Source organism: Ostrinia furnacalis, unplaced genomic scaffold (assembly GCF_004193835.3).
Source record: "Ostrinia furnacalis isolate ACB-3 unplaced genomic scaffold, ASM419383v2 OfSCF6011, whole genome shotgun sequence".
Taxonomy (NCBI): Eukaryota; Metazoa; Arthropoda; class Insecta; order Lepidoptera; family Crambidae; genus Ostrinia; species Ostrinia furnacalis.
Window position 1 is genome coordinate 400,659 of NW_021136250.1, and position 72,089 is coordinate 472,747.

General features: G+C 36.5%; 1 protein-coding gene across 2 annotated transcripts; it reads right to left on the reverse strand.

The window, feature by feature from the left end:
* Positions 1–17,134: 17,134 nt before the first annotated feature.
* Positions 17,135–47,635, reverse strand: LOC114361854 (uncharacterized). 2 transcript variants are annotated; one of them, XM_028317066.1, is made up of 5 exons: positions 47,592–47,635; positions 19,353–19,585; positions 18,801–18,904; positions 18,610–18,725; positions 17,135–18,494 (listed from the first exon to the last, which is right to left on the reverse strand). In XM_028317066.1, the coding sequence occupies exons 2-5, from the start codon at positions 19,581–19,583 to the stop codon at positions 17,635–17,637; spliced, it is 1,311 nt and encodes a 436-aa protein (XP_028172867.1). In that variant the 5' UTR covers positions 19,584–19,585; positions 47,592–47,635; the 3' UTR covers positions 17,135–17,634. The 2 variants fall into 2 exon arrangements, with proteins under 2 accessions (XP_028172867.1, XP_028172866.1); XM_028317065.1 differs by having other exon boundaries at positions 17,135–18,503.
* Positions 47,636–72,089: the final 24,454 nt, after the last annotated feature.

Genomic DNA, 72,089 nt, shown 5'->3' on the forward strand with positions numbered 1-72,089 from the left:
CAGGTTTGGTCCATTACCGACGCAAACTGTAATGATGAACAAATAACGACATTAAAACTCTAAGCGCCGTAATCCCGGTTGGTTGTGCCTCGTTCAGTGTTAATTTTGTAATAATTTGATTACCTCGCGTTGTTTCATCAAACCTTGTTTATAGACAAACAAACTGAAAACTTGGAGCTAGGCCCAAATTAATTCTGGAGGTCACGCTGCCTCATAATTTACGAGCAAATAATGAAATGGACCGAGAATCTGTAATTAATTTGATAAAATATTGCCGGCGACTTTTTGATAGACTTTGAGAAAGATTTCCTTTGTATTGCGTATCAATTTTTGGGACTAAAAGCTTTATCAATTACCTAGAGGGCTTGAGGAAAGTGACGTTGTCATACCATTTTGCAGGTGAAGGTGACGTAGAAATGAATTCTGTTTGACAGAATAATTGACTTTAGGTAATTAGGTTTACATTATGAAACGAAGCTGAAAACTTATCTCAAATACAAGCTACGTCGAAAATTCTTAATACTTAACTTGAACCAATTTTAATATTACTATTAAAATCGGTTTAAAGTGACGAAACTGTATCTCAATATTAACATAAAATGTTGGTGTCATTGTCAAATAAGGACAGACAATAAATAGATCTTGTTAGATAGTTACCTACCTAATTCTTACAGAAGGAGAAGACCACATTGTAACTCTGTATTTGTATATTTTAGCGCTCTATTATAGCTACGTCACCTATAAATAACCAAAGACATAAAAGCAAGTTTAGTGCATTACACAGACAGGCTGTAAATCTACAGACTATCACGGTAGAATGATGTCATCGTTATTCCTTATTCGAATGTAACCGAATCAGCACGTTGATTTAGTTTTCGTGAAAAAAAATTGTGAAAAGAAAATGTTACCATTTTCCGGGCATAACATGGTAACATTTTCGGATGTGGCAAAGTGAACATAGGGTATAGATGTCATTTTATTCTTAGAGGGAATTTAGGGCCGGGTTCTGGGCCGGCGGCGTGGAGTATCAAGTAGGTAACAAGATTTGGACCCTCACAATCGCACCATTACCCACGCTACAGGGAATCCAATTCACTATATTGTGTGCGTTCCTTTATTTTCTGATTCACTTCCAGCCACCACCGTTTATCTTGTTTGTAACACTGCGCAAGACTCGTCGGAATTTGGTTTTTTGAATGTCTTAACATTGTCTTGGTATGCTCTTAGCATTTCCATGTTGGGTAAACTATCTGAAATTTTCAAGCCGTGCTAACTAGTTACGGTTTGAAAAACAGAAATGCGTTTTTAGATGTTTATAGTAAGCACGCAGGATGACACATCAAGTTAAACACGTGACGTAGGTGCCTTATGTAAAATTGGTGCATTTTTAACAAAAATACAATAAGAAGGTGCTTGATCTAGTGAGTGTCCTCCACCTCCTGAAAGTTGACTGATGAAAAAAAGGTCTAGCAATAAGACCGTCAAAATATGACCCTGTATTACGCCCGTATTCACAAACATTACTATGAGGTCTTACAGTGCGCGTGGACGCACAGGGTGACACACGAACCAATCACAGAGCTCTCAATTTGCTGCTTCACTTAAGCAAGCATCGTTTGTGAATACGGGCGTGACTGTACTTTGTAGGACATACAAGTTAGGGTATCAAAATCAAAATCAAAAATATTTACTCAGTTTAGACCACAAGCGGTACTTATGAACGTCAAAATGTAGTAAAAAATAAAAAAGAAAAGGTAGCCCTTATGGGGCACTTTACATGTCTCCTTATCTTTTGGGCCCTACCAGCTGCAGCGCTTCGAGACAATCATAAAATATGGCAAGTGCTGAGAAGAAACGCCGGAACAAACTCAGTCACCACTAATTGCCAGGAATTATCTAACGTTAAGAAGAATAACCAAATTCAAGTACATCAAATATGTGCAGACTGAACTGACCACGTATCTATCTATCTCCTTTATAACATAACTTTTTCAGGCTGCGACAATTACAGTCACCATGTAAGTGAGTGTGTAAATCCTTACTTATTTACTTGCCGCTTCGTGTAAGTCGTCCCATTAATTCCGACCTTGGCAATGTCGTCTGCGGTCGGCCAATGTTACGTGAATAGATTATAACTCCGATGCGGCGTACATTATACTATCTTCATTATGCAATCGCTACCTGTATCCAATCAGACATTGTTTTTGTTGCAAAATAACGCTTTTTACAATTACATAAGTCTTAGTTTACCTATGTGTTGACGTTTTTACATGCTTGCTTGAAGATTTGACATCATCAAACAACTATATTAAATACAGAAGACTCACTTTAAGTATGACGGCACATAACGGTTTTCAGGTAAATATTACATTTACATTAATTATAAAAGTTAGTCAGTATGGACTGCTATTAGTTTTAAATTATAATATTTCGTGATAGCTTCGATATGTGAAAACAGTAGTGTAGCTTAGGTACTCTACACCAATATTAATGTATGTAAATGTATTTTGCAAGTAGAAATTCAATGAACACATCGTATTCAAGGAAGTTTAAATTTTATCCTGTTTATTGCCGATAAATGGAACAATATAGACATTATAACAAAATAATCCTGTAAGTTACAATAAATATGTACTTAATACTAGATGTAAAATGTAGAGTCAAAAGGCATCTGAAGTATGTGATTGATAACCCACGGAATTTAACTAAACAAACATTGTAGACGGCTGAATTATTGTCTGCTAAAAGCTAGCCAATAAAGATAGTCAATTTCGTTAATCATTAATTGGAACATGATCCACCGTAAAGTAGCGATAGGCAGTAGAATCGTTTCCAAAGATTCCAAACTGATGGATAAAAATTGTTTCATACTTGGGCATGCACTGCATATCTTTTTATGACTTTAGCGCATATTAATATGTTTTATCGGTGTCATTTAACTTATAATAATTTAACTAATATTTTTTTCTTTCTTTATTTGGTTTTACTTTGTACTTTGAAAGTGTAACTAGAGACAAATGATTATGGTAGCAGGCATTTTGGCCTGCTATTTTCAAATAAGAGCAAATCTATATAAATAAAAATGAATTGTTGTTCGTTAGTCTGATTAAAACTCGAGAACGGCTGGGCCGATTGATCTGATTTTGGTTTTAAAATGTTTGTCGTAGTCCAGGGTAGGTCTAAACGGTGAGCAAATAAGGAAAAATCGCGATGGCTTAATTATTGCCTATAAGGCGGAACAGAGTTTGCGGGGTCAGCCAGTAAGTAATAAATATTACTATATCCACGGGCCGGAAGACGCAGTGTGGACAGGCCTCCCACTAGGTGGACCAATGATCTGGTACCTGGATACGGGAAGCGCAGGACCGTTTGTTGTGAAAATCCTCGGGGAGGCTTTTGTCCAGCAGTGAACGTTATCAGCTGAAACGAACAAACGAAAAATTATCATATTACTTTTTAAACCCTTAAACCTTTTTCTTAGACGTAAGCCTACCATATAATGCGTATTTATGCCCGGGCGAGCGGGCAGGTACTAGCCGGCTAATGGGCAATAAACGAAATCTCGGGGGCAAATTTCATTAGTGGCGATTGTTGAGGAGCGGCGACCGCACAGAATTGCCCCGGGCTCAGCCACTAGACACTTCGGCTTACTAGATTCATTTGGCAAAGCTTTTTTGAGTTCTTGCTTATAGTCCGCCTACACTTTTGTACTTAAAATCTCAAAGCTTTTTACTTGGTGGATGATCTTTTTCATGACTGTAGGGTAGGGTAGTTATTGATTGATTTTAAAGCTAGGTACTGAAAATTGAATTTTACAGCAAATTAAAATCTAACTCGGTTTTCAGGGTTAGAATGAAGTGTTTTAAGAAGCTACAGTTCAATTCTCGTACCTTTGCCTTGGAATTACGATTGAGTTGAAGGTGTCAACAACCGAATTTGCTTAAATATGAGGACATAGTAGTTTATTATCTACTATTCTACTAAACTACGATACTTACTTGTTTCAGTGACCTTCATAAATCCAGCTTCATAAAGCAGGCTTAATGATCTTTTGTCAAGGTTCATCTATGCTAATGGGATTCCGTGTGCAAATTAAATCAAATGTTGGTGCCGGAGGTGTGACCGCACTGATTGTTTTCCAAACAGCTGCCGGTTGACGGACACTTAGCAAACACCACTGTTTGTTGATCGTTCTTTAATTTGCTGTCCTTCCTTTTTACTGGCCGGAGTAAAAAGTTACTTTCAGTTTTTTTCAGTTTCGCCAGCTGAACAATTGTGGTAAATCCATTTCCTATAAATAAATGCAAGCATAGAGGTTAGAGGTGTTAACTTAAATTAGTTGGAAGGGTTAATTAATTAGGTATATTGAATTATTATTCACTTTATAAAAACAATATTTCATGCTTATTAAGTGCGTTTGGGTACTACCAATGACAAGTTATCAAAGAATTTGAACAAGTATTAAGCATTAGAAATAGTTTTCTTATTTTATACGAGATTCTTCTAGTCTTAGCTGAGCTTGAATAATTTTTGAAAGCCCACAAGAAAAAAGCAAGAAACCCAAAAGTATGCTAAAAATCTTCAACAAAACAAACAACACCCCAATACCAGCATGCAAGCTGTTTATTTATTCATCCATTCCCAGGTCTTACGTCTCCATTATAATGTCAGTCGATTTGAAGGCATTATCAGCTTGTTAGACCTGAATTGTGAATGTGGAAAGAGACACGTGTCTGGCGACGACTTTTATCGACTGACAATGCTCCACTGAAGCGGGTCGGCTGTCTTTAAATTTTGTATTGGATGGGGTGTTACTTGGCAGGAAAGTTCTTGAGTGGCGACCATGAGCTGGAAAGCTCCCACTAGGTGGACCGACGATCTGGTGAAGGTCGCGGGAGGTACCTGGATGCAAGCGGCGCAGGACCGGTCTTTGTGGAAATCCTTGGGGGAGGCCTTTGTCCAGCAGTGGACGTCTTTCGGCTGAAGCGAACGAACGAACGAACGGGGTGTAACTAATCTGTCAAGTTAGACGCCTAGATTTCTACACTCAAAAAAAATGCTTTGGTTCTGTTACACAAAAAAGTGACTTGCGAATTGCGTTACTACTCTAACTACTAACTTTAGTTATGAAGAATGAAATGTGTAAACAAACTATTTTGTAGTGCTAAACCTGGTTTGGTTATAATAGGTAAAATTATTTTCAGTGTAGTCCCAAATTAGAGTATGATTGCAATTTAGATTCTCTAAAGACTAATTTACACATACAAAGGCTGAGTTGCACCACCTAACTTTAACGCTAACTATAACCGGTGTCTTTTGTATGGAGTTTGACAGATTTTTGACGTTTGTTATAGTTTAAGTAAGATGGTGCAACCCAGCATTACTTACTCGTACATTATTTGCATCTTGTAGAATTCTGCTATTGATGGGTAAAGTAGACCGTAGTGCGAAATATTGAAATGTATAACTGAAGCAACCTAACACTGAATCTAGTAACTCTTAATAAATGGGATAAAAATTTGCTATTTCTAGCAATAAATGTGAGCTACATTTATACCACATCAATAAGATTCAATTACGTTCTACTACCAATACAATAAACAATGTAAAATTACGGCAAATGCGATAAAACCTGCGAGCAATTCCTGTAGTTATATAGTAAAATAAGGATGGTATACTTACTGCATCTTTATGTTATTGGGGTACTTGCTCGCCAACCAGTATGTGAGACCAAGCATAGCCATGGACCAGTACCTATGTGAGACGACTGAAACGTCATCATATCCTGGAGCTAGAGGACCGTCAGTAACCCTGGGCAACGGATGAGTTGATGCTTCCAATGGGAAGCCAATCCGCATGACAGCATTACAAAACAGATTTGCTCATAGTGTTGGGACTGTTTGCAAATGAACACAGCAAAAAAGGGCCGCTAATTTGCACTCCTTTAAGTACACCTAGGGTTGCCAGGTCCAAAACGCCGTAGTTGAAATAATTAAAACATAATGGCAACTTTCTTTGCTTATTGGCTAAGCCTAGGTATTTACAATAAAAAGGTTATAATATATTATTATTCTACGACTATTACTTTACTGTGGTACCTATAGAACACTGACTGGAGCCTGGATATTTAGTTCCCTTTCGTATTGCACTTTTCGCTCTCAAAGCGCCTGTCACTCCCGAGTTGCTAGTTGAACGGCTAGTTGGAAAATCCCAGTTTTCGAGGAAATAATCCGCAGTCTAAAATACTCGCAATTCTTCTTTTGAATTGTTTCACCTTTGATCTATTTGAAAAAAAAATGAATTTATTTGAATTTGAATCTACGTTTTATTTATTAATATCCAAGCTGTAAGTGCTGTAACTATTGTGAACAGCTCTACAAATCCAAACTAATATTAAAAAGCTGAAGAGTTTGTTTGTCCGACTGGTCTGATTTGAAAGAATATTGTTTGTTTTGGATAGCCAATTTATTGAGGAAGGCTTTAGGCGATATAACATCACCCTACACCCAATAAAGGGCGGAGCAGTAAAGAAAAATGTTGCAAAAACGGGAACGCGTACGAAGTCGCGGGCATAACTAAAACTAAGTAGCTTATTAATATCCAAGCTGTAAGTAACTAATTGTGAACAGCTCTACAAATGTTTCTCATATAAATTCAGTGCTCTACAATAATTTACGTTTCGTATTAAACTTTCACGTCAATTAGAACTTGATAAAATAATTAACTTGAACTTTAATTATGGAGCTTCAGGTATCGATCGATCAGTGTTTAATTAAGGCCTATTGCGAGGCCGAGTGTGAAATGTAAAAAGTATCTAAATTGAAACTGTGTGCCTACCATGAGTTTACGTTAGGTGTGTTCGCTAGCGACTGCGTAAAAAAATGACATTTAAATGTATGACATATTCTGCAGCGCCCCTAGCGGCTACTTTCAAGAAATAAAATCTTCATAGAATTTTTTGACGTATTCGCTAGCGAGCTCACCTAACGTAAACTCATGGTAGGCACACTGATTATTCAAAGTAAGTAAGTGAGTACTCACCAAAATTAAAACAGGGAAAGTCAACGCGAAAGATGATTGAAGTATGACCTATGTTGCGGCTCAATCCGTCTATCAAGCGTCTCTAATACTTATTGCATAACTTATAATTAAATAATCAATTAACTTCCTTTCCTAACTAAATCGTAATTTCTAATACATGTAATTGTTTGCTATTGCTTTGTCGCAGGCGTTTTTAAACTTCATACTATTTTGTACTGTCAAAATCACTTACCTTCCAGTCGCCGCGCGATACGCACTATTGTAATACATTTTCAAATAATACGAAATATTCATCAAACCTGAGTTTTATTGGCTCCGAATGTCAGCGAAGACACAAATTGGTGGCCCATGAGGGGAATCTAGCCACGAAACCAAGAAGAATTCGCCAATATCCTGCAAAAAGTTCGCCGCGTCATCGTGCTGACCAATACTTCAGGAAGACGAAATCCATCACCGAGGACAAGGGTACACCGATTGAGCTGCTGATACTGGCACAGGAGTCGATCTAAAGCTTCACACCGGCTGCAGTTCATGAGATAAGTGTCCAAATTTCCAAAATCCTTTCCTCCTATCAATCCTACAACCTATCGCATTCCATAATAACGTCGTGAAAAGATTTCGTGCTAATGAAAAAGCTATAAGTTGGAAGTTTCTCGCTCAGCAGTGTTAATATGTTTTGGGTATTATTGTTTAAAATATTAACAATGAGGCGATTCTGGTGCAATAATAATGTTGAATATTATGTTATCAACTTTGAGCTTGTTACTCGTATATGAACAAGGATTTGTTTACCTACTTTTAAAGCATTAAAATTCAAAGTCGTAGGTCCTGTATAGGAATTTGTATACCATCAGTATGATTTCGTATGCGATTAGAATTCTAATAGTGCCAAGTGCCTTAGGCCCAGAACAGACGGTGAAACGCAACTGCAACGAAACTGCAACTTTTTGATGATTCTGATGAATGAAACTGAAACTGAAAGTTTCAAACTGGTCGCGTCATGTGTGGTCGCTCAACGGACGCTATGGCAGAAACTTAGATGCGTCTCAAAAGTAACTAGCAGTTGCAGTTTCGTTGCAGTTGCGTTTCACCGTCTGTTCTGGGCCTTCAACTGGGTCAACTTTGGACTAGGCTTATCGGTTTGTTAATCCGAGTAGAGAGATTTATCAGTAAATAAAAGTTAATATTTAACAATAGACATTATTCCAAAACAAAAATTCATATTTATTAAACAATTCTCTGTGTGTGACGTTTTATTTCACCACGAAATAAAGGAACATTATTTCATATTCTACCGATAAAATTTCAAGCATGGGAAGGATTCCAGTGGATATGCTTTAACAATATCAATATGAATATTGTAACAATAACATATTTCGTCCATTTTCCTCCAGGCTGGATTATGCATTGAAGAATAAGCCTTATTACATTGGTATAAAGTATTACTAGTCTCCTAACATATTGGTATATCTTTCAAACTTGTTGAATTCTTTTGTTGAAGTTTCATTTTGCGAGATCCTCAGAGATCCATACATTATTTGAGATAAAAGCTTTGGTAAAAGCTCGTTCTTCTGAAGTCTTCCAAACAATTATACAACAATTTTCACTACCTTGTTCTAGGCTACAAGGCCAATGGTGAAACGGGTTCGAAGCCCGCTGGGAACAAATTTTGTCTAAAAATCAACATACACTCCTACTAGCCACATTAATATATTAAAATAATATTTTTAATTAATCAGATTTAAGTAACTTAATTAACAAAAAATGTGATTTCCACCATACTATTCTGTCTGTGCCCATACTCAATCGGTTAAATTCCATCTATTTAAACTGCTAAGATCGTTCTGCCTTCTTAAAAAAGGTTGCTGTGCCCTAACTGCCTAATAGGGCTTAAATTAAGTTCTGCTTAAATTGTAAGACCTAATGTGCTAATGTGGTCAAACAATAAAGTATTGAGTTTAATTTTCACCATCAGTCGATAATAATTTAGTATACTTACTTGCTATAACGCGTTGCAAATCATGAAATTTGCTTGAAATAAACGAGTAGGCGTTATTATTATTGTATGAGAAAACTCTGGTAATTGTATTATTAGGTAAGTTTATGTTATGTTTTTAATTTTATGTATATTAACATGTTGTCGGCATTTGACCACGTAGATAGAGAACCCTATAGATTTGACTTAGGTATAAGTACTCGGAAGGGACAAAACATAACTTACCGCCTGATATGTTTTAAATTTCCGATGTTGTTTTATATTATGAGAACAAAAGGACCGTTATTTATTTAACTTCGCCATGTATTCGACACAACATACACAAGCTATTGAAAATATTGAGCAGTTTACAAAAGTGTAGGTTTTTGTCAAAAATTAGCTGGTTCCTGCGTATATGAAATTCTTTCGCTCAATATTAGTTACTGAAATAAATGGATTTCAGTGGCTATGTTTGTCTATACATATTTAACTAATAATGAGATACAAGTTACCACAACCCATTATGCTCAACAAGTTTGGCGGCTTAATTTATACTTACAAAGTTTGTTCGTGAAGGGATACCTAGTGAGTTCCATTTGCGGGCAATATTCTTTGATGAATTCATTTACATAATATTAATTAAACTTAACAAAACTCTTACGTGTATAACGAAATATAATCAATAATGACTATAGCGTTGAACATTCCTCAGCTCATTTCGTAGCTTTTTGAGTTCATTTCTGTATAAGTAAGGACATTATTTAATGATTCCAACACCTAACTGTATTTTAGAACTTCACTCATCCTAACTTAATAATCACAGAACAGACATAGGTACACTAATATCAAAGAAATGGGTATAAACAAAGGAAAAAACCAAAATACTTGAATTTAAAACTTTAACGGTATCATAAACGTATAATCAAGTTATAAAATCAAGATAAAGCCGTCCGAAAACAATTTTTGATTCCAGATTCCTTCCAGTTGCTTGCGCCAGGGAAATTTGTTCTGAACTCGATAAAATCTCCCAACTTCAGATAAGAGGGTGAAGTGTGCCGCCACATCTTAATCGGCCTTAATATAATTCGCGTTTAATCTATAAGACTGTTCCAAACAATTTCAGTGGAACAGTGTAGCTGTAAAGTTTTAAAATTGATGTCGACAAGCGACGCCCGCGGCATAATAAACCTTAGTAGGTATACAAAGTTTACAATAGTTATTTGTGTTCATAATTAAATAAAGCAGTTGACATCACAATCGACAATTTCTTTAAATATCAAACTTATTTGCGAGCAGGACCGTTCGTTGTGAAATTCTTTGGGAGGCGTTTGTCCAGCAGTGGACGTCATTTGGCTGAAACCATAGAGGAATTATAGATTGTCTAAGGCTGAAACGAAGGAACCAAATTTTTTGAAGTTGTTCTTTTACTTGAGTCCTTTTTGATGAAATAATTTATGAAAAGTCAAATAAGTGTATGATAGCCACGCTTCATTTTAGTGCGAAGTAGGAAAACATTTTGCGAAATTTTCATATGTCTTCTGACTGAGGATAACGAAATACTCCCCACTGAAAGGCTGATAGACAGTGACAACTTAGTAATAGAGTCTCGTTAGCCACGTTTTGGAATCTACTATAGAGTATAATTTAAAGCATAATTTTACTACTTTTGCCTGAGATATGGGAGCGGCACGGGAGAGTTCTTTTTGTTACGTCGAATGCCAGCGAGACTACAGATTTGTATGCTTTGTCACGTCACAATCTAAATATGTATAACTCAAAGGTGACTGACTGACTGACATAGTGATCTATCAACGCACAGCCCAAACCACAGGACGGATCGGGCTGAAATTTGGCAGGCAGGTAGATGTTATGACGTAGGCATACGCTAAGAAACGATTTTATGAAACTCCATCCCTAAGGGGGTAAAACGGGATTCACGCGTACGAAGTCGAGGGCGGCCGCTAGTATGTCTATATTATAGACATACTAGCGGCCGCCCCTCCCGTGCAGTTACATGTCCTAGACCTAAAATAATTCTACTGATATGTGTCAGTAACGCTCACTTGGTTCATGTTCATGTTTGCCCCAATATTTGAGTGTACTCAGATTATGCAGGCGATAATGCAATATCTGTGGGGCGGCCTGCCGTGACGTCAGCGCTAATTGAGCTTCGGCCCGGCGGCTACGTAATCCGTTTACAAGCATAAAGTAGAAGGTTTCAGTGGAGCTACTCTAAAGTACACTATGGAAAGAATAAGGTGATTGTTCTGTCAGTTATCAAAGTTAGGCCATCGTGCTCATCTTTAAGCACGGATTCATATCCACCTGCATGGATCGATGAACCGGTTTTTTTAGTTTATTTAATTTCAGTACTAACTTAGATTTTAAGTACATATATTGTTACTAACAAAACACTATTTATTGTTTGGTTGGTGTTGACTTGAAATAGATTTGAGTTGAAAATTATACTCGTATGCACTGAAGGCACCTAACTATAGTATTCACTCTATGTGAGGTATAGATAAGTACATAAAATTTGCCAAGTCAGGGTCCATTTCCATCTATGGAATTTCAAAACAATTTTAAAAGATTTTAGTTACTATAGTCAGTTTTAGTAATTTAGTCAAATCCTAGAAGACTAGAACTAAAATCCGGGTTACGTCTGTCTAATGCTGCTTTTACACTATGTGGAAATTAGCGGAAATGAAATTCATTCATTTTTCATCCCCACTCCTCTGTTTTTTTGACTTGACTCGGCTAATTTCCGAGCAATACATGGTAAATTCAGTGAACAGTACCTCTAGTAGGAAAAACTTTCGAGTTCGTTTCGTTGCGTATTCAAAGTGTCATCGAAAAATTTTGTATGAAAAATTAAACAGCGCCCCCTATATTATAGCCGCCCTAGGGGGCGCTGTTTAATTTTTCATACAAAATTTTTCGATGACACTTTGAATACGCAACGAAACGAACTCGAAAGTTTTTCCTACTAGAGGTACTGCTCCTGAATCGAATGTACCTACTACTGCTATTTATATTTATTTATATTAACCGGCAGACAGTGGTGACTGAGTTTGTTGCGGCGCTTCTTCTCAGCACTTGCCAAATGTTGGTCTCGAAGCGCTGGTAGGGTAAAAAGATTATGAGACATGTAGAGGCTCCTTAAGAGCAAAATGACGATTTGTAAGAACTATTTATTAGTCTAAACAAATAAAGAAATTTTGAGCTTGACTTTGACTTTAGTGTAAACGAAGCATAAAAATGATATCATCATAAAATCTATTGAGGTAGCGAGAAGCCATGACGTCATAACCTGTCCGCACTCGGCTCACCTACTTTACACCCTTGTGGCAATCACCCGGGCGTGCATGTCTTGCTACGAAGTTACACGTTACGAGCTACGAGCTACGGTTTAGCTACGAACCCGACCAGTACCTCTAGTACGAAAACTTTCGAGTTCGTTTCGTTTGCGTATTCAAAGTGTCATCGAAAAATTTTGTATGAAAAATTAAACAGCGCCCCCTAGCCTCGTAAGCCCGGATGTGCCTCAGAAGGAACTGAAACTTTGTAGTCAGTAACGCCGAGACATTTTCGGAGGTGATTTCGAAGTATCGCCGGATGTGCCTTCAGAGGAACTAAAACTTTAGCGATAAATTTAAGTTCAAAAATTCGCGCCTATCGAAAAAAAAGAGTGATAGTCTATGGCTTAAAGTATTCAAAATCAGGTATCCGAACTTATTAATATAAAAAAACAAAATGTCACTGTCAAATTATCATTTTTCTTTGACAAGGTGGTTCGTCCGAGAAGACATGATGTACGATTAATTTTTTTTCTTCACGTAAACGTAGTTTAATTGCAAAACTGACCAGTATAATTTAAGTTAAAATACTGCTAAACAAGCAAAAAAATTATTTTTCCCAATTTGAAGTAGTTTTGTAAGATTTTTTTTCGTTTGAAAATAATTTTGGACTTTTAAAATTATGATATGATTGAGAAAATTTACCATGAGAACGTTCTGATTTTTAGTTTAGTAAATATTATAATTAACATGAATATTCACTTTACTTCTTGTACATTTTAACCTATCATTAGTGTATGTTATAAAACCGACAGTACTTTTAAAAGTACTAATTATGAGACATTAAATAAAATGAAAACCGTTGTTCCTTTTCAGTTATATTTATTAATATCGTTATTGTATCTTTATGTAGTATTAATTTATTAAGAAGGTTACATTTATGTTTTACTTTAAAGTATAAAATACAATTTATTTACTTTTCCTTTTTAAAGTCTGTAATACCGAATGTTCTTTTAAGAGAAAACATTTTTTTATTATTTTTCACCTAAAATAAGCTCTATGCACTATTATATAGAGCCCCAGAAAATATGAATGCAAAAGAAAATCTCTAACATAGAATTTTTTTTACTCGAAGTGCTCGGCGTTTACTACTTCAAATTATTCGTTCTTCTGAAAGCACATTCGGCGATACTTAGAAGTCGACACAATTTACTCTTCGGTCTTACGAGGCTAGGGCGGCTATAATATAGTTATTATTTATTACTTAAAAGGATGATTAATGATCGTTTGATGGTTATATTAGGGTCTTTAAAAATGTAAACGTAAGTTTTTTTTACGATAATAAAAACGATTTAGTCTAATTAAATAATTTACTTCTCTCTTCTTTCTTTGGTGTGCAATAAAGAATATTAAGTATTATTATTTACATAGTTTAAAACAAGGCATTTAATTTAGAATTAACTCCTACAGTACCTTTAGAAGTAATTAAAGAAACTGCGTTTTATTTCAAATCTAAGTTGTCGTTACTCTTTCATCAAGGTCTTTGTTCGTCAACGTTTTGCAAAGCCTTTGACTGAGGTACAAAGAGAGTCTGACCTATGACACTTAAATTAAAACAACAATTACAATTAGCGTCGGATCGTTTGAAGTTTGAGCCCTGAGGCTTCCAAAGTTACTGGTAGGGGAGGAGGAGGAGACCTTGTAAAAGAGGATAGTTGTGACACTGTCGATGTATTCCTTATTTATAACCTTAATTTCGAACTCATATGTTCTTCTGATTAATTTCGTTGTGGGTCCAATGACAGTTTAACTTTCCCCCGGGACAAACTTGACCTTCATTGGTTGGGTTTTTGTGGCGGCCAAGCTGTAGATCCTGGCTACACAGGAGTTGCAGTGGTGGGAACGAGAGGTGGGAATAGTCCCGTTTTGTCGTTGTATGAAAACCTATCAACTATCACCGAGCTCGCAACAGCACGTAATTGTTAAAACTCAACAAGACTTGAACTAAAACCGCGCACTGTTTACTGTTAGGAGCTCGCTAGTCTATATTTATAAAAGCGAAAGGTCACTGACTGACTGACTGACTAATTAATCGCGAAATCTCAGAAACTACAAGTGCTAGGAGTTTCAAATTTTGCACGGGGGTCCTTTTAGAACGTAGGTGGCTCATTAAGATGGGATTTTGCAAAATTCAACCCCTAAACGGGATCCACGTGTACGAATAGTCATGGGCGGCCGCTAGCAGTTAATATAAGTTCAAAAAAATCGATAATATCACAACTCACCTCGGTCTCCCTTACTGTAACTGTATTATAAACGTTGTCAAGAGTTGACTGTGTAACTTCGGAGTTTATTGTAGAGTGGAGAGTTTTCGAAGAAAATTAGGCAATACCAACTTGAAATGAAGAATTTGTAAGGCTTGTTTTGATGAGGTTTCTGTTGGTTTTGAGATGGAAATTAAGTATGCACGTGGAAGGAGAATTCCGGTTATAATAATGCTAGTAGCATTATGCTCTGATTGTGCCTAGTTTCTCGGCAGGCGAGGATTTAGTAATAGAACGCTGTTGTAGCCTATGTGTAGCCACTAAAGAACTTTTATTCTCAACTTACAAAGGAAGTTTCGATTCTTAACTGTTATTTTTAGTTTAACTCCGGTATACTTACTTATATTTTTATTGGCAGCAAGATTTCTCCTTCGATGACTGAGCTCCATTCGCCAAACCAACTCTTTTTTTCTACTGTGCAAATTGCTCATACAAACCTTTTGTGGTGACAGGTTGAAGTATAGCAACACTATAAAGTGGTGCGTTAGGTATATCTGTATTATTTAAAATTTTCTAAGTCAATAACCTATTTGCTAGAGTTTCGTTCGTTCGTTTCAGCCAAATGACGTCCACTGCTGGACAAAGGCCTCCTCCAAGGTTGCTAGAGTTTATAATATAGTATTTATAATATCTACTAGTACTTGGCTAAGAATATCATAATTAATTATTCAGTTTTCATAAGCTTTGATGAAATTTTACGTCATATAATTTATCATTTTGTAGTGAGAGCTTAACTAATTCCATCGCATGACATTTGAACGTTATCCTCCTTTGAATAATATTAAAAGTAAGCATTCCAGCTGCAATTTCAAAGGATAAATTGATTTAGTTAGCTGGAAGAGTCTATTTTTGCAAGTGCGACACTAACGAGTTTCTCGATAGGTCGCCCGATAATGGTGGACTGAAATAACCGTTTTGTATATTTAGCGGGAAGCCGATCCTTTAGGGCAGGTTAAAGTTTCTTAATCATTGATATAAAGACTGGTTAATTCACTGGATACTGTGAAATTATAAACCTAAGTCATTGGGAGAATATTTAATTTTCAATAGAGTTACTAGCTTTAGAAACTACGAAAATAATATTCAAAGCTTCAATGTATAGTATATTCTATTAGACACATTAATTAAATTATTTCCGTTAGGGCTGATTTTTCAATCGTCGGTTAACTATTAACTGAAGAATAAGTTTAGCATATTGACAGTTTTAATATAGAAAATACCTATGTCAAAATGGCAAGTTTATTCTTCAGTTAAAAGATATCTGACGATTGAAAAATCTGCTCTTAATCTAGCTTTCATATACACACTGTACGGATATTGTATAACGCCACTATACGTTATTTAATAAAAGCTTATTTGAGAGGATTTAAGGTAAGGTAAGGAGAATAAACAATTATGAAATTAGAGTTCGTCTTTTATCTTTCTGATCTAATGATTTTAAAAGGATTACAAAAAGTCCTAATGCCATAATAGTTAATTTCAACCAAGATTCTGAATTATAAGAAAATATGGGAATTTTAATAAAGACCTAATCTGTCGTCAATACTTACACCTTCAACAAGTTGCACAGGCTTGTCATAATAAACAATGCCTCAAAACTTCGCAGCCACGCTATGTTCGAAACAAAGTCTAAGCACTTCGAAACTTCTTCAATTTAGAAAATCTATAGAAAACCTGCCCATGGAACGTGCCTTCGAAGTTATTGTGTCGTCTGTTATCGAACTTCTGAGTGTTATCAATATTTCACACGGTTCAAGTCGAAAGTTGGTCATCTAAAAAATAATGGAGCGCCGGAAAAGTTGGACAAATTGGAGCCCCGTCAGACCTTTTGTTTAGGGCACGCGTCAGCGAGATCAATCCAATCCCCACTGAATTGCTTTTAGAAATCGAGTTGCTACTTTTTAAAATGAGCTGCGGGAGGGACTCGTTACAAGTCCGATTATTGCTTTTATCTCGATTCTTTGGGCGTTTTCGCGAGCAATAAAAAGTTAATGTGATAGCGAAAATTGCTAAAAGGAAATTCTACGAATCACGGATTCAACAAGCTCGTAAATTCAAATATTGAATTAAATAACTTTTTTATGAAGAGATATCAAAAGATGTGGCTTGTTATCATTTATTTTGTTGATGTGTCCACGCGTCCCGCGCACGGTCCCGAGGGCGGTGGCGTGTTTTCCCAATTCCACTCTGTAATGAGCTTTCACCGAGCCTTGTTCAATTCAATGAAGATAATTGGCAAAAATGTTATTGTAATTTCCCTTTGAAGAGATGGTGCTCAAAACAATAATCAGTTGCTCTTCAAATACCAATTCTCCTATAGTATTATTAAACTCCGGCTTCGCGGGGATTTATGTTTAAGGCTAAATTATTACACAGAGAGGGCTAAGGAAGAATTTAGCTTATCTTCGAGCAGCAGCAAGCCTCGGCATAAATCGGCTCGCGACCGCCGAGGGGCGGAATGTCGGTGGTGATTTAATGAAAATGCCGTAAAACATCGATAAAAACTTTTATTGATAAAAGACGACTGGATGCCGCCTTCGTCTATTAAGCGTACGTTTCTCCCAACGTCTCCACCTTAATGTCTGCTAGGTATATGATAAAATTTTAATTGTTTAATGGTAACATGGATTACAAGACACAGATTGTCCAACGAGACGGGGCGGGGTGGGGCGCGCGGGGGACCGCACGAGGCGTAGAAATGCGCGCCCGCAATCACGAATATAATTCTCTATCTAACATTAAGTCAATATTTGATCGCTAATATCAAAAAATTTACAATGAAAATAGAATTTACTCTAAAAATAATATCACGCGTAGCGGGCGTCGGTCGTGAGTCGACTCTGGACGACCGGCGCCCGCGCGTAGTCTATCACATTGAAAGATTCATAAAGTACAAAGGTGCGCTCGGGCGCACCTACTCGCTCGCGCCGTCTGAGACGTGAGCTTTATTTGACAACTATAGGTAATAATTTACAAGAGTTTAAACGCGTCGCGGCGCTTACACGAAGAGGTCCTTTATCGAGGAGCAGAGCGTGGCGTCGCAGCCCTCGGCCGCCTCCTCCTCCTCGGGCCTGCACCAGCGCTCGCCCGCGCGCGGCGCCCGCGCCGGCCCTGGAATGTCACGTGGCTTGGGACGATCGTCCCCTACTTTTCCAGTTTCCTTTATCACGGCCATGCTCGAGGAGCTAGGACCTGGGTCACCTGCACCGCTCTTTCTCAAAAACACCTCAATGGCGCTACCCAGAGCGCTGGCATCTACCACCGACCCGGACGGACGATCCCACACGACTGCCGCTGCGTCTCCCGGGGCCTGTTTTGAGTCGGGAGCAAAAGTCACCTTTCCTTTCTTTGGCTCGTTTTCCTTTTTCTTCGTGGCTAAAGTCTGGTGCCGTCGTGTGAACCATGTGGTGCCGGAGTCCAGGGGCTTGTCTCGCAGGGTGGAGGCGTCAAAGCTGCTGGAGCGCATGTCAGCTAGGCGCCTAGTGCGTTCTGGTTTGCCGCAGCGGTCTATCTCGGTGGCCGAGGATGTGAGCGCATTGAGCATGTGATGGAGGTCGGTGTCGGTGCACACGACGCCGGCGCCCGTGCGGGGCGGGATGGGAGGCGGCGGCGGCATCTCGGAGGCGCGGCGGCGCGCCGGGATCGGCGGCAGGGGAGATCCCACGAAGTCCGAGTGCCGACGACCACGATTTGTGTACCTCACGGAGCCACTCATCGGCGAGCGTTCGTCCAGAGGTTGCACCTCACAGACGCGTTCGTTCGAGGTGTTCCAGAGACGCATACGGACTTTACGTGCTTGCACAATGTCATCCATTATATCCAGCTGCAGATTGTGAGTGCTTCCGAGTGTGTCGATGGCTGGTAGACCTGTAAAATAGTTTACCTTAATCCTTTATTAAACAATTCAAGGAGTTTATATGATCGGAATTTGCAATCTGAACAGGGTTAAGTGTTTGGTATACAAATAGCTCACATTTTTTAGATCCTGAGTCGCGGCGACGGCCGAGAGCCGGGAATGCGGCGATGGACTCGCGGCGTCCGCGCCCGAACAGTGCTTGTGGTACTCTAGATATTGTCACAACGGAGTGCCTGTAACAAAACAAATAATTGTAGAACAAGTACTTGGGACTAAGCACTCGGGAAATGTAATTTAGTGACATATACCTTCGGCCTCCAGGTTGGGGCGGAGCTTGGCTTAGAGTAGCCAAGAAAGCTGCTTCGCGAGCTTCTCGTGCTGCACCCTCACCTCGTTCAGACAAACGACGGACCTACGTAAAAAACATTAATAAATCAGTGCAGTACTTCGACTCGGATCGATGGTGATTGAGAGGCCTTGAACTTAACCTCAAATGTACCATGACCTTGACCCATTGGTGGTGTTTTCGTAATCTAGTTGTCATCGGTTTCCAGGAATGTACTGAGTGCATTAGAGCTTTAGCATTTATATTGCACGCGAGGGTGACCGGAGGTATGCAGTATGGCGACTGTTGGTCTAAAGGTCATTATTTCTGTAACCTAGCTCTATAAAGTGAATAGAATATTTGTTTTCGTTACATGGCATCGACTTTTGCAGGAAGAGCAACATCGACTCTTGGAGACGCAGATAAGGTCGTTATGTACACGAGCACAAGCAGTATATGCAGTATGACTTCTTGCTACAGGTACCTGGCTGGCAGTGGGTCTAGTGGTCCACAAGGAGTTGCTTGCTACATTTACCTGGCTGGCAGTGGGTCCAGTGGTGCACGACGGCGTCGGAAGCGAGTGCTTGCGGGTGTCGCGCCAGGGCGACAGGTGGTAGGGGTCCGGCGGGGACTCCTGGTCGATGGAGAGGCCACGAGCGGGCGCGCTGGACCGCGGGGATGACTCGGCATCCTCGGAGCCACTTTCCTCCACCACGATCAGCGGCTCGCCGCCGCCAATCATTGCCATTGACCCGCGCCGCATCATTGCTGGATGGGGAGAGAAAGATCAGCATCATCATCAGGCATACAGGTCAACGGGCAGGGCGTATGTTGACGAGCCGATTCGGTGTCTATATTATCCGGCATCGAGCTGGTTTGTCAACACACTCCTGTATGGTATTAGTGATATGGCACCGATGCGTACGTACCTAAATCTATATATATAAAAATGAAACCCGTTTCGCGTTGTCATGGCATCACGTGTGAACGGCTGAACCGATTTCGATAATTCTTTTTTTTAAATGTTTGTGGAAGTCCAAGGATGGTTCTTACGGAAAAAAATATTAAGAAAATCTCTACGCTAAGGCGGTACGAAGTTCGCCGGGTCAGCTAGTATACATATAAATAAGTTATATTTAAAGCGATAAGAGCTGGAAGTAATGTTATAACTTTATAAGTTATAGCAGGCCTGTTCATCTCCGCGAGTTTACATCGAAAACAAAACACGCACGATGGCCCACCTACAGGATACTATTCGACAAGGCCTCACATACGAGCGAACATTGACTCACGCACGCGTATTCTTGTGTATGATGGAAGAAAATAAAGAAAATGGTGTACTAAATACTGTGCAGTATTTAACTGCCTAAATAATAATAAAAACACAGAATGTACTTTTTTAAGTTGCCTCAAGACACTGAGAGGTAAATAAGTAGTTAATATTATTCATGATAATTCATGCTAAATCATGTATTTCCTCCGCCATTTTCCGCAGTTTGGCACCTCACGTCACATCATTTTACCGAAGTCAGCCCTATAGCTTCGGCGCAGTGCCGATCACTGACGTTTGTCAACAAAATGGTGCTTGACTCTTGAGACAGGCTAAATTACACCATATTGTTAATGACATTGAGCATACATTTTTTTAAATACCTTCGCGAAGTAAAACTTCTGTACGTAGTACTTATTATTATTCTGTGGTAGTACTTATTATTATTCTTTGGTTATAGTAGTTCCATGTATGCGTGTTTGTCTTGTTGGTTGTCCTAATAAATAAAATAAATAAATAAAATAAGTTGCATACTACGAGTAGTCTTAATTGAGATACATTTTTAAGCTGGCAACACACAGTTTCCCTACAGTTCAAAGAATTATTTCTGAATAGTGTCCATCCCGTATTGAACAACATGCAACTCTGTAAATTAACAATCTATCAAATCTATAACCAATCATTCTCCATTCAATCCGAAATACTTGGAACCTTGTTAACTTACCTAACAAATTACCTAGCTGTTAGGCTGGAAACGAAGCTTTTCAAAAGCTGGTTTAAATTCATAGACGGAAAATGTAATTAATAAAAATCAGTAGGCTTGTTTACCTTAATTCCGTTCACAAAGCTGACCCTTTAATTTATATTTACTTTAGTAACCGCCTCGGCTTTATTAATTTCTAATTGCCGCTACAAAGCTGAATTAAATAAAAGGAATTTTCCGATTAATCCAAAACATTAATTTTCATTGCGTTTTACCTTTTCCTTTGGCTGTTTCGTGGAACGATGTTTGTTGAAATCAAACGATTCTTCTTTAGACAAGGACCCGAAACCTTCAAAATGTTATAAAACTTTGAAACTAGATTAGGCGGAAAGTTAGACAATGACTTATCTCATAATTTGTCAAACTTCACAGGCAGGTTGACGTTCGTTAAGGGTAACACTGTAGGTTCTTATTATACTAATTATTATTGTTGCTAACTGAGACATTCCACTGGATGTCAGTGATTAGCATTTATTATGACTCGCGATTTTACCTGTGTGTGTTGTAATAATAATGCTTTAAAGCATGTATTTTTCTGAGTAATAACTACGTTCATAGTTTCATGAAATTCTGTCGTTTTCACGTTGGCAATTTCCAAAGCTCTAATTGGAGTTTAAATAATAGTTCCATTAGCATTGCAGCTAGAAACACAAATGTTGATAATTTTCAATTTTAAATGAACGTAAAATTATGTGGTTAGCTGTCCCTAATTAGACTGTGCCCGTGTATAAAAGCCACCGAATGCATAATTTAATATTATGATGTATAAATATTTGACTCATTAATTATGTACAAATTAAATCATACTGTTGTGATGTGACCGCAAAATAAATCTACTGGCATATGAATTGCTTGATTTGTAGCAGATTTTAAAATACGTTTAGTTTAACTTAAATAGGTATAGGATGCTAGGTGACAAGACAAATACCTACCTAATTCAAAATAATGATTTTTAGAGAGATAACGTCTCAGTAATCAACTAGTGGAACTTCACCCTGAAAACTTCAATAACTTAACTTTATAATTTCTATAGCTAATCTAGTGATCTAATTAGAATATATTGCATATCCTAATTCAAAATAATGATTTTAGAGAGACAACGTCTCAGTAATCAACTAGTGGAACTTCACCCTGAAAACTTCAATAACTTAACTTTATAATTTCTATAGCTAATCTAGTGATCTAATTAGAATATATTGCATATCCCTCAATTCATTATGGCCAATCATTAATCGTAGTATGTATTAATAAATAGATTAAAATGAATGATAAAACCTTAAGGACAACTCCTTATTGGGACTATTCTCATTCTCATTCCCATAGCTACGACTCCTGTGTAGCCAGAATCTACAGCTACTTAGAGCTCGACTACCAATTAAACTTAACCAGTGAAAACAACTTTTCAACGATCACATTAATAGGTAATTCTCTCAAGATAACTTTGTTTTAGTCAAGTACGAAACAAAAACAAAACTTTAAAGTGAATACTATGGCACTTTATGTAATTGTAATAGATATTATGATTTTGCAACAATAACGTGTTGTCGTCTGTACAAACAAAACAATACATAAATTTTTCCAACAAAGGTTTTGCTTCTGTTATTCGTTGTTTTTCAGCCTAATAATGTCAAAAGAAAGTAAATAATGAGCATGTTTGTTTCACTTTCAGCATATATGTCAGAGAAGTTGTGTTTGCTTAGCAAAAATACATATTTTATTGACACAAGAAACGTATTTTAACGTCCCGAAGCGAGTAACCTAAATTAATCACTGTTGATACAATGTCACGGTTGGCTCTGGCTGACCTAGTTCTGGTGAAATGGTTCAACAAATAACATTGCAGGTAGGTATTTATTGTAGGGTATGATTTCGGAGCCTCGCACACTCGAATAACAATGTTATTTTGTGAACGCACACAGACCTCCTGCCAAATTGAAGATTGCTTTCCCAAATAAGCTGTACGTAGAGCTTTGGCACGGCTAATTATGAAATCAAAACAATTTGATACTAAAAAGTTATTGAGTTAAATTAACATAATGTAAATCATCATTTTAATCTTTACTACGGCGGAGTTGCACCACCTAACTTTAACCGTGACTGTACAGATAACCGGTGTACTTTGTATGGAGTTTGACAGATTTTTGACGTTTGTTAAAGTCTAAGTAAGATGGTGCAACCCAGCCTTAGTTACGTGTTGTTATTATACTTACTTCTATATCAGTAAGTACTTACATATTATAATAACCTCTGACACCTAATCTACTTAACATGGATGACATTTCGGTTCATGTCCTTATTTAGCCAGCTCATCCTCGAAACATCGTGGGCCTATAACGAGCTGTCATGAGTTCCCATGGGAGCAGGGTTCCCATATTTTTGGATTAAATAGATTCTTGATGGTTAAGGACATTTTCTGGCTTTAGGATTTATTTTGATGAGCATTATCGTAACTTGACATGCTCTTTATAAAACGTAACCAATTTACTAGCTTAAGCATCAACATTTACAAAATGCCACTTTACAACTAACAATAAGTACCTATTGCTGAATAACATTACATACATTGGCTTCAGTACATTAATAGTAGAACCAGTAACATTAAATTAACGTCGTGGTGCTAAGTTTTAGCGTACAAACAAAAGAAAAGCGTAAAACCTGTATTCTTTTCAACAGTTTTTTACTTGTCACTCGGAATACCGGGCGTTAGATGCATTTTTAATTAACTATGTAGTACGCTCAGACTTGTTTTTAATTTTCAGAATGATTGCCAAGATGGTAGCGTAAGGGTCCGATTCGGAAAATTCTTATGTGACGGTCGAGCGCTATTAGCTGAGGATATTACTGCCACGTTTTCGATTAGATTGGAGATTAAATCTGCCTAATCTCAGCACTTGCTTGCAATTGGTTTCGTCGTTTCAGCCAAATGACGTCCACTGCTGGACGGCCTCCCCCAAGGTTTTCCACAATGAACGATCCTGCGCTGCTCGCATCCAGGCTCTTCCCGCGACCTTTACCAGATCGTCGGTCCACCTAGTAGGAGGGGCAATTGGTTTGTTCCCGAAGAATTGTCTTCGCAGGATTTATTGGGGAAACATTCGGTATATGTGAGATTGGGCGAGACTCGACAATACGCAGTGGATATTTTCTTCTTTTTCCTTATGATTAAATAAGTTAATCACACCATTTCGCCATTTCGCCTCTAAACAACATGGGGCTTGACGTTACGCTTTATTTGTCTAAAAGAAAAATAAAAATTAAAACGGTTCAATTTAGGTGGTCTAGTTGGTAGAGCCATCTCTTCCAGACGTGTAATAATTTATTTCTTAAAATTGTTAAGTTTTACGAAATAAATTATTACACGTCTGGAAGTTTTAGAAATCCATGTGGCAACACTNTTTACACGGAATTCCCAAACTTAATGTAAGAAATAAAGAAAGAAATAGACTTTATTGAACACAGTAAGCACAAATTATAAACAATAACAACACAAAACGAATATAGAAAATAGTAAGAGGATGTTTTATAAGGAGAACTCGATTTTACTGGGTATGACCTGAACCCACGATTTCTCGATCTTCTGAATGATTGATTGCTCTAGACATTGTAGTATATTATTTGCAGGTATGTTCCTGTCACCTGTGAAAGGTAACGTTGATGGAACGACACTGGGTCATAGAGTAAAAATCAGTTTAACAATTTTTAAAGGGTAACCAATGTCGTTTTTCGTTTGGGCACGCTCTAATTCTTTGATTTTTAATGTTTCATTTAATTCCATATTCATACATTGTCATTTAGTCATTAATCTAATTTGATAGCTATAAACCCTATAAATTCGTTGCCTGCTGCTGTCTTTCCCGAAAACTATAATCCGGGCCTCTTCAAGGCGAGAGTGAATAAGCACTTACAGGGCAGATATGTACCATCCTAGACTGCATCCCACTTAACATCAGGTGCGATTGTGGTCAAATACCTGCCTTGTTATGCATAAAAAAAAAACGTAATTATTTGCCATATTAATCATGGCCACAAGAGACCAATATCAATTAGTATCTGACCAGCTAACTAGTATGATTGCCTATAGCACATCAATTACCCATAAACCACTATCGTATCAAGGTCCCATCTGACAGCGCAGACAATAACATTATCTGAGAGAATTAATTGTTCGGAAAATAACCCAGATACCCAAACATACTTGTAACAAATATCTGATTAAACTTGTCTGAAGGAACACTAAACTATTTACTTGACAAGTTTAAAAAAAAAAATCAGTCATAATTACTGTTATTTAATGATAGATTCTTAGGCCGGGTTGAACCATCTTCAACTACTTTAACTTTGAAAAACGTCGAAAACTGTCAAACTCCATACAAAAATCACCGGTTATTGTCATAGTTACGGTTAAAGTAAGTTGGTGCAACTGAGCCTTATTATTTAACCGTAAACTTGCTAAACTTTATTCCTGGGGACAAACGCAAAAGATGAGGATTAAAATCAATTTCCAGGACGAAGTTAGAATGGGTAATAAGATTTCAGCTCGGCTGTAAACTTCTAAGCAACTTGTTCGAGGTAGGTAATTGTTTTGCGCGAAAACCTGAGCGTTTGTGAGCTGTATTTTGAATGGAATTCAGTTTGTTGACTTTAAATTGGTTGTATTTTTTAAGAAGTATGTTGAAGCGTTCGGCAGAAATAAAAATAAGCACGATGAACGTAACGAACGTTTTTAACAATAAAGTGCTAACGTTTTAATTTAATAGTTTTAACGATACCGTTTTCTTTCGATAATTACTTGATAGGGAAGTATCATAGACTGGTACTTGTGAAAGAACCTCTATCACTTGCCGGTTTTAACTTTTAAAGAATATAATTTAAAAACAAACATCGTTTAGCATTATTTTATACAGCACTTTTCAACAAAGAGTAAATGGAAGTCAGAAAGAAACGTTACGGTTGAATGCTCATTTGCCGTGAGCATTTACTTCAAGCATTCGAGATTTTCAAAATGCTTTTGGAAATTGTTTTTTCTTGCATTGTACTATTTTTAACAGTGTTTAATTTCATTGTATGCTTGCTTTTAGATTCTAAAGTTTAGAATAGGTATGCTATGGCTTATACGGGCGATAATTCGATAACACTACGTGTGTACTTATTTTAATAAAGTAACTATCACAAAATAAATAAAATAACTATTTCTCTGTACTACTTATTACCTCCATATTCGGCTGACGTTTCTATGGGGTTACTGATTTTGATTTTGACTAGGTGGACCAACGATCTGGTGAAATTCGCGGGAGGTGCCTGGATGCGGGCGGTGCAGGACCGGTCTTTGTGGAAAACCTTGGGGTAGGCATTTGTCCAGCAGTGGACGTCTGTCGACTTTACTAACTTTTATATAAAATCTTGTCGAAATCTAACATCTCAAACAATTATTTGAAACCCAAACAATAAACTAGTTGAATCGATTTCCAATATCGGGCCTACAAAGCCGGCTGTTGTCAAGGCACTCGGCACATTATTGGTCCCAATAATAATGTTTAGTTGGCAAATAAATCAGTTTCGCCCAAACATTCCGCTCGGAAACATGGGATTTACACATACATAGTATAGATATACGCTTGGGTTCATACTCGTTTAACAACAGTCAGAATCGATTTAGTTGAGCAAGATAATAGAAAATATTCCAGTGGGTCTAGACAAAGTGCCATTATAATCGCAAACCAGTCGAAAAGTAGTCGAAAAGCCCCTTTTTTGTATGGAATTTGACGGATTCGATTTTCGATTCGATCAAAAAGTGCGTTTTGTCTAGGGGCGCAGGCATGAATTAAACGTCACTAGTCGTGCGACCACAAAAATATTATTTTACAATTCTTAAAAAAATATAACACTTAGGTATTCAGAATGTAATTTTATTATACCTTATTTATCTTATGTTAGGTACATTCTTTAGTAACCCAGCATTAGGTATAGATTACACCTACGTCACCTCGACAGTCGATACCAAATTCATTTTTCCTAAATCCCACTGATGAGAATGAAGTCGACAACCTTATCGGGGATCTGAAACTCGATAGCTCTCCTGGCATTGATAAGTGTTCCACACTAATANGGATTTTGATATATCTGTCAATGTCATGTCAAAAATAACCAATCATGCAGCATTTGGACCTCGCGTCTATACGTATTGCCATCTAGCGGATTTTTCAATCGCGAAAACCCTCATTAAAGCCATATAATACAAATTTTAAAATAAGTATTATGTTATAAAAGTTTTTGTTGCAAAATCCCGTGAGAGGGATAATTTTACCCTCATTGTTATCTTCTCTTTTTGACAAACAATTCCAAATTCAAACTGAACCAATCTCGAAAGTCCCAACGAAAAACAAAGTACTAACGCGCCCACAAATTACCGGGGACCAAAATGATCCCTCATTCGCGGTATCAACAGGTCTGAGGGGCCAAGGCTGCGCTGGCACTGACCTGGTTTCCTGACCTCTCCCTGCAGCTGCAACTAGGAAATAACAGTCTGCCGCGTTTCCGAACAAAAATGACAGCTTTGTAATTTTATTAAGCGGGATAAAGTTTTCTCTTAAATGCGCGTGATTTGCTTGCGGAGGAAGAGGCTGTGGTTTTGTCTTGGATGTTTTGTTGCGTTATTATTGTTTATTTTTTCAAATAAATTAGCAGGACATAAAGGTGCTGAACTATTCACCCAAATAATGTTTAACGTTGAACAAAAACGATGGTAACTAAATTTGAAGTTTATTATATTACGAGTACCTTACTATTTCTTACTAATTTATAAGGTCTTATTCAATTAGGAATCTACTATTTATGTGGGTAAGTATGTCAACTTTATAAAGAGTTCTTTCTCAAGCCCATTAATAAGTAACATTAATGGTGATGTACTAAAAAAATCAACTTTAGTCGTCAAAAGAAAACAAATAAACGTTTTATCGCCTTTTGTTTACTCTGCCGTTATATGAGAGTGCTATCATCTCTCCTATATACACTTCTCGCTCCGTAACGATATGCGCCCCCATCTGAAGGCCGGTGACAGAAGATAATAAAAGATTTAATAGATAAGACAAAGCCCGTAACGCGGCTCTTCGCCGTAAAATTGCCACTTGCCGCCGCTACTGCCAGTCTTAGAAACATCTGAGTGCTTTAATTTTATCTCTTGGGTTGAATTAAAACCTAAAAGCCACCGTTAAAAAGTTTAGAGCTTTATAAATAGGTACCTAAGGGTATCTATCTAAGTTTATATTGATGGTCTAAGTTAAACCCATGTTTTAGTGCCGTGCTTTCAGACTATATGATACATAATTTTACACCTTCGCTCACGGTAAGTATTATTACTACTTTTTGTTTGCTTACTATTGTAACGTGGAATGGAAGGCACAACTTTCGCGGTGGCAATATTTTTTTTATACTATGATATGTATGGTATGAATGATATGTATGATATGTATGGTGCTGGCGTCAATTTTGAGAAGCGAAATTTTGCAAATTGCGTTAAATTAAGGCTCCTGGGATATGCGTTGAACAATTAAATATATCAGCCCCTGGTTTGTGAATTAAGATTTTTAGTTTGAGCGTACTTATTCAGAAACCGAGGTTAAATCTAGCAGATGTTTAGTACGTAATTTAGTTGATACTAGCGGCCGCCCGCGACTTCGTACGCGTGGATCCCGTTTTACCCCCTTCATATATCTTACGCGGTTTAGATTTTTTCATACAAATGTTTTTTCCCGCTAACTCCCGTTCCCGTGGGAATTTTTTAGTTGATATAGAATCTTTCTTACAATGGTGTTTTTGTATAATAAACCTGTCGAGTACGGCTAACTCTACATTTACTTACCATCTCAAAGCAGGTACATGCCATCTGGATAGTCCCAGTTATACCTCAAAGTAATCCCACAGATACTTGGCAGGTATTACCTTTGGAACATATTCGATGCATGCGGTCTGGAATCGAATGCCATCCAAATGGAATACTAACTCGATGCTCGTCGGTGCTCGTTAAAATCGAGTGTGTTGCTAGAGTCGGCTTAATCGAACACACATTGCTACCTCCGACTAAACTAACTGGAAGCTGTAATAGAACGGAAAATTGGGAAAAACCAAGAAAGTGGAGAATGCGTACGAAATATCTGCCGAGTACGAAAATTCGGTTGAATAAATTCAGTTGGTTGCAAAGAACAGTTTTTCAAGTTTAATTGTTTGCAAAAATACGATGATAATTTATAATTTAAATATAAAAGTTTTGGTGATGTGAAACACTACTAATACTCGTAGTTCCATCAATAGTTAGTACCACCTTTTACATGTGATTTTGACTAGGATGTGTTTAAATTAAAACACTTAGGTTTTGGATAGAAGCAGCCATGACTTGATCATGTTTAGGTATAAAGAGTTTTTAGTAATCATCATGGCGTAGGTAACTAAGGGTATGATTTGTAAATTCTTAAAAACATCACTACGTCGCATTTTCACTAGAAAAGGAGCCATTCCCGGCGTAATTAAAGAAGCCCTCTTCCTGTTTTCTCAAAATGATATTATTTAGCCTTGTCTGACATTTCACTCCTCATTACTGCTTCGCCTTTTCTCTCGCAGCCTTTATTAGCGCTATTTGTCTCGCTCCGGCCTTTACACAATTATTACTTTTCGTACGAACGTTTATTTTTTGCCGGAGATTTTATTATGTTTCGTGATATAATCCGCCTTAGAAAGGGAGCTTTTCATCAAATATTTTAAGTACAAATTCGTGCTCGCCTTATCTCTGCTAAGTCCTTCATAATAGACGAGATCGTAAACTTTAGAATTGTGGTGAAACAATGAATTTCATCTTTCGACTTGCTGGCTGTAAACGAAAACGAATAATATTGCCAGATATAAATAATAAACTTGGGGATTTGTAGTCAACAAGAATGTTTTAATATTGGTTCGTTTATGAAATAAAGACCGTGGCACACAGTTTTCGTATATTTATACATACAGCGTGATATCAATTTAGTGCTGTTTTGCGCGGCTTATCTCTACTGTCAAATTGTATGGATCATATCGAAAGTCCCACGATAAATCTGAGGGCTTAGTGTGAGTTTACATCAAACGTCGTCACTAGTGAGCGCGTAAAAAATGTAATTAAATGTATGACGGATTGTACAGCGCCCCTAGCGGAAACTTTCAAGAACTAAAATTTTCATATATTTTTTTAACGCGCTCACTAGTGAGGAAGTTTGATATAAACTCACACTCATCCCACAGTTGTCACGCTGCTTCTATGTTAGCATAGAAGACGTCATCTAAACCTAAGTAGATACAGTATTTTAAGTAAAACAGTTGTATCTGGTAGTGAATTTTGTCCCACTAATGGCAACCACGAAATTGATATCTCCAATCCATCGCAGCCCTCACAAAATCCCTTATCAAATTACTTATTTTTTCAATTGGGTCGTTCCGTTAAATTGAAATAAATAATTGAAAATCTCCTTCTATTAATCCAGTTACAGAAAGTATTAACGGTCTATATTTGTCTACGTAAAATTTTTTGGTTTCCAAGTTTGTGAAGCCAGTGTAATTTGTTATTGTTTAAAAATAATATGTTTTATGTCTCGCCGGCTGTGCGGCTGTATGTCAGAAGCTTAGACCCATATAAGTGTACGCATCATATACATTTACTATAGGTAGTATACGGTAGTATCATCCACAATGATATTAGACCTGTAATAATCAAAACAGCACACTCATCTCTATTGTTATGGGCACATAAAATCAGCGTTACCACGCCACCGTAAAATAATATGAGCTTATAATGCTTCATTTGAAGTTTACGATTCGTTCCTTTCTTGAGTAAACTTCCATGTCGGAGTTCGTAATCTGTTTCCAATGGCGTTCATGATCCATAACGATGGGCACGGGTGAAGGCGCCCAATATAAAATATCCACTGATCCGGCGGATCACGGCGAAAAAGAGAATTGACATTTTCTGCGAATGTTGCTATGAAAGGAAAACTTTTACTGAAGATAACTTACGCCTAAAAGGAAGCCACTTTACCAGCGAGCTTTCTTTTCAAAGCTTGTCGACAAGAATTCATAGAGCGATTTGGATATAAATTAGTGCTGAGAGTGTGCCAGTAAACAACCTAACATTCTAATTCGTGATCGTTGTTTCCGCTCTGTTCCCAAGTTACGTACCTCCTTTTCCCAGTGTTTGTAGGTACTACCTACAAACACTGGGAAAAGGTTTTATTCTAAGCCAAGAAATTTTAGGTAAGAACATTCGTCAATATTACCATTGATATAAGCTTACGCGTAATTATTGACGTCTTTAAGCCAAAATAAACCCAACCTGCAAAGCCATAAGGCTTAACATGAAAACCCTACGATTTCATCGAATGTGAGTTTGGAGTGTCTGCTGTGATTCGGAATTGCTTTTAAAGTGGATCTTTAGGGAGAGACGAGAAGGTAGGCGGGTGTTGCCAGGGCCAGGGGAAATTTTCTCCCTGATAGTTTCACAGGTTAGATGAAAATACTTGTCTGGAAAAAAGTCGAACTTTTGAGGCATATAACGCTACGCCGTTTTAGGAATAATACCTACCTTAAAACATGATTATAAAAAGAAATAAAATACTTTTAGTTACAAGACATTTTATAGTTATAAAATGGAAGGGTAGATTGTATAACATAAAAAACATTTTACATAAAAATATATACTTAAATTAACTTGCTAATCAACTTCTTTATCCCCAAAGATTAGCTTTAGCCTCAGCAGTTTAGTAATAGAATAATTTAAATACGAATGCCTACCCTCCGTCCGTCCTCGAGGCGTTTTGCCCCCAAAGACATCGAGTTTCTTTGACGTCAATCAACTTTGACGGCGCTGAGTGGGCTAAAATGGAAATTAAGGCATCCGAACACCGATGAGATGCTTACCCTTTGCCTAAACGTTCGCATCAAATATGTAGGTTAGTTTATGTACTACTTAGGTACGAGTACTTGTCAAATAGAGCAAAATTGTGTTTCTAGTTTGCAAATTTCAGTTACTATCTTCGATGTTTTTCGTTTTGATATGCAACGGTTTGCATATTAATATGGTGTGTTATTTGTTGAATAGTATTAGAACTACTTGACAATAATACTTTTTCAAATTGCTTAACTATTGTGTTAATTGAGTTTTGATAGGAAAAATGTATTTGCCTACTACCTAGTAGATACAACACAACAGTATGAATCGTAAGGGGTTATTTTAAAATTGAATAATCCTTTGTCATTCAGCCGTAGTCTTCTCTAAACCGATCAGTTGAATAGAATTCTCAACCGAGAGATCTGTTCAGAGTGTTCATGGACTACATAAATAATTATTTAATTGTTGCCAATTTGGTTAAAACTTATAAGCTTGAATAGAATGTGAGGCTAGTCCTTCGTCTCAGGTGGTCACTGACGGATGAAATTTCGTGATTAGTTTAAAATCTTAACTTGACAAATATGATGAATACCAACGCTCAAACATTCCTCCAAGACATACACGTCTATGTTTATGTCTCATTAACGAGACTCATCTAATTAAGTTCAGTCGTCAGACATGTGAGCGACGTTTCATTAAAGTAATTAGAGACGAAATTCTCTTATCTATTACAATTGAAATGTAATTATTTAACATCACAGGATGAAAACATCGTTTCTTGACGTAATTTCATCAGTACAATAATGCCCATTGAAAGATTAAAAAACCATAGGCTGTTTCTATATGAATACGTATTGTTTATTGTTATCAACGATTTTTGTGAAATTGAGGCTGTCTGAGCATTTTTAACTTTTTGATATTGTAATTTGAATTTCTTTCATAGTTCCTTACTTCATGTAATGTTATCATAATGAGGTCATTAAGTCTCCACTGCAGTAGTATATGACCCTTCTACCAAACGCAAATGCAGGATTTGATCTACACCCCCACCAGACAGATCTTAGAAGAGTATTTAGGAAAGGAGGAACCCTATGAAACATATTACAGATTTATGTTTGTTTTAAAATAGGCACATTATAACTATCTTGTATGTATGCCATTTCACTCGCGGTAATCTTTGGATAAAGGTAGCGGGAAGGCGCTGGATGCAGGCCGCTACCAACCGTGCGATGTGGAAGTCATTGGGGGAGGCCTATATTCCGCAGTGGACGTCCTGTGGCTGAAATGATGATGATGATGAATCTTTGGATTTCCGCTTCATCCCCTTAGGGGGTGAATTTTGGAAAATCTTCTTTTAGCAGTCTACATCATAGTTTCAGCGCCATTCCTTCGGAAGTTAGAGCTGTGTGTTAATAGAATAGATGAGTCAGTCAGTAACGGTTGCATTTTATAATTACGTACAGACGATGATTAGATGATGTGCTAAGTAAAAATCCATATCTACACTTCATTTTTATCACAATCTAATAAAGTCCCGTTTTATTTAGCCAAGGTCCGTTTCTCGGCGGTTACGCGCCCACTCGAGCAAATCGCGGCCCTACGTGACCACGCTCGACCGCGCTGGAAGGATGCCTGTTATACAGCGTGTTGTTTTAAACTTAGACACCTTTTTTTAGACGTGGAAGTGTCGGTTTGGGCGCTGAAGTGCTTTTTTAAACACAGCAGGGCTTTTTAGGTGTGGGGGAGTATCTAATTTGGAGGCTCAACAGATGAATAACACGTTATTTTATTAAATAGCTACCATAGCACGATATAAAATGTATTTTTTGGATTTTTGTAGCTGTGTGTTGTTTTAACACTGTTCCAATACTATTATTTAGGTTTGTCTAGTTATCTACTATTAGCGGCCCGCCCCGGCTTCGCACGGGTATGGGTATTTAACAATATTTTTAAAAATCGATCCAGCAGTTTCAATACAAAAATACAAATCTTTCTTTATAAGACGGATAAGAGTCGTGGGTGCGGCTTACATTTCTTTAAAAAATACAAGGTTCGTTTTATGACTCGCCTAAACAAGCAAATCGCGACCCTACGTGACCTCAATCGCGCTCACTGGGGAAACGATGTTTTAGATACACCCTGTTGTTCTATACACACAAGGTAAAGGATCTTTTTAGATAAAGTTCAACAGAAATAGACGCACAAGAGTTGTCGTTTTTCAGGAAGATCAAAAGAGGTAAGATTATCCACATACCTAGTATTAAGTTTATAGTCTAGCTAGCAACCGCCAGCTACTTCGTACGCGGGATCCCGTGTTACCCCCTTAGGGGGTACGTTCTAAAAGGATTAAATTTGAGACTCCTAGCCCTTGTAGTTTCTGAGATTTCGTGATGAGTGAGTAATTCAGTCAGTCAGTGACCTTTCGCTTTTATAAATATTATTATAGATGTTATAGCGACCTAACATTTGTCCAAGTTTTTACTACAACGATATACTCGCAGTTTGATTAATAAATTAAACATCCATCCGACTTCAAACGTGTTCTTAATCTTAGGGCATGTTTTATTCAAATATCTACTTACTGAAACCACGAGCGGCTTTTAATCTTTCAACAACCTTTGTTAGAAGTGAACATCTATGATTTTACATACAAATAAGTCTTACCTAGACGTACGAAGGTTAACTAAGTATATCTACGGCTACAGCCTGTAAGTTGGCGTAAAATGAACTTTGAGTAAGTAGTCATACAGCTTTTAGAAGGATAGCGGATTCTGACAAAAGCTCATTAAGGTCCTGAATAATTTAGTCGAACTGAGTGGTAATTTGCCTAAACGTTACATGGGTCGGTAATTATACTTGTGCTAGTTTATCTTATAACGGTTTCTGTTGATTTATGATATGTTTATTTAATTTACCAGGAAAAACTCTTATTGCCATAACTTTTTAAACCGGTTGAATGTTGTTTTAGGTTACTTTGAAAAATATGTAATTAATAAAATTTACCTCGTGCTTCTGAATTACACCGACCCAAAGAAAGACCGGAGATCAAACGCATAATCCTGTCTGGCTAAAACCCATCTACCTTTCTTAACAATCCATTTACCTTCAGTAATGGTGGCCATGGGAATGTAAATTACGCGGATTATGGGCCGTCCCCTAGTGCCGCAGCCGTGAATATATTATGAGATAAAGGTCCATTTAGAAAGCATATATCTGGCCGCGGTACGGCATTAGAAGGATCTATTTCATCACCGCAGGTCTGTAGACTCCTAAAACAACTTTTTTTCATGTTTTTACTGCAAATTCTACGCTAAGTTGACCACAGTATGTAGGTATGTTCTAAATTAGACAGTTGCCCAATGCAACATAATAAACGATTATTAATTATTAAACACGAGTACTTTTAGATATATTCAGATCTACCAGTCTATATATGCCACATATAAGATCAACCAGTTTCTATACTATAACTTTAGGATTGTGAGAAAAAGACTGAATCAATTTAGGCCTCCTCTTCAAATTTACAAGCAGATACAGTCTGGCCGAGATGTCAAATGACTAATCAGACCTAAATGGTCGATTTAATCAGTCAGTGTCTAACAGGCCAGGCAAAGCCAAGTCTGCTTAACCCGATCCTATGTGATGTGTCCGCTCCAGACAATATCTGACAGAGTTGAATTCGTATTGCTGATCGACCCCATTATTTTAAGGGTGTATCATTTTCCACCGCTTTGTACCTTAGCACGTGCTAGCTGTATACACTCGATGTACCTATTACAGAACTGTGTACCTACCATGAGTTTACGTTAAGTGTGCTCGCTAGCGAGTACGTCAAACATCTCTATGAATATTTTGTTTCTTGAAAGTAGCCGCTAGGGGCGCTGCACAATATGTCATACAATTAATGTCATTTTTTTACGCAGTCGCTAGCGAGCACACCTAACGTAAACTCATGGTAAGCACACTGTAATAAGGTGTCACAGTGTTAAACTTCACGTGACGTATCTATACTTCTATACTAATGTTATAAATGCGAAAGTAACTCTGTCTATCTGTCTGTCTCGCTTTCACGCCTAAACCACTGAACCGATTTTGATGAAATTTGGCATAGAGATAGTTAGAGTCCCGGGAAAGTACATAGGATAGTTTTTATCCCGGTTTTTGAATCAGGGACGCGCGCGATAAAGTTTTTCTGTGACAGACAAAATTCCAGGCAGGCGAACCGCGGGCGGATAGCTAGTTTTTAATAATACATATATGAAAATTGAACATGCACTTAGGTAGATAGATATTTAACGTATTATAGTACTTACTTTACGATCGTCGTTTAGGATGTTAATAAAACCCTAATAAATTAACTAAGTAGTTTTGAAATTTCGCTAAAAGCAATCACTATAATGTAAAGAAAATTGTCTTAAACTTTTCGTCCAAGTTATTTTAAAAAGTTAATCTATTAGATCAAAGGTTTTAATTTTCACACTAACTAAGTGTTACTTTCTACTTCGCTTAACTTGATTTAAAGTTTGGTGTGTTTATTTTACACAGCTTTAAACCCTATCAATCCCAGTTTACGTTAAACCAAGTTAGGGTTTTTTTAAGTATACACTGGTAAAAAAATATTAACTAAACGGCAACGAATTAAGGCTGAGTTGCACCACCTAACTTTGACCGTAACTATAACGCTAACCGGTATATTTTGTATGGAGTTTGACAGATTTTTGACATAATTTCAAAGTTAAAATAAGATGGAGCAACCCAGCCTAAGTATAGTTAACGACTTTAAACATCGTTTCGGTCCACGATATAAGATTTAAAATTAAATTCTTAGCACGTACCCAATCTAAACACTTTAAACGTCATTGTAAAATTCAAAACAACTAATTTACATTCGCTTAAACGCCATCCAAAGACAATAAACAAGGACCTTTTGTTGAAACCTTAATAGAGTTTGTGAAAACTTCTTATAGGTAATTTGCATGAATACCGCATAATCCGATAGAGTTTCGAAGCATCTTCAGTAGAGATAATTACTTGCAAAGTTACAGTTCTCTGGAAATTAAGTTCGCATTCTACTTGTGACTGAAGGCTTATGCCAGTTGCAGACCAAGAGCTAAGCTATTAAAGAAAATAAGAGATCAAAGGATGGTAAACGTAAGTGTTAATATAGTTGATAATCCTACTTCCTATTAAATGCGAAAGTTTGGATGTCTGGATGGATGTTTGGTACTCTTTCACGCAAAAACTACTGAACGGATTTTGATGAAACTTTACAGTGTTATTCTTTATAACCCAGAATAACGTATAGACTATAATTTATGACGATCTGTGACAAACTAAATTTCACGCGGGTGAAGCCGCGGGAAAAAGCTAGTGGAATATAATGGATGAAAGCTTCTTCAGGCTGTTATCTTTGAGGATTAAGTAGTGTTCACCTCAAATACTATTAGTGTATTTTTAGATTTAAAATGCAATTAAACTTTAAGTGCTTTGCTTTTTTAAGGCTTAAGTGTTCTGAAGATCTTAGATAAATTAGTCCATGAAGAAGTACCCAGTATACTAGTTAGCTAGTAGAAAGTACTGTAATACTGTTTGAAACTACAACATAACTATGTGCCTGTAAGCGTTGCAATTATCTGACTTTAAGTGAATTACGAAAGGTATCCAACACAAATGGTAGGATGGAGTTTCGTAGTTGACTTGTGCGCTTAATCCTAACTCTGTGCGAATGACGTTGGCACATTTGGTTATGCAAACTATGAAGCGCATGTGAGCTATGAAGCTAAGCTATGAAGATTATGTATAATACAGGTACGAGTACGATCGTTAGGCACTAGTTGCTATAACAACTGTTATAACTACACAAGTTGCAGTATTTAGCTAAATTAGACTACTACAGTCTTTCTTCAACACAACAAGATGCACATTCAAAGTTTGTAGTTCTTATAAAAATATCAATGTAATGTACACTGCTCGATTACTGAAACCATAAATTATTCTACGGATTGAAGCACATTTTTGAGTAACCTCTAAAACTTGAAAATATATGTATACGGCTTCATCCGCGCGATTGTATTCTGATTTATAAACAATGATACTACAAAGTTTCATCAAAATCCGTTTAGTAGTTTTTACGTGAAAGAGTAACGAACTTCTTCTGAAACTTTCACATATTATTAGCAGGATTTTTGAAGAATGATGAGATGAGGTTGTGTAAACATGAACTTAACTTGCCTTATTAAATTTTCATGTGTGTACAAATTGTGATCCTGTACGAGGCTATACTAGTGAAAAATGACACCGAGCGAGGGCGTTTTCGCGCCATTTTTCTTGCGCCGCCATCAATTTGTATCGAATTTTCCGCCGCCGCTGATCAGCCTACAGCCACAGAAACAATATATTATTCACGTTTTATCTAATTTGCATCTTTCAACCACGAGATAAAGAATGTCTTGATAAATGGCTTTCCATATAGGATAACGTGTGGTGTAAGAATCGATTTTATTCTTGTCTTTGGCTTTCTGTTAGTGCCCACGATATTAGTACCCGCAAGTGTACAAGTTACAAGGATATCTGACTGTTATGAAACAATTTACTGAATTATATTTCTACAAAATAAATAGGTGTCCCTAAACTAACATTTGAGTTTTCAGATAAGTTCGGTCCAATTCACCGAATTAGATTTGCTAACAATAAGATGTCTTCTATCGCAATAAAGATTTGAATTTGAATTTTGCCCGCGATTTCACCCGCGTGAAATTTAGTTTGTCACAGATCGTCATAAATATATGTTATTCTGGGTTATAAACAATAATACTGTAAAATTTCATCAAAATCCGTTCAGTAGTTTTTACGTGAAAGAGTAACAAACATACCTACATCCATCCAGACATCTAGACATCCAAACTTTCCCATTTATAATATTAGTAGGATAAGCATTATAGCCGATTAATAGTAAATACTTTGAAAAAGCATGAAACAGATTATTAAATTAGGTTGCGGACATCTGAGGTTTTGGAGATTTATCATGTAATTCTTAAGTAATAATATGCCGAGAACAGCAGCGTTAACAAAAATAAACACCCACAAAATGTCTATTATTAAGATTTATGTTCTCTGGAGCATAAAAATTACAGAGATTGAACTCCACGTGTGTGTACGAAGCGTTATTTCACGGGTAGTTTAGGGCTGTCTGTAGGGAAATATCTTTGAATGTCATTTTGGATTTAATAAAGATCATCGTCGTCGTCGTCGTCGTTTCAGCCGAAAGACGTCCACTGCTGGACAAAGGCCTCCCCCAAGGATTTCCACAAAGACCAGTCCTGCGCCGCTTGCATCCAGGTACTTCCCGCGACCTTCACCAGATCGTCGGTCCACCTAGTGGGAGGCCTGCCCACGCCTCTAATAAAGATCATAATATTAGTTAATTATATTTCTGTTGGAACGTTTGGGGGCATCTGGCTGGAACGTTTATGTCCAAACTAAGCAAACTAATATCCAGTGGATGTCGTAAAATAAAAGACGACTGAGAGGCAAACATCAGGCCTCCGCAGTGGGTAGTGTAGTGTAGGCCATTTCTCTGGTAAATTAGTCAGTTTCATATTTTTGCAATGGAGACTAAATGACATGATAACTAAGCCCTACTTATCAGTAAATCCTTCCCATCCATGTTGCCATTTCATTGTGACTGTACGTACGTTTCATGTATACTGAGATCTTATGAAAAAATAATGTCTGTGGTGGAAGTTGGAGCAATTTTTCAAGTGAAACACCAAGCTCTAAACATACTTTGAAGTTATACACCACTAAATTTTTATCACCGAAAAAAAAATTCTGGGTAATGAGTTATTAATACTGATCCCATTTGTGCAAAAAAAGAAGTTAAATAAAGTGACTCAAAATTTCCTTCTAAAATTGGTAATTTATGGACACACGCGTCGCTAGCACTATTTACGTACGATAATGTAACACTTATTAGAATTCAAAATGGTCTAAGTTAGCTAGGATGTAATAATAACACTGGAAGCGTGGTCGAGGCGTGAGCGAGATAGACAGAGCGATGCAACGTGCGAGCGCGTACGACTACTCTAGCGAGCAGCGGAGTGACAAAGCTGTGACGCGTAAAATACGGACTAAAGAAAATTTAATAAAAAAATTAACTTTATGAAAAACATTTCTTTTTCTTTTCCTTTAAATATTTCATACGTTTCTACATAACCTGTTAAAATTTTTTCGGTGATAAAAATTTAGTGGTGTATACATATGTAAGTTTATCTAAAGCATGGCCCATGGGCATTGTACTTTAAGTAAAACCAATTTAGTCACATCCCTTAGAGCTGAATTTATAAACACTGAACGGAATACTATGATCATTCGATACGCCGGACACACTAGTTCTAGCTGAGTAGGGTTGATGCTGTGAGAAATATTACTACACTAGCTTTTTTTTGTTGCTTTCCCCACGTAGCTATCGCGTCATCGATTGTCTGTCCTAAATACTTAGGTAAAATTCGGTTTGCCACGAAAATTTTATTTTGAAACGAAAACTTTATTAGGCACCGATATTTTTCTCTTTTCCATACATCAGTATATACTCGCTCTCTTTCTGTGTGTGATAGATGAGAATAAAATTGAAATACCTTACTGCAATCATCCAAAAATAAAATCAACTTTTTTCATATTTGAACCTATACTCGTACGTATAACACTTAGAGTTAGCTACTTATTATGAGTCTTAACAAAACATTCAAAAGGCTCAATGAAACCAAGTGGCTAGAGAATTCGTAACAATAGCGATGTTTTCTGCGTAAAAAAGCAAGAGTTTGAATTAGTCCATTGGTTTAAAAAAAGACTTGACACGTATTTTTCACTTTTTCAAACAAATGGAAATTAAAAGGGATAAAGTGCGCAAAAGTTCAAAAGAACAGGCCCGTGACGTCAAGGTGTGCTTCAAAGTGTAGCACTTTGTGACGTCACGCGGAACTTCAACTCATCATAACTCCGTAATTACTCGTTTGATTGACAAATAAAAATATACGTGTCCAATATTTTTTGATAATGTAATTGACGGACTAAAAGTTGTTTTTTAGGAAACTAGCCTATTCTAGCTAGTGGCAGCCCTCAGCAACCTGCGAGCATCACAGTAACCAACCTGAAATTGCTTTCCCAGCAGCGGCCGGCGAGTGCAAATACAAAGGCCGACATCAAAGGAACCCGAAAGAAACGGATCGCGGCTACCAGCCAGAAGTTAAGTTTGAACTACAAAGGGGTCCTAACGCTAATCAAAACGACGCTTAGGAAAATATTACTCTTGAAATAACCCGGAAAATGCAATGTTCTGGACGATTTTCCCAGGAAAACTAGAAGCTTTTTGAAAAGGAGTGAAAAAATAGTATTTTGCTTGATTCATCGCTGTATATTTTTGCGCATGAAGCGGTGTTTGACAGTGAGTTACAGTGATTTAAAATGTTTGCTATTTATTTCATAACAAACTTGCATTTTCAGAAAGTTGGTACTTAAATATGTATGTGGTGAACATTCGAAACGTAGGACGTTTAGTTTAGATATCAAAACGAAATTTACTCTCAGGTGTTAATTATAGAAAAAATACATAATTTAGCAATAAAAAGGCTTTAACGTATACCTACGACATCTTTTAACCCTTACCTATTGGATAACTACATTAGCATACAGTAATCAAAGCCGCAGTAATATCTGGCTGAAGCGGAACTGCGAGGCTGCGGTCTCACTTCAAAGGAGTGGGTGCGAAGTGAAGCCGGGCGAAACGCCAGGTGAAGCGGAGTGCTCCACTTTTATGGTTGTATGGTTAGCCTCAAAAGTTTAGAACTGTGAAATCGTACTTAATTTTATGAATGTGAAAATTGTGAGGATGTACAAACATCCATATGTTTGTGACTATTTCACGCAAATCTACTGAACTGAATTTGATGCATCACTACAGTGTTATTGTTTATAGAGCAAAAGCTAGTATTTTTCTATTTTTCTTGTCATCTTCTGTCGTTATAAAAACAGGTCACATTAAGGTTATAAATAGCACTAGCGGCCGCCCGCGACTTCGTACGCGTGAATCCCGTTTTTCCCGCTAATTCTTGTTCCCGTGGGAATTTCGGGAATTCCTTTCTTAGTGCACCTCTACGGTACCTAAGCTACGTCCCTTCCAAATTTCAAGTGCCTACGTTTAGCCGTTTAGGCTGTGCGTTGATCTGTCATTCAGTCAGTCAGTTTCTCCTTTTATATATATATTTAGAAGATGTATGTTTTTACCCATATTTTGGTGGTCAAATATAGAAAAGTGAAGCAAATGCAAAGCCGAGCGAGCCGTGCAAGATTTTCAATTTGTTATTTTTATTTGATCGTTTCATGATAAATGTTTCTTGCAAAAAAGAGTTACTGCTAATATGGTTAATCAAAAAATTACAAAGTCTGTCTGCCATTAATTAGTCAAAGAGTAACTATATAGTACAAGTTTTTTCTAAAAGTAGTTAAAATAGGTATCTTTTACAGCGCTAACGTTCGGAAACACGATGGAAATTCCACATCAAAGAGAACCAGCTAACAGAGGTCAACCGAACTCGTAAACTTTGTTGTTTTGCACTGGTTTGAATTAATGGGAAACTGTTTTTCTAGTTTCAGTGTATTTTTGAATAATTTGCTCAGAAATGTTTTCTGCGATATTGAGAAAGGCTACCTTTATGTATCATGTAATATTAAAATACTTGCTGAAAATGTAAATTTTTCAAATACTTTTGGCATTATCATTCAAGCAATGTTGGATTTCGTTTAACAGCGTATGAGTTATCTTCTGAGTGGCTAAGGTGCAGTTGTGAAACTAGTGTCTCTCTCCGGAAAATTGTAGACTAGTAAAATCCCTGTAATTACAGAAATGATAACTTACAGCTGATGATTCAGTACAAAATTATGATTTGGAGGAGGATACACTTTCTGTTGCTGCCGTTTTTGACGTTAATAATAGGGATCGAGCAAATGGAGTGACAGAATAATATTAAGCTGAAAAGTGAAATTTGATTAATCAGGACCAGAGTTAAGTATTTTGAATATTATAGCAGCACTGGGTGTTATAGGTTTTCAATTGTTTATTTAATTTGATACCGAGGTAAAGCTTGATTTCACATTCACTCTGATTAATCATTTTCCATCGGGTGAGATACAGGCTAAAGAGCTTGTCCGTTGTGGCAAAACTTGAAATTTTTTTTTTCCATTTATTTGGGACAAAAAACAGTCTTACAATGGGTCTTAGTCTAGAATTGCACTTATCTATCTAAACTATTGTATGACCAACAGCAATGTCCACATATTACATTATAAATATTTTATTGAGAGCTTAGGTTTAGGGTAATTAAGTTTATACATCAAAATGAATAATCATTTGTATGTGCTAGATATCAAATGAATAGGTAAGTGGCATTTATTGTTTGAAGCATTTGGGAAATAACAAATCACATGCCCCTGCGTAACGGATGTCTAGATAATGCCAGACTACACAGGTTGTCTGTATGCCCTACCTTAGTTCTCATGTGCCAAAGTCCGGCGTTGAAAATTTGATTAGTTCCGAGAGCCACGCCGCCCGCCGTAACTACGGTTTTATCGCCGGAGCCGGCCCGCCTCTTATCTTTATTGCCCTCTATGTGTTTTTTCACGTGTTTATTGTCTATTCGACAGTTAAAGTCCGTAACGTTTGCTAATAATTGAACCACCGCGAGTAGATCGATGGTTTGCCGTTCAACCTGATCAAAGAATGGCAGAGCAATGTGGCGACTAAAGATACACTTAAGATCATCGGTCAGATTGATTTGGGTTAGTTGGAAGAGATCGCGATATGACTACCTTTTTGATGTTTTAATTTTGTATTTCTTTTGTCAGATTTTTGGGTGTGATGACTGATGCAATGAATAAATGAATTATAATGATATGGATTGCACTTCCCACTTTTTAATTTTAAGTAAGTATTTATTATTCTGGACTAAATTGTCTTTTAAAATCTGTATGTTCTTTGGAAGAGTTCACAAAAGTCAGAAATCGTATTTATACAAAATTGTTTGTAGGAAAATGTAGAAACAAATGAAAACAGACTGTGCTTTTATTATTTGCCTTTTGCGTCTTTATTCCAAAAGATTGAACATGTGTGCTCGATTTACATTCACATGAACTCAAACATGAAAGGGTTCATTGCGTATGTTCGAGTCTACTAATTTGTTCGGCGCGGGTTCCGTGGAGATCAGAGGTAAGGGAAGGGAAGGCCAAATTTTGGACTGAACGAGAAGAATGGGAAGGATTGAATAACAGGAAAGTTTTCTAAATATACATACCTACTGTCTGGAACTTGAATGTAAATTAGAGATGGTTCCATTGTTATATCGCTTATCAGAAACCCAATCACTTCAACAAGGACTTAGGCTGAGTTGCACCATCTTACTTTAACTCTGACAAACGTCAAAAATCTGTCAAACTCCATACAAAAAGCACTGGTTATTGTCAAAGTTACGGTCAAAGTAAGTTGGTGCAACTTAGCCTTAGTGAATCAAAGCTAACGAATAGTGAATCAAAGCTACAAATGAATTAAGATCAGTACCTCTAGTAGGAAAAACTTTCGAGTTCGTTTCGTTGCGTATTCAAAGTGTCATCGAAAAATTTTGTATGAAAAATTAAACAGCGCCCCCTAGGGCGGCTATAATATAGGGGGCGCTGTTTAATTTTTCATACAAAATTTTTCGATGACACTTTGAATACGCAACGAAACGAACTCGAAAGTTTTTCCTACTAGAGGTACTGATAACAATGAGTAAAAGGGTACGGATTCATAAGTTTCTTTAAAAAATCTTGATTGTTTTATTTCTTTTTCTTGTCGTGTCGACAACGAACCTACAAAGTGTCACCAGTAAGTACCAGCCCAAAACTCCGCTACAAGAGTGGCATTTAAGATGTTATGGATGAATGATGTTAGAAATGAGTCCTAGAATACATGAATAAATGAAAATGTAAGTAGGTACCTAAACATAACTAATAAATGAAACCTTGAAATTATAGCAGTTGGTACTATGAGAAACTTTTTTAATAAAGGGAATTACGAGAAACGCGCGGCAAAGAGTAATAACATTCAAAACTGAAATTTCAATTTGCTTTGGGAATAGGGGCATCAAAAATACGAAGGGATTTTGAATTAATGCAGAGCTGCAAACTCCGACGGTTGATCTATGCGATTATATTTCGGAAATTATGTATATTTTCGTTTTGATGAAGATTGAGAATAAAACCCCTGAGATTCTTTAAAATAGCTGTAAACATAGAGATACAGTTTCAAACGTAAAAAGATTTTTGATACAAGAAATAAAAGTTGCTAGTATCCACTAGCAACTTTTATTTCTTGTAGTTGTTGTGAGTTTTGTTTTGGAAAACATTCAATTTTGTGGTCAGGTTTTTGACAAGATTGCTGGTTATCTAGTTATATCTATAAAAGCAAAAGGTCACTGGCTGACTGAACATCACGAAATGTCTGAAACTTTAAATGCTAGGAGTCTCAAAACATGGGGCTTCCTTTTAGAACATAGGTGCTCACTAAGACGGGATTTTGCAAAATTAAACTCCTGAGGGGGTAAAACGGGATCCACGCGTACGAAGTCGCGGGCGGCCGCTAGTCATTGCATAAAGGTTGGTTTGCTGGTTATCATTCAAATGTGGTTTTCCTAGAGAAAAGGGAAACTAGGAGGAATTGTTTCAAACATTAATCATTGAGACCATAATCCCAAATTATCTTCAAAGCAAAACCCATGAGCATTTAGTTTAGTGTATTTAAAAAGTTTACATAATGAAACGTACATATTTATACAGCTCTTAACTGCCATTTAATAATGTAACGTATAAACAAACATTTAGGTTTTCATGTAAATCTCTTTAATAAACAACACTCGAGCGTATCTAATATAATATGGTAATTTTAGAAAATATTTACGTAGATTTCACTTTAAGAGACTTAAATAAGATTCGTCCTTGTTTGTAAATGTGAAGGTGAGTTTGAAAGGGAGACATTTCATACGAAAATTTGATTAATGGAGAGCCTACTAGTATACCCAGGTTTTTATTGTCTTTTGGACAAAGGAAAATTCATTGAAGAAGTTATTTTAGGTTTCATTGTTAGAAAATGATACCTACCTATATTTTGCTAACAAAAATTGAATACGTTTGTTTCTACGGAACTAAGTATTAGTAGTTTATAAGTTGTTTTCCTAACACTTAATTAAACCTTTGATAGCTCGTAATGTTTGGTAACACGATACTAAATAATTCTTTATTTCTCACCATAGAACACAAATAATTAACAATTATAATAGTATTGTATACAAAATGCAACTATGGTGGGTTAATACCTGTGTGCCTACCATGAGTTTACGTTAGGTGAGCTCGCTAGCGAATACGTCAAAAAATTCTATGAAGATTTTATTTCTTGAAAGCAGCCGCTAGGGGCGCTGCACAATATGGCATACATTTAAATGTCATTTTTTTACGCAGTCGCTAGCGAGCACACCTAACGTAAACTCATGGTAGGCACACTGAACTAGGATGAATCCTGTATCTCAGGTTATCAACCCTCCACCCCATAAAATGGTCTTATATTAAGCCAATTACAATATCTGATCAAAATTTAAAGAATTTACTTAGCTACATTAATTAAATTTAAGGGGTAGATGACAAAAACGTCCGCAACCGTGCGTCAGGTAAGTGGTGTATTCGAAAGTTAGTGTGTGGTACAACGATAGATGTAAAGTAAAACTGAAAAAATATAAGTTTTGAAAATTATAAACGCTTACTATGAATACGTGCGATGAATACCTAGAGAGAGGCGTTTTGAATCCTCATACGCCTGCCACACCTACGCTAACTTTGACATATGGCATAAGAATTTGGCTACCTCAAATACAACTCCATTATAAAAGTTTATATCTGCGCAGTGTCAAAAACAACGCAGTAAGGCGCATGTGTGGCAGTTAGCTAGAAATTTCTAAAAACGCTGTTATTTCAGTTTTTAGTGTGTTTGTTTTGTTTCTTAGATCCTCGTTCGTCGCTTCAAAGCAGTTTACTGTTTTATGCAACACTTAATAACCGTCGCGTTTCGAATGGGGCTTCAGCGTAAACACGCGCCGTTCCGATCATCCGACGCACGTTAGCGTAAACATTACTCTTCTCACGACATAAATACACCCACTTCGATCAGCTCGTTCGTAATACTACATAAACACATCCATGCAGCTAACTAATGACTCTACTGATGACTACATTTGCGCAGGATTTGATAAAGTTTGTAAGTATCGTCGCGCAACATGTATCGGGTTGCGCGATAGAGGTTGGGGTTGCCACATAACACTCGCATTTGGACACTTCTAAAAAAGTTAATTCATCAATAATGCCAGTCATTAAACTTCTCGTTTAAGATTAAAAAAAGTAAACTATAGTTAACTTAAACTAAGTACGTACGCATCGGCTCCTTGTCTTACATCTAGAATTGGCACTCAAGTTAGCATCTCCAGATAATTCAAAGCACGTGAGGGATAACTGGTGCATCTAAGATCGTGCTAAGTCACACTATGTATAGGAGCGCTTTCAAATTGGATAGTTTGCAAAATGTTAATTCATTTGGCTAAGTTTTGGTGACAAAGAAGCACAATTTTCAGTTTCAAACTGCATTGATAGTGCTCGAATAGGGTGGGACTTTTGTCGTTTGACAGCTGCGCGCGAAATTTGAAAGCGCGCCTGTCAGACGCTGGCAACCCTATGGGAGGGGAGGGGTGTGGGGGCGCGGGGGGCGTACCGGCGGGTGCGTGAGTGCGAGCGTGCGCTCAGCTCGGCGGTCGGAGATCCACTGGGCGGCGCGGCGCAGCAGCCGCCCGCCCATCCCGGCAGATGCACTCAGCGCCCTGAAGCAACATGTGGATGGAATCGCTTTCAATTTGCGAGCGTGGAAAGGTTTTACTTTTGAATTTTTGGTTTTGGAACTTATATTGAAACAAATGAATAGAGGCCGATTTTAGCCAGTGTTTTGTTCTTCTTAATTAAAAACTTAGGAGTAGTTTGAGTATTTCATTCAGCCTTTATGGTTTTTAATACTGTTTCAGGGAAGACAAAGGCTACTTGTGTTTTAAATCTTATTTTATGATAGGTACCCTACCTATGGTAGGTAGGTATTTGTTTTAATTTTCACATAAGATTCATTTTAATACCATTTGTTTATCATATTAAACAAGAGCTTGCTAGCTTTTTTGAATAACAAATATATATATTATTTTAGGCGGCCGTTTGGTGTAGTGGTTCGAAACGGACTACTATTCCGGAGGTTGCGGGTTCGATTCCCGCACAGTACAAACATTTGTGTGCATGAACACATTTGTTTGTATTGGACTGGGTGTTTTCTATGTATAATAGGTATGTATTTACAAAAAAAAAGTATTTAAGTATGTTTATATCCGTTGTCTAGTACCCATAGTACAAGCTTTGCTTAGTTTGGGACTAGAAACGGAGTGTAAAATGTCTAAGGATATTTATTTATTATTTATTTAATATATTATTTTATTTTACATTTCTACGAGTTAATTTTATACTATCTAACACCCGAGTTAATCGTGGCAAATGTAAAGGTCACAACAACTAAAAATAGAAATCATAACCCTGTGACCGCCACTCTTTGTATACTGGGAAATGTTGTGTAAATTATTTTCTCTGGAATGGAACGATATTGCAGTTTACATTTCCAGTAATAGTATGAAAGGGACAGGTTGGAAGGTATTACAAGAATTTTAAGCACCAAAGTATTCGTCTGTCGGAATCATTCGTCGTTTTTCCCAGGAAATGAAATCCTGACTTACTTTATGTTTCTATTTTCACCCCATATAGAGTCTATAGAGCTGTATCCATAATGCAAGGCGTATATTACCAGTTAAGTAGTTGTTATTGATTTTCAACACATTGAGAAGTAATTTACACAACCAAGAGTAAAATTTGATTTGACGTTGGGTATTCCAAGTTTTCCGAGAAGTTTTCCACTGACTCTCAATACCATTTCAATAGAAATCAATCTTTTGAAACAAAGGAAATCCATACGATGTGGGATTCTGGGACATATTGATTTTAAATTAAATTATTGAGACAGATGTAAATGAGAACCTTAACACGGTAGAGCTGAGCCTTTGAAGTTCGTACTGAACACACACATAAATAATCTCGTCGCCTTGATATTATAGATATTGAGTACGGAACCCCAGACCTGAAATTAATTAGCGTATGGAACGGATCGATGGCCAATTCAAAATATTGACGCAATCTGTGTCGCGAACTAATTAATGTTAACAGATAGTAAACCTTAGGGTATTTCAATATTTAGACTCGACAAATAGAAACATAATTTTAACATGCTTATGACGTTGGTTTTGCTGAACAATATTTACAGGAAAGAAGGAAGGAATGTTTCTAATTTTTTTGTAACATCCAATCATAACTTTGTATTTTAAATGTTCATCTTTTATTATTTGAGCGTATTTTATGTTATTATTTGGATAGATAGATATAATACACTTTATTGCACACTATACCATAAAGTTAATAGTCCTTTGGAAAGGTATATTAACTTTATGTACTACACACCTCGATACATTTTTAAATTGATCTCACAATCAAAACATGTAACATGATTATAAATGCTATTTAATAGTCGAAATGTGACACATCACGTCTTGTAGTAAGCTTCATTAATTTTAATGGATTGCTAAAAACCTAAAGGTTGTGACATGTCATTTGGTCCTATCCAAATACTTTCCCAAGTGTTAATGTAAAGGTGAAGCCATGTTTATTCAATGTAAAGGGTTATTCTATCTTCCCTACTTTGATTCAATCATAGTGTGTAAACTTAAAGAGTAAAGGTAGAGTCGATATTAATTGTTCAGGAAACAGTTCAGTTATTGTGGACTACTTTCAACAACAACAGTATTGTTTTCTTAATTCAATTAAATTTTACAGTCAATATTGTTTATTACCTGAAAACAAAACTGAAACTCAGGTCCCGTAAATTTTCCAATGAGGTGTTATTAATAAGCTTTTCCAAAGCCTTTTAAAATCAGAGTATCTCATATCCTTGTTATACGACGAGTGTTATTATTCTTATGTTCTCAATATTTCCTTTCCGCAAGTGGAATAAAAGGAAATGGTCGGGCTCAATATAGTCAAGTTACGGCCTGGTCGCGGCGTGATCTGAAACTTGTGCCATCATTACGCGCAGGCGATGCGGAGTGGACGCGTTTACGTTACGAGGCGCAGCGGAGTGCTACCCACATGTAGATACGTGTAGATTTCTCTTCTGCAAGTGAAATAAAAGCAAATGGTCAGGCTCAATATAGTCGAGTTACGGCCTGGTCGCGGCGTGATCTGAAACTTGTGCCATCATTACGCGCAGGCGACGCGAAGCGAACGCGTTTACGTTGCGAGGCGCAGCGGAGTGCTATCCACGTGTAGATACGTGTAGATTTCTCTTCTGAAGTGAAATAAATGCAAATGGCCGGGCTCAATATAGTCGAGTTACGGCCTGGTCGCGGCGTGATCTGAAACTTGTGCCATCATTACGCGCAGGCGACGCGGATGGACGCCTTTACGTTGCGAGGCGCAGCGGAGTGCTATCCACGTGTCCTGTACCTGTAGATTTCTTTTTCGCAAGTGAAATAAATGCAAATGGTCGTGGTCAATATAGTCGAGTTACGGCCTGGTCGCGGCGTGATCTGAAACTTGTGACATCATTACGCGCAGGCGACGCGGAGTGGACGCGTTTACGTTGCGAGGCGCAGCGCTATCCACGTGTAACAACGTGTTACGTACGCCTAATCTATGAAGATCGCTGCATCGACGCTGACCCAGTTTACCCAAATCAACATTGCAACTGCACTATGGACCACGAGGAGCAGCATCAGCAAAATGCGCCTCTCATGACGACAGCGGCGACGTTTCATTAATTTTACTAATTATTTTATAATCATATTTGTTTCATACTTCGAGACGGTATCACTAGCTTACCTAATTTTACTTTTATTGTAATTTCATATTTTTAAATTAAATTTAATTAAATAAAGTTTGCTTTTTCTTGGAACCTCCGGTAGCAGCTAACGAAATTAACGTGTAGGCAGACACATAAACAAAAAATATGTAACTTTTGGTAATTCCCAATTTTACATCTATTTTTTACGTATTTATGTTTTTTTAAAAGACAAGCGAAGCGGCTACACTAAGGTTCAGGTCTCTACGATCAGCGGTTTAGGCTGAGCGTTAATCCATCAGTCGGTAAGTAATTTAGGACAAAGCATTTGATTTTATATGTTCAGCGATAAAAACTTGCAAAAGAACAGCTAGCATAGCCTATTTAAAAGCTCCAACGATGTATTTTCTGTCGCATCGCTACGACTTTTCGTAGACGATTTGCTACGGTGTGTAGCTACGACCTTCATTATTTTTTTATAGGACTGCTATTATCATTATTTGTTTATAGAACTGCTAAATAAATAAGACCGTTAAATACTTTTCAAGTATAGGATACAGGAGTTAATTTTTGCATTGACTACGAAATTGTCTTCGCACTAAGCTCACTGCCTTTCGTCGTAGACTGAAATATATGGACATACGTCTCGGTTCAATGGAGAGCCTTTACCGCAATATTCTTAATAATATTTCTTATTGTCGAGACCGGTTATATATAGAGGCGGCGAGCGTGCGTAATGTAACCTGATTAATTGCAAGCTATCGCGAGGCAGAAATTAGGAGGATTTTTGTCCAGGGCATTTGTCTGGTAGTCATGTAAGTATGTTGGCTGGTGTGGTAATTTATCACTTACTTAGGAGTTACTTAGGTGATATTTTCTTGGGCATTACGACACAATTGAAGTTTTTAAATTAAGTATATTTAGGGTATACTTACTTCTCAATTATAATAAGTCTGTGCAGACCTACCTGCATGGTTAAAACATATTGTTACTGTAAAAGTTTTTATTTTGGTAAATAAATTAATATGTTTTATGTATTTTCAAGAATTAGCAAGTTTATCGTTTAAAATTAATATTTATGATTGATCCTGAAAATTGTCAACTGATATTTTATAATTTCAACGAAACGCTGACGGTTATTTAAATTGACTACTAATTGAACGAATTAATGAGTTCCCGTTAAAAACTAAAATGTAATTATAAGTTTCCAAATAAGCGTCAAAAACGATAAGTGGGTTAGCAGTGGTAATTACCAAAAACTTAGTTCAAACTTTATTTAAGTGACATTAATTGTCGCTTAAGTGTTGAGTTCAGAGATAAGTAGGTACTTAATTTACAATCAGTATAATTATTAAGTAACTTATTTAGTCAGCTCAATAAAAATGTATTATTTGAGGTCTCAATATTCCAAAGTAAGAGTTGAAGTAATAACAACATACATATTTAATTTTATTTAGTGCCTTATCTAAGTTCTATAATAATGATTATAAAAAAAAATAAAACCGACTCCAAAAAACCTACACTAAAACGTAGAAAAATAATTACTAATTACCTACTTATTTATTAGGACGAATTATTAATATTTATGTAAGTATACCATGATTGATACTTNATACGCCGAAAAAAGATTTGTTCAAATCGGTTCATAATTGGCGGAGTTATCGCGTAACAAACATAGAAAAAAAAAAAAAAAAAAAAACATACGGGTCGAATTGAGAACCTCCTCCTTTTTTGAAGTCGGTTGAAAAGGTGACAAAAATGTTTCATAATGATAGTACATATTTAGTGTCAATTCATTCAAATTGAAGCTATTCAGGGAATTTCTGCTTTTGACCTAACGAAGTCTTTCGGAATATTAAAGTGTTTTTCATTTATTTCGTAAATATTTCATTTAGGTAGGTACCTATATTATGTGCTCAGATGAAAGTTCGAACCTTTCAAACAAAGGAAGCTCGATACAGCACTTAATTAGAAACAGAATGAAAACGTTTCTATTGTTATATTTCTCAAGGTTTGTCGAAGATACCTATACGATGAAATACAAACAGAACTAATTCATTTTGATTCTCTTTTAGTTCATTAGCAGTAATGTAGTTGCTTAATAAGTGCTAAGGATTTAAGATTTACATATAAATTGTAATATGACATGCAATAAACGTTTTGAATTTGAATTTGAAAGATTAATCAAATCTCAAAACTATTAATTCATTACCTGATGATGGAAAGTGTTGATCAGGTCAAAAGTGGAAGCGAGAATTTAATTCACTAGATATTTGGTTATATGGATCAAGGTAACAACGCACGTTATAATAATAGTACTATTATGTTGTTGCAAATAAAAAATAAAAATACATTGTTGTGTATAAAAAAGTTATAATTTCAAATACGAGTAACACAGTATTATAGTGACATTACTTGTAAAACTATTGAGAGGAAGAAGAAAAATACTTTCACAAAGTGGAAGAAAACAAAGCTTCACACTCAAACGGTCTTTCGCAAAGTTTCAAATATACTACAATGCATAATGTTTTCCGCTGACAAAGGCCCTATTTTATACGAAAAGGGCACATTATCTACTTGGCGTCTCGTGTGGGAAGGTCGTCCTGTCATAAAATATGGTACAATAATTCAACTTTCGCCCTCAAGATAAAACGTCTTATTTGCATACCGCCGCAATATGGAACATGTAGGTACGAGTGTCAAACTGTTGTTCTATAAAACACATTTAATGTTTGAATGTAGTAAGTTGTTGTTATGATTTTCCAGGATTGTACACAAGTTAGAACAAAAACTAGGGTTCAACAGTAGGTATTATAGCTTTGTTGAAATTGATTTGCAAAGTCTCGTTAAATATCTATACTAATATTATAAAGAGGTAGTTTTTGAGTTTGCATATTTGTTAAATTGTGAGGGGTAATCTCTAGATCTATTGAACCGATTTTAAAAATTCTTTCAACAAATAGAAAGCCACATTATTGCTGAGTGTCATAGGTTATATGTATAAAAAAACGAAAAATGCCAAAAGCGGAAAGCTAGTATATAATACAAGAAGCGACTGGGAGAACACTCAGCTCGGAAAAACCATTTTCCTACTAGTATCGTAATGGCGTAAATATTTTGTCTGAACCAAAAACCTGTCCATCTAAAGTAATTCTGAACTCAGATCTGAAAAAAAAACCGACTTACCTGTGAGTAAAAGAGAGATCTGTCTCAGTGGTTTCCAAATCGTTTTAAGATTATTTAACTACATGACTAGTATAGAGACAAGTCTGTAGAGCGACATACCGAGTTCAATCTCCATATTGTTCCCCGTAGCTTGCAAGACTGACGTCCGTATTCACAAACGATGCTTGCTTAAGTGACGCAACAAATCGAACGCACAGCGTTGAATAGAGATCTGTGATTGGATCGTGCGTCACCTGTGTCACGCGCACTGTGAGACCTCATAGTAATGTTTGTGAATACGGGCGTGAGACTTGATTGGCATCGACTACTTTCTTTGCACAGCCACAACGTAGACTCGAGTGTCGTGGCGACGTCGGGGCGAGCAAACAGACCTGTTGCTTGAGATCGCCGCGAGTCACGGATAACGATAAAGCTAATAGGTTCTTCTGTTTGTGCCCAAATACTGAAGTTGAGAGGGCATTTTTGGCACGTACGGACGCACATCAAGATGAACACAGTGGCGCCTTATTTGGTTGTTAATATAGGCCATTTTGCAACAAAATGTAAGAGCGCTTTCACATTAGGGCGTTAGAAGCGCGACAACCGCGGCAATGACGTTTTTATAATGTGAAGGCATGCGTCCGCTGTTACATAGTATGAAATTATCGGCAGCGCGTCTGTCGCGCGTTTGTGGCGTTGCTAAAGTCGCCTAAATGTTAAAGCGCTCTAAATGTGATGTGATGACTGTACAAAACTATTCCTTGAATAGGTTACGCTTATTTTAGGGTACGAATAGATGAAGAATGAGAGTTAGAGATACTAGTATTTCTAGAGTTTCAGCAATTTATTCTAAAATTAGAATAAAGAATTCGAAAGTACCATAATGTAACTTGAGTTACACATATCTAAGTATAATAATATTATGATGAACTGGGGCAAAAGGTTATTACCACCTCTTATTCCTACTGCCTAACAGTGGTGCGAATAAAACTCTAGTCCCGGGGGAAAGTTTAACTGTAATTTCAGGTAACTGCTAAGAGAATAGAAGAACATGGAAGGACTTTGAGCTGTGGGAAAGATAAAGAAAATGGGAAAACTTAATCAAACGGTTTAAGTAATGCGTTTGTTGTATCTACACTGGGACCGCAAAGAAAAAGAAAAGAAAATCAACAATATCTTCACAAGTACGTGACCTAGCTTTATGAATTAACTAGCGACTCGACTTTCGCACGGGTGCTAAGTAACGAACTTTAAAACCTTCCTCTTGAATCACGCCATCTATTAAAAAAAGTGCATCAAAATCCGTTGCGTAGTTTTAAAGATTTAAGCATACATAGGAGAGACATACAGCGAAGTGAATTTGTTTTATAAATGGACGCAAGCCGCTACCAATCGATCAACATGGAAATCATTGAGGGAGGCCTAATGTTCAGCAGTGGACGTCCTATGGCTGAAACGATGATAATGATGATGATGAAAGCCATATCAGGTACTTTTGAAGATATGGAAGAGTTTCTAACCGACCCTTTTTCTCTGTGGTCCAGCATAACATAAAACCTATAATAGTCCGTTCCAACCGCAGTGTCACGTCAACTACATTTATTTACGGTAACCTTGTTGACACTAGCATATCGTCGGAAAGATCTTCATTCGATAAGTTCGTGGCAAACGTACGGAATGTTTTATTTATTTCGCTCAATGCCAGCTACAGCTGTGGGCGAAAAGTTTTATGTGCAGTAATGTGTCAGTAAAGCTCTTTTGAATAGAGTATAGAGGTTGTAAAGAGTTAAGTATTAAGTCTAAAAGGAATTTGGACATATTTCTTCAGAGGAATATTAGAATAAAACAATATAATTTTTATTAGTTTGACAGCATAACTCTTTAGTGCTTAAACTCAATATTTAAGTTTACAACAGCTGTCTCTTACGTTATTTACTTAATTCGACCGTAACTTATACCTAGTAAAAACTCAGACTACAAAGTTTATTGCAAAATAATACTTATTACAATCACATAAGGTGACAGTGTAACTTCATGTGTTGTCATCCGTACATTATGAATGCGTCCTCTGAAATCGGATGGCGGTATGAGGATCACGCTAATAGAGCCTTATCTGGGTCTAATTGAAAGTAAATAAAGCCCGATCCCTTCTAATCGAAAGCTCTCTCACGTACCCCGTTTCATATTAATTATTTAGATGGAAAATTATTAGGTACTTTTCTCAAGGGTCCTTGTATGAGTCTCGTTTCAATGTAGAAAATTGTCTTTTCACTTTTGTAAATTAAAGTTCATTCAAACAAAATGTTTATAATTTTTTTCGCCACGTTTCATTATTCATACAAATGAACGACAATCAAGACATTTCTAATAGCCAAAATGGAGCTAAATAATTTAGCTCCATTTTGGCTAGGCATCTTTAGAGAAACTACAATAATTGTATAATTCAATTTCTTTTAAAATTGACTATGATTTGAAAGACGAACAAGAGCAATTACATCAATATTTATTTCGGTGTATGAATATGTAAAGTAGGTCATCATCATCATGTCAGCCATAGGACGCCCACTGCTGAACACAGGCCTCCCTCAATGCTTTCCATGTTGATCGATTGGTAGCGGCCTGCGTCCAGCGCTTCCCTGCTACCTTTATGATGTCGTCGGTCCGCCTTGTGGGTGGCCGTCCCGCGCTGCGTTTTCCGGTACGCGGCCTCCACTCCAGAACTTTGCTGCCCCATCGGTCGTCAGTTCTGCGTACCTACTATGTACCCTGCCTATTGCCACTTCAGCTTGCTAATCCGTCGGGCTATGTCAGCGACTTTAGTCCGTTTACGGATCTCCTCATTTCTAATTCGATCTCGTAAAGAAACACCGAGCATAGCCCTTTCCATCATTTGTAAAGTGGGGGCCATGGGGAAAACTGAAAATAATCGGTTAAAATAAATTTACGTCATAACTTTGATATTAGACAGGCTTTGTCTACCTCCCATCTTCAAGCGTCTATTGTCGCCATCGATTTCTGGTTGACCTCTGCTAAGTTGACCGCGAGGAGATTATTTTTGCCTGTGGTTTGCCTACTTTCCTTGTCCTCGTGCTTAGATCCGACAGAGTTAAAATAAAACTTTTTATTTTAGCAGATTTAAAGATCAATCACAGTTAGGTATTTAGCTAGGTTGATTTGTCTTAACCAATTTGAACCAGTGTTCCGCACAATCAATAATGAAATCCTTATTTATACTATGAAGTATTCATGCTTACTCCTACACATATTTCAAGTTAAACAACCCAGTACTAGAGGTTAGGTACGTAGGACCAAACTTGTCTTCTATCAAAATGTAATTAAGACCGCCCTAAGGCCTCCGTCTTGGCTTAGCGAATATCGAGTAGGTGTACCTAATATATGCCGATATTAAATCTACACGTGCGACCTTCAGCACGAAGATGCCCTAATTATTAATCTAAATACCAAAAAAGGATTTATGGTCAAAATTCTCACTCATCTGCTTACAATTTTGAATTAGGCTGCATATTACAAAATTCTCATTCATCCTCTTACAATTTTGACGCAGGCTGCATATTAACACCTTTGCTGCGGCAGTAACTTTCTAATACTTTCCATTCCTTCGGTACAAGGTCGGTAAACCTGGTATTAAAACTTACATTGTGGCGGCACAAGGCTTAAAGACCTTGTAATATTTAAGATATATTAATTTTATTTTTGGCTTCATGTTAATAGATATTGTGTTTTTTTTCTATGGATATTAATAATAATGCATTTATTGACATACACCTGAAGGCGTTCGTGAATAACTTGTTTAGTATAAAAATTATAGCTATATTCAAAATACAAGGCTTATGCACCCTGTGCCGCACTGAAGTAGGGAAGGCTGGTGGGTATTCTAGGGATGTGAAATACAAATATCGATAGTTTTAATTAAGTTTTAATAAAAATTAAAAAAGTAACAAACAAAGATGTTTTAATAATTTAGTCTAAATATTTTACAAATAAGACATACGTGCATAAATACTTAAATAAGCTATATTTAAAGGAAACATATTATTTAATAACATTTAGTTACAACTTCAAATATTTGTCACGAAAAACTATTTAAATTAGCAATAAATCGTGTAGCAAATTAAATAATAATCAATTTGCAGTTCTGATTTTGTTTGTTTCTCTTGACGCCATGTCGACATGTGCGTTTCTTACGAATGCGAGGCAACACTGGCTGCACGAAGCTAGCGTGGGGTGCGGTACCAGGTGCGCAGGGTACAAGGTGCTTCGACCTGGTTTCGCATGGTGAAGACATTTTATTACTTCCGTGCGGTACCAGGTCTAAAAACCTGGTATTAAGGTAGGTACATCATTGGATTCTATTTTAAGAATACATCATAGATATATATTCATCACTTTCCTACACCGGACCCAATTGAAGTTATGCCTTTCGCACGACAAGGAAGACTATAATTTTCTTAGCCGCACGGTAAGCGAAACGTACACAAGGTCTATAGACCTGGTTTCGCACTCAACGTGTTAAGAGGCAGAAACGCTTAATAACCTAATTTACCAGCACGTTAAGATATAGCGGCTTACATTACAACCAAAAGAAGTCCACTGCTGTAACTTCTTTGCCTTCCCCATGGACTCCCAAAATGACTGACCCTGTGCTGCTCGCATCCAGACGCTTTAAAATTGCAAAATTAACAGTTTCTCTTAACTTAATCTTAAGTTTTGCTACCTTTATGATTCGACTCAATTTTTTATCGTCATAAGAAAGTTACTAAATATATTTTTACTCGATACGTAAGATAGAATAGATTTAAATGACCCACTTATCTACGAGTAAGCGACAGTTTACCTACCATATCATCATCATCATCATCTCAGTCATAGGACGTCCACTGCTGGACATAGGCCTCCCCCAATGCTTTCCATGTTGCCCGGTTGGTAGGGGCTTGCGTCCAGCGCTTACCATAAAGTAAAGTGAAATCCGACCAAAAACCTTCTGTAAAAAACTAGCCAAGTCTCGATGGAGCTGCTTGTTTATCTCTAAAAAGTAATGAAATCTAGACAAAGTCGTGCCAAGTCTATGGTTCCTTACTGCGATTTCTTTATTATTATTATAGTTAATGTTGTGTGACTTGGCCGTTGAACAATCTTTATTATGATAATCATACATAAGTATTATTGAAATACGCAGCTTTATTAAACCTACAATTGACTGGTTATTGTTGAATCAACGTTTTCCAAGTGGCAATTTTCCATCGTCAATGGGTAGCGGTTCTGGCGACAGATTAGTGCAGTGGTGTCATGGAGCACCTGGTTTTGTACCCTCCAACGGCCAAGTCACACAACATTAACTATAATAATAATAAAGAAATCGCAGTAAGGAACCATAGACTTGGCACGACTTTGTCTAGATTTCATTACTTTTTAGAGATAAACAAGCAGCTCCATCGAGACTTGGCTAGTTTTTTACAGAAGGTTTTTGGTGGGATTTCACTTCTTTTTGTAGAAAGTGGCAAAATTATTTAACGTCGTCGTTTTATCGACATTTTTTTACGATATTAAACACAAGTAAACTCAACGACCTTTAAAATGGACAACGAACAACGAATGAACAATTATTTAAATAACATAACCTTAGCGAACCTTATAATATAATAAACGAAATTAACGAAATGCAAATTACACAACATTCAACTTAATCGACGGGGGACTCTAGAAAGGAAAAAAATCTGGACACCGCTTGCTAGTGCTAGCGCCATCTAGCGGTGAGCGATACATGCGAACACCACGGTGCCGGAGTAGTATGATTATGAATGTGGTGTTACTCCAGATCTTCGATTTTCCTAGTTTTTATAGTTTTCCCTTTATGTGGCCATTAAACCCTAACTCTGTACCAAATTTCAGCTCTCTGAGTTTATGGGAAGTACTAGTTCTATTTTGATGATCATCAGTGAGTGAGTGAGTGAGTGAGTGTCGTAAATGCGAAACTTTGCTTTCGCTTAACTTCGGAACTACATGACCTATAGACTTGAAATTTTGGATTTTGAGTATGTGATTATAGCTTACTAGATGACGAAAATTTCTGCGTTCTGGTCTTATCCAGAGGTTCTCAAATAGGGGCCTGAAAATGCGGCGAAATGGTTCCAGTAAAGGATGGTACGGCAGTGTCTGCTTCGCGCTCGACTTGGCGGGGGCACTGCCGTGCCCCCAGATTAAAAACTTTAGTGTCGCTCAAAAAGTAGTTATAAATTTGATGAGTTTACTTGCCTATAGCATTGATAAGTTCCGAGACCACTTTATACGTTTAACTAATTACATTTTACCTTTGATACAGCAAAGGTAAAACGTACAAAACATACTGCAATCACACGCTGACCCTATTCGAGAGATATACGCGGCCCGCATCGATTCGGACGGAAATAGCTCCGTCGCCGGCTCCTCGAAAACAATTCTTTTCTATGTTATTATGTTACCTTAGGTAGGTCTCCTATGCTAGGTTTACCGTGTGATTATTTTTATCTAGGTCAGAGTTGCTGCGATATTCTAGTAGCATATATTGTATTTAGTGTGTTTATTTTTTATAAGTATAAGAAAGTTCTTGATACGACCACGATGACTAAATTGCTATAATTTTGATAAGGGCCAAAAAGGCTAAGAATATTTTTAAACTTACCTACATGTAAAAACAATCCTACGTTAAATTGGCAGAGAATTCCTTAAATTCCCTATGAACTTATTAATGTGGCATTCAAGTCACTAAATAATTTGGCACTTTGTAAGTACCTATACATACTTACATTGGCAATATTATCATAATATTTTTACCACTTTCATCAACGACTATGTTACAATTCTGTATTAGCTTTCTTTTTACTTACAAAACCCTCTCTTTGTCACGGGCATTCGCTGCAATTTTCTCTAAAGTGTAACAGTGTTACTCGAGCGGCTTGGCAAGGTGGATAAAATCCTTTAGCTGTAAATTGCGCACTCAAGTGCTCTGAGCGACAAGACGTGCAGTGAGCTTAACAGGTTTAGCTAGACCAAGCTGTAAAATATTAAGTCACTGCTCTGTTAAGCTCTCAAAACTTTAAGCTTCTAAGTATAATCTTGCTCGTAAGCTATTTTAATTTTGATATTTATGGTAACTAAGCATTTTTAAGCGTCTACAGTGCATGCATGTTAAGGCCAAAATGAGTTGAAAGGTTAACTGGAAGAGGTTGCTTATGGCATTCAGATCGCTTTATGTAGCAATATACTCGTAGTTGAATTAAATAAATAAAACAGCGAGTAGGCTTTTTTTTGACATTGTAATTGCCCATTATAGCTTATCAAAGACATAAAATTAAATAGTCTTCAAAGAAAACTTTCTGGAGTAAACAAATACTTGAAATTGACGTTAAATACCATATCTATTTTTAGAAACCAATCACAAACTAAGTACTTAGTCCATTTGCTAGAGTTTCCTCCCGCCAATCTATTTTCTATTGAAACTATGTCGTATCGTCATTTATTTCAGTACCTCTAGTACGAAAAACTTTCGAGTTCGTTTCGTTTGCGTATTCAAAGTGTCATCGAAAAATTTTGTATGAAAAATTAAACAGCGCCCCCTATATTATAGCCGCCCTAGGGGGCGCTGTTTAATTTTTCATACAAAATTTTTCGATGACACTTTGAATACGTACTTACGGTACTGTTCAGTACCTCTAGTACGAAAAACTTTCGAGTTCGTTTCGTTGCGTATTCAAAGTGTCATCGAAAAATTTTGTATGAAAAATTAAACAGCGCCCCCTAGGGCGGCTATAATATAGGGGGCGCTGTTTAATTTTTCATACAAAATTTTTCGATGACACTTTGAATACGCAAACGAAACGAACTCGAAAGTTTTTCGTACTAGAGGTACTGAAATAAATGACGATACGACATAGTTTCAATAGAAAATAGATTGGCGGGAGGAAACTCTAGCAAATGGACTAAGTACTTAGTTTGTGATTGGTTTCTAAAAATAGATATGGTATTTAACGTCAATTTCAAGTATTTGTTTACTCCAGAAAGTTTTCTTTGAAGACTATTTAATTTTATGTCTTTGATAAGCTATAATGGGCAATTACAATGTCAAAAAAAAGCCTACTCGCTGTTTTATTTATTTAATTCAACTACGAGTATATTGCNATTTGCTTATGACTTTACCTGTATTCAAGGGCTGATTGCATATAATTCACATCTTTTCGTTCATAGCTTCTTTACTACTTATTAGTTCATCAATTTAATTTTTGTTAATATTATGCGCCACAAATACACTTTAACACCAAAATAGTACAAATAATAAATAAAAAGTAAAAAAACTAAAACCCAACTACGACAAAAAACGACGCTGAAAAAGTATAAAACAAGATTTTCAGAATACTGAATTGAACAAACTTCCTAATGTAGTTGCATAGTAATTTTCATGTTTGCACTTTGACAACGTGTGACTACGCCTTTCCAAACATGAAAATTACTATGCAACTACATTAGGAAGTTTGTTCAATTCAGTATTCTGAAAATCTTGTTTTATACTTTTTCAGCGTCGTTTTTTGTCGTAGTTGGGTTTTAGTTTTTTTACTTTTTATTATTTGTACTATTTTGGTGTTAACCCTTAAATTGGCACTCATTGAACCCTTGCTTCAAAAATGGTCAAATTTGGGATTTAGGTATTGTTTTGATAGATTAATTAAATAAAGATAAATCTAAATTGTAGTCTGAACTGTAATCATTTAGAACTTTTAAAAACTTATTTTTGTTCTCATTCAAGTGACTGAACGGTGAAAATAAAATAAAATGTTCTATCTTAACTTTTTTCGGAACAAACAGCTTTGATTGCAAATTGTCTTCTGTTTACAAGGAGAAAATAGGTTTTAGAACAAATGACAACATTCAAGGTACACTTATAAACACTTACTACATATATTAGGTGTGATTTTACTAGAAAATGTGCATTCGATTGTTAGTTACCTATTAACCTAAATAAATTAAATTGTATGAGCATTTCTATCAAATTATTTGTTGTAGAGATAATTTAGTCAAATTATACCAAACAAAACTTAATTGGTGGCTGCAGTGTATTCAAATAATTACGTTGCAAACGTACGATCAATGGTTTTATAAAACATGGAAGCAATATTTTTGGTCGGATTATTGTTCGTTATAATGCAACACTCCAACTCCATAGTACGAATGTTGGCTTCGTTTTTCAGTGCGCATTCATATTTGATTGATATAGATTTTCTACGTTGGAAGTTGGAACATTTACACATAGGTAATTGTCACCAAGAATGCATTTGAATTGGGCTTTTAGTACTTGTTCGAGTTCAATAGAGTCATAATATTATCAATGCTGTATTCAATATTGTGATCACGTTCTTAAGCTTTTACATACTACCTACTTGATAGAAATAATCTTGTTTGGCCTACGAATAGGATGTTTTTGACTGGATGTGAGAATATATTGGTGATTTTTTCCACTTTGTGATTCGTACTTCATTATTGCACCTTGTGAATACTTCTATAGAGGACTTCCACTTTTTAAATGCTATGTCTACTAAGAACTACTTGGATCAGTGAGCGCATTATACCTGCTGTCGTATGATTTACCTGAAGTACGTTAAAATTTGCAATCGTATGAACTATGCTATATTATTTATGTTATGTATAATGCTATTGACTGAGTCCTGACATGTCTGACCATGCAATCGGGCCTCACTGAAACAATATCCGACGCCCGCTGCGTCCAATATTCGGCTAATGAACGCGCCGATGGCCAGCGAAATTCGATAATTTAATTAAGTAATCGATGTATTTATACCGGTTTTTCAGGCGGATACTCCGCTGCGTTGCGAGTTTTGGCGAATTAATAAATGGAGTGGTTGATATTGTAATACTTTAAGTAATTGAAAAGAAATCCTTCGTTTTTATAGGTCAATTAGTGTAGATAATGAGGGTTTTCGCGAATGAAAAATCCGCCAGATTGCAATAGGTACGTAGATGCGAGGTCCAAATGCTGCATGATTGGTTATTTTTAACATGACATTGACAGATAGGTATGTCAAAATCCACCAATCACGCAGCAGTCAGACCCCACATCCACGTCAAATCAAGTTTCGATAACTCTTTTATAATGCGAACAGCTAGGGACTGGAATTCGCTGCCTGCTGCTGTCTTTCCCAAGACTATAGTCCGGATTTTTTCAAGGCGAGAGTGAATATGCACTTACAGGGCAGATATGTACCATCCTAAACTGCATCCCACTTAACACCAGGTGCGATTGTGGTCAAATATCTGCCTTGTTATATATAAAAAAGTTATTTTTCGCCCAGGCAGAGCGTCAGTTTATTTGCGTGTCAAAGTGTTATTAATCGTCCATGTCACTTTGGCATTGATAGATATTGCGCTGAAAATTGTTAGCTATTAAAATCGTGCATGAATTGAATCGTCAACATCCATAAACGTGTTATCATATTCGTTTGTATGCGCTAATACCTACTCGTATTGATCAGCGCCAGCGGCTATGCCGTGTTTCGTTTCATAATTCAGCGACTATCGCGCTTAATATTCAGAGGCGCTTATTACAAGGTGATTACGGGTAACGTAATGTTCGCTGATAGTAGAGCAAAATTTGAGATAGCGTTATCAAAGCTAAAGTTTACGTACTTAAGTAATAATTAATTTAAAACTGAGCGTGTGCTGGACTAACAAAAATATCACATTGTATTTGTGAATTAAATGAGGTGTGAAATAAGTCAACAGCCATGATATCAATTTTATTTGTGTTTTTTTTATTACTTTTTTTTATGTTTTAGGACTTTATTTTATTTAAAAGGACTATGAATTGATTAGGTCATTGGATTCTCTTATTGGCTAAATTGATATTGTAGACTAAAAGTGATATTTTTAAGCCAAAAAGCCAGAAGTCACCTGCGCGCTGCATTTAAAAAACTCAAATGTCTTACAAATAAACAGTATTTATTTTTATCTCTTTATTGTAACTTTATCTTTAAAATACCATTGGTAAAGGATAAGGCAAAGAAGAATTCATTAACAGGATAATCTTACAATTTCTTCCGAACGATTCTTTAGAGTCGATTATGAGCCCATTATCCGCAAATCTTCGCTATCACCGCCGATCCCCAATCAGGTGAAGTTTTTTAATAGGCGTAGCTTAAACAAATAAATTTTGCCAAAACTCAGTGTGGAGTTGCGAAGTAATTACGAGTTGCTTGGGGCGTCCCGAAATTATAGTCCAGGAGCCGGTGACAAGTTTTGAGAACGCATTTCACATCAACTTCATCACATTCACATCATCAGCCTGAAGAATAAATTAATAATCTAAGTCTAACTATTTTTATCTGGATCGTGGAATTTGACTTAGGTAATTGTTGAAGTGTTGGATATGGGTTTATTATTGTTAAATAATTCAATTAATGGTATTCAAATGAACTTGCATATGTTTTTTTCAGGTTTGTTCAATAGGTTTATACTTATTATCATTTTAATTAAAAGTGCGACGACGTTAGCTGCAGTTTGAACTTTTGATATGTCTGAAAAACAGGCACCATATCTAAAACATAAGTTAAACATAACGCTATCATGTAATAAAACTGAAACATTTCAGCGAGCTCTTGGAGTATTTTGTATAAATAGCGATGTTATCGTTCCCTTTGCGCTAAGTTCATTGAGCGACAAACCATACTACTTCCAAAATAGTTAAAATAGTTTAGAATTATCATTTTTAAAACATGCCTTTTAAAAGTTGGCACTCACACATTTTTTCAGTACTCAAAAACCTTCAAGTGATTTGATCAAGTAACTGGAAAAAATGTGTAAACCTACCACTAAAACTTGTGACGACTATGTACCACCAAAGTCTCTAGTCTCTACTTACTCTAGATCAAGCCTAATGTATTTAGAAATGAACAGTTTAAAGGTTTTTGGTAATTAATGTAACTTAAGTTTACTTAGTTTGCGAGAATGCGCAACTCAATTGACGAGCTCCTATGGTCTCTATGATTGACCGTGTCTATTACTTAAGGCCCTTTCCATGTGGCTGACAATAATAGCTTCACAAACTTTCTGGAAAACAAAGCCCGAAATAACTTCCATCTCCGTCTATTGCGCTGAGCGTGCAAAGTGTCAAAGATTTCGAATAGTCGGCTCCGCCAACAATAAAAAGGCCTTTCGGCATTATCTGTATTCTCTTTCAGGGTTTTATTTTACAAAGTGAATAAAATTCGGCTCGTAATAAAATCCGTCGTTTGCATGTCTAAATGCTTATTAGAATTTGATATGCCTGCTCTTACTACGGCGCTAGACTGTCTGACCTGGGTTTGACCTCGCATATATCAAGTATACTTACTTAATTGATATAACTACTATATCAACGTACCTACGAGTGCGTTTAGTCACAATTTAATACATTAGCAGTAGAAATGCCTAAAGTTGATATAGAGTCGAAAGGTGGATCGAAGTCTCTCTGTGAAGTATATATCACATAGTAAAAAAAAACTTCATGAAAAACCTAGCGTTTAAAATTAATGTTTCTTTACCATGCATTGTACAAATATGTCACTAATGTATCAGTACAGTAAGTAGGTATAACATAAGTATTGATCGTTTCTTTTCAAATTAGAAATGATGGATTTAACAGTCATCTAGGAATTGTATAAAACCCTACCTTTAATTTCAAACCGAGTAAGTACCACCGGGTAACTTAATTAATTAACTTGAGTAGGTAGGTACCTCCCCAAATTTTAATTTCACAGAACGAAAACCGATATTAAAATCCAGAAAGGTGTCTGCATAAACAGTTTAACACCGCTGAAACAAAATGGATTTCGCATGACGGATGCAAACCCATTTATCAAATGGACTGGAAGCGGAGTCCCGTCCGCTTCGAATTCAGTTGTAAATGTAAGCAGAGCTCTACTATAGTTAACAATTACGATATATTCGACTATCACCATCCCTCTCATTCAGCCTGAGATGCTGAGAGATGGAGAAGCAAGTATAACATCGAAATTGGTTTGCAAAATACATCCCTGGGAGGACGCCACGAGTCGCCAATCCGCCAATTTTTCAAACCGTGTTTGAAACTGTTACTGAATTAATGCTGTCCGTTAGAAGTTTTAATTTCATGATACGAATATTACGATTTACAGCCCTAAGCTTGCACATCAAATGATTTATTAAAATAAAGCTTTTTTGAAGTTGAAATTTCAATTAACTTATATTAATTACAAAACATTCGTCGTTCCTAAGCTCCATTTTTCTCGCTTGTAAGTTTCATCATACAGGAAGTGATATACCTAAGGTTAGAAGATACAAGCAAGTCTATTGAGTTTCAGTCCTAGCTCAAAAACGAACGTAGGTACACAAATGTTAAGATTTCTATCAATGAAAGTTCGGACTATGTATACAAGTATTTTGGATGAATCGGGGACCCTTTTCATGGTTGTTAGAGCCGCACGATCCGGATTACTGTGTACACGGGCTATAAAATAAAATATATTCTGACAGCAGTCTGGTTTCGCGGTCTACGCTCTGCTGTAAGCGGCTTACAGCGAATGTGAATTAATACTTTTTAGCTTCAGAAGCTTCATTGCCAGATAATTATTATTGACATCATTATTTACACCACATGGTTGGCTGATTCAAGCAAAAAATACATTTGAATGTTTACGTAGGTAAGTATTTATTGTAGTTACACCACATTAAATACGTCTGTTTTTAATAATTCACTGTACTCACAGGAAGCGACACATATCTACATAGTAATTTTCCACTTAGTAGAGAAAAATATACGTAGCGTAATGCTTCTTTTATGGTACAAAGAATTTATTCTATCGTTACTTTTTTATCATTCTCGTTAGATTCTCCCTCTGTAGTTCGCTACATAAATTAGCAAAAATGCAAGCTTTATTCGGAATTACCTTCAGAGCTAAAGCTCTAAGCTCTGAAGCTGGTTAAAAGCAGCGCAACGTCCCGGTTTCCCGTATCTAATATTTGTACGGCCTGGATGCACAGTCATCTAAACTGCTTATGGTATTATAGTCCTTTAGACTACCAGTTTAAGGTTGATAACTGTTATTGTTGACAATAAGTTGGCAAATCATTGTACAGAGACACATACTAGTAGTTTGGGAAACAAAAGGTACCTACTGTAAATCATGCTCAGATATTCAGAGCACGGGCATAGAGATAGGTAGGTTATACTTAGTTAACGGTTCCAAATAGTGTAACATAATAGTTAGGGAAATATTTGCTGTATGACATTGGTTGTTAAATAGATGATGAGTATTAAGTTGTAATTTAGCGTGTGTAAATTGAAACCTTGGTATTAGTGGAAAAGTTAACTTAAAACCATTTACGTCAACTATTGTAGTACTTAGTGACTTTTTAGTTCAGCGCAAGCCGCTTTATTGTCTATGCAAGAACTAATTTTACAGTCTGTTGCACTGTTTCAACTAAAAACTATTTTATTTCATTTCCAAAAGGAAAACTTTGTACAGTTTTCCTTGTGTTCAGTAAGTGACAATGGTTTAATTTTTAAACGTTCTAAAACAGATTTAAATTTCTACGAAGAAGTGGGAGTTAGTTTGAAGTGAAAATCCTTTTATAACGACTGCTGTCATTTATCTTTCTGTGAGCGACGCCATTTCACTTCATAACTATTCTCTTTAAGTTTTCACCGGGAAAATATTTCCAGGAAAGCATTTCCAATGTACTAATTGCGATGTCTGATTTGAAACGAACAAACGTGAGTTCTCGGAATGCGCTAGAAACAAAGATGGCATCAAGTTGCTTGTTGTAAAAGAGCAACATTTAATTGGGCTAATATTACGAGATGCAAAATACCTTCAAAAGCTGTACAGAGGCATTATAAATAATAATGATTGCGTAATATCGTACATGTTTTTATTAAATACTGCTTAATTTAAGTCAGAGAATCACTTAGGGGTGAGATTCGATCTCTTCCACGCAATTAAGTAAACGTTATTAATGTTCTAAATTGGCCCGCGTCTGGTTAACTGTGAAGCGTTTTCGGTAGAGATTATTTATCTAAAGCACAATATCATTAAAAGGATGAATTCATTATGATTTGTTAATATTTTATGCTCATCACTCAAACATGGTCCCTTTATGAGATTTAGGCTGAGTTGCGCTACCTTTTTAACCGTCAATGACAACAACCGGTGCTTTTTGAATGGAGTTTGACAGATTTTTGACGTTTATCAAAGTTGTAAGATGGTGCAACTCAGCCTAAAACTAGTACTCTATTGCAATCGCTAGCTTTGCCTTGCAAAAAAATTCCTTGTCAATGTTTTCCAATATGCGAGTACTGTTTCCAGAATAAAATACATAAACTCAATATCAGAATGATTACATACACAATCGATTATTTCACATCAGAGCCTTAACTTATTTATTTTGTTTTCCTTTTCATCGTAACGAAATTATTGAAAGTTTCGGTCCCCATTCTGCCTCACGTTCGGATATGAAAAAAAAATGGCGTCCAATATCTATATTGAGTTTGAGCAGGACAATATTATGTGGGGTAACGTTATTTGTACCCTCGTCACGTGTGTCGATTAGCCAGTATCGATATTTCGCTTCCGTTTATATCAATCGATTAAGCGATGAGAAATTTGCGAACTCTTTGAGTTATAAAAGCTAAAACGTTTGTTTAAACGAGCTTTATTTGACAGTAAATAATTAACAGGTAGTTTAGGTATCACTGGACAGTGGTGTACCTATGTCAAGTGAGATGCAGGCCAAGAGATTCCTCGTTGGAGATAAAATAGGTATCATATTTCCACGTCGACATACATACTTGTATAAGTTGGAAAATATCTGTAAGGTTTGGAGAAATAAATTGTTTTCATAAAGTCTCAAACAAAAATCGCAGAAACCACTGTCTTAATTTCTCAAAAATGACCAAACAATATTTGAGTATTTCTCAAAAAAAATGTACGTAACGAAACGGTAGTAACGAAATAGTAAGGCCATAAGGCTTGTTATACATTGGCGAAATATTGTGAATGCTCTTCATTTATTCAATTCGAAATATTTGTAAGTATGCACCCAAATACGGGGTAATATTAAGGGGTTAGAAATAAAATAAGGGAGTAATCATTCATACTATTTTAATAAAATTATTTTTGTTCCATCATGTTTATCCATTTTGAGTCGTTCTCTGTAAGCTTTTTGCCTTTCGGCATTGGTTTTTGGCGGCATGGCGGAGACGTCAGGCCAACAGCCATTCAGAGTGCAGCTATTGTTGTCCGTGTAAAATAAATACGGAATTGTTCAGAAACCATGGGAAAGTAGAAATAAATCGTAACTAAAGAGTAAATAACGAAATAGTAAATGAGAGCGACTCATTTTGTTTTTTTGCTTTAAATTGCCAATTCATTATGACACCCCATAGAAAATCAATTTGATACAGAAACTGCGATTACTGTAGAACGATAATACAAAGAAATTTACAATAATTTAGTTACGTATCGCATTTTATGAAACAAAAATACATGAAAAAGCTAGGGTGGCAAACAGGTTTTTGTATGAAAGGTAAAAAAGGACTATTTTTAAAATATCTAAATATTTGGTAATAAGTAGGATTATAGCTATAATTCTTCGTTATCTTAAAGATTAATATTCATCCTTCAAAATTGTGTGTGTGTTTTTTTTGTGTGATGATTTATAAATATAAAACTTTTGAACTGTTTCAAAGCACACTTTTTTTTTTCGAAATGTACATTTTTTTTGAGAAATACTCATTTAATTTGGACCTGCTACTGTTTACGATTCTCTCTTCGGTCTATTTCCTTTAGCCTTTTTAAAAGTACTGAGTAAAAAGGTCTCTTGTTCATAGAAAAGGTATTAATGTCAAAGAAACTACAATAGAGTACTATTTGTACTTCAAAAAAGATCTAATATTATTTGGTTTCGTCTTAAAACAGATGCTAATAAACGAGCAATTGTGCTATTCAAAAGAACTTTCAGTTTGCTGTTTGTTATAACGATTCACATTGCCCTTTAAAAGGCAGGTATTTTGTTACAGATGTGAAATATCATGAGCTCTCGTCCAGAAAAATGACAAAGAAAATCGTATGTCATACGTTTCCATGCAAAAAAGGGCCTCTTTACTTAGGCTTGTAAATTTTTTATATCCTTTAAAAAGCTGCATGCGAGACTTACGATGATGTGAGTGAAAAGTTAACGATTTCAGTTGAAAATTACGTATGAAGATAAACTCTTTAGGCTAAAAACAGCACTTGTAACACTGTCTTTAAACTCAAGAGCACTGCCGGATTATAGTCTTTGCTGCATCGATATAAGAGCAATGTAAACGTTTGTCCGTACAACTTGTTCCGAGGGTAGACCCTCGTCAGGCTGTCGGGCGGAGTTAGTGCCCTAAATAATGGATGTGGGCCACGGATTTCATTCTATTAACCAGTGGATTTCCTCGGAACCACCTAAGTCACGGAGCGATTTTGAAATTGACAATTCCCGGGTGTAACAAGTGTGTAATGTTTTGTACCGTTTTCGATTATTTTTAGATTTTATTTATAAAGAAATAAACATTTATAAACTTAATTCTTAAAGAACTTCTGAGTCTTTTCACGGGTCAACGAAATAATCCGTCCTCAATAACTTTTAGTAGGCCTACTTAAATAGTAGTGTAGTAAAGTATGACCTCAATGGTTCGCTTCGGTAAAATATATAGAACGCAGCCCAGTACAGCAGAATTAATGGAATATTGTGATACAGATTGCTTTTAATGGATTACAAAAAGTGATTGAAATGGATGAAAATCAATGCAGCGATAAAAAAAATTGCTCTTCGCTTTCATGTCCGCTTCGTCCGAGCTTCGGGAATGAAATTGATAAAACAAACAAAGGGATTATTTTGCATATGTATATTAATTTTGAGCTTCAGAGGACACTCGTTTTGATTGATCTCAAAGTAGATTTAAAGTCATCTAGTGATTAATTGCATATTACAAACATTTGGACCTAACATACCAATTTGATGGCCAATCGACAGACAGCGACTCACACCACACTATCTATCTTATAAGATAGATAGTGTGGT

Excerpts from the sequence above, each read along its gene's own strand:
- LOC114361854 (XM_028317065.1), bottom strand. The coding sequence starts at position 19,583 with ATGATGCGGCGCGGGTCAATGGCAATGATTGGCGGCGGCGAGCCGCTG. Across the intron at positions 18,905-19,352 it reads CTGGACCCACTGCCAGCCAG|GTCCGTCGTTTGTCTGAACG; the intron begins GTAAATGTAGCA and ends TTTTTTACGTAG. Across the intron at positions 18,504-18,609 it reads CGACTCAGGATCTAAAAAAT|GTCTACCAGCCATCGACACA; the intron begins GTGAGCTATTTG and ends ACTATTTTACAG.